The sequence below is a fragment of the Phyllobates terribilis genome, unplaced genomic scaffold, assembly GCF_046119375.1.
Source record: "Phyllobates terribilis strain yellow unplaced genomic scaffold, ASM4611937v1 Scaffold_5__5_contigs__length_657084704, whole genome shotgun sequence".
Classification (NCBI taxonomy): Eukaryota; Metazoa; Chordata; class Amphibia; order Anura; family Dendrobatidae; genus Phyllobates; species Phyllobates terribilis.
In genome coordinates this window covers 362,353,284-362,425,372 of record NW_027362765.1, presented here as the reverse complement: position 1 = coordinate 362,425,372, position 72,089 = coordinate 362,353,284, and positions in this window count along the sequence as shown.

Below are 72,089 nucleotides of genomic sequence, written 5' to 3'. Positions count from 1 at the left end.
CACTGTGGATGTCGCTGTTATTATGGAGCACTGTGGATGTCACTGTTGTTATGGGGGCACTGTGGATGTCACTGTTGTTATGGGGGCACTGTGGATGTCACTGTTATTATGGGAGCACTGTGGATATCACTGTTATTATGGGAGCACTGTGGATATCACTGTTATTATGGGAGCACTGTGGATATCACTGTTATTATGGGAGCACTGTGGATATCACTGTTATTATGGGAGCACTGTGGATATCACTGTTATTATGGGAGCACTGTGGATGTCACTGTTATTATGGGAGCACTGTGGATATCACTGTTATTATGGGAGCACTGTGGATATCACTGTTATTATGGGAGCACTGTGGATGTCACTGTTATTATGGGAGCACTGTGGATATCACTGTTATTATGGGAGCACTGTGGATGTCACTGTTATTATGGGAGCACTGTGGATATCACTGTTATTATGGGGGCACTGTGGATATCACTGTTATTATGGGAGCACTGTGGATGTCACTGTTATTATGGGAGCACTGTGGATATCACTGTTATTATGGGGGCACTGTGGATGTCACTGTTATTATGGGAGCACTGTGGATGTCACTGTTATTATGGGGGCACTGTGGATATCACTGTTATTATGGGAGCACTGTGGATGTCACTGTTATTATGGGGGCACTGTGGATGTCACTGTTATTATGGGGGCACTGTGGATATCACTGTTATTATGGAGCACTGTGGATATCACTGTTATTATGGGAGCACTGTGGATGTTGCTGTTATTATAGGGGCACTGTGGATATCACTGTTATTATGGGAGCACTGTGGATGTCACTGTTATTATGGGAGCACTGTGGATATCACTGTTATTATGGGGGCACTGTGGATGTCACTGTTATTATGGGAGCACTGTGGATATCACTGTTATTATGGGGGCACTGTGGATATCACTGTTATTATGGGAGCACTGTGGATATCACTGTTATTATGGGAGCACTGTGGATATCACTGTTATTATGGGAGCACTGTGGATGTCACTGTTATTAGGGGGGCACTGTGGATATCACTGTTATTATGGGAGCACTGTGGATATCACTGTTATTATGGGAGCACTGTGGATGTTACTGTTATTATGGGAGTGTAGCACCCTGAGGATTCGGCTGCTACAGGGGTATTGCACCTCAAGCCAGAGGTGTGATATTCCACTCCCGGGTAAGGAAGGAGTGTGGAACTGAGCTCAGATAGACTGCATGCACTACATACATCCCATTTCAGAGGAGCAGGCCGACGGTACTCCCACTTAGAAATGTGCAGGTACAACCGAGCCTGTTCCTGGCTGGAGTGGGAGGGGGGTGGTACATCCCATGTAGTGTAGGGGCAGATAGGGGGAGCAGTCTGGGTAGTGATAGGAGCTCATTGGGTGCTGGTCACCTGAGCTCACACATAGAGGGATATATAAGGAGGGCACCAACTTAGATCAGGGTCAGTCAGCTGCAGAGGACAAGTTCAGACGCAGAAAGTGAGTTGGAGAGGAGAGAGAAGGAAACAGCAGCCCTGGAGAGAGAGAGAGAGTGGAGCAGAGAAAGACCCAGAGGGGGAAGACTGAAGGGACCCAAGAACCCAAATTAGAACACCGGGTGAGGAGTCAGCATCAGGGTACCGGAACCCAAGCTGGTGGGGGCAAAAACAATCCCCAGCCAGAGACCGGAGATCGTGGGCAGCGTTTGCCACGGTCACCCACCACATTCACCCCGAAGGCAAACCACATGAAGGGTCAGGGAACCCAGGGCCAAGGGTGTCCCAAAAGAAGGCCCGAGGGAGCTGGACCTAGGTGAATCACTGGTGGGGACGGCTGAAGAAAGGACAGAGGGAGAGCTCAGGGCCACGCTCCGGACTTGTTTGGGGGTTGGCTGGATCCAGGACCTGGTGGACGCAGCACGGCTCGGGTGGTCACTAGCAGCTGGAGTGACCAGTACAACATCTGCAGTAAGTAAACACCCTTAACTGCACAACCCGAGTCTGTCTTCATTGCCGGCTGCACCGCACCACCACAACCCCCATCCTCTGCGCCTGTCCCCTCTGAGGCTATACCCCTCCCGTTGGGGGTTATCCCACCAAGCTGCGCACCCACCATCAGCCTCAGCGGACCCTGCAGCAGCGGCGGCCACAGTGACCGCATCACAACGGGTGGCGTAGTCGACACAAAAGAACTTTAGTAACATCTGTAGAACTGCCACACATAACACTGAGCTTGACGCCCTGGGCACGGGGCCGGGTCACAGCCGCTCGGAGACTACAACCCCCCATCTGATCCGGTGCCGGGTATTCCCCTCAAAAAGGAATATGTCCCAGGGGGCGCGTCAACTTTGGCGTAGTCGGCAGGATTACGTGCCCGCAACACCCGGGTACTGCGTGCCTGAAGAAAAGTGCAAGTTTACCTCAGAAAGAAGTCTCCCGCCAGTTCCGGAGGGTCCACGCCATCGGACTCCATCACCAGTCGTTTCCCGCCGATTGTCCGCCATTTCCAACTTGTTCCCGCCATCTGCAGAGTTTCCCGCCACTGGCCGACGCTTCCCGCCAAAACCGCAGATTTCCCGCCTTGGAAGAGCAGCGGACGCCATTATGGGCGTGCCAAAGGAGGGCAAGAGGCCACCTCCCATCGTGGGCCAGGACAGAAAATGGCGCCAAAAGTGGAAACCGCCCCCACCAACAGAGACTGTGATGCTGGAGGTGTCTGTCAGCGTGAAAGAACTCCCCCTGGAGCTGACAGTCACCGAGTTGCCCCGGGACCGCCCTCGAAGTGGGAGGAGACGAAAGAGAAGAGAAAAGATGGGTGTCGCTTGGAGCAGTCTGGAGCGAGCGCACCCGGAGGCAAGAGGTCTAACGAGGAGTAGCGAAGGAGCTCACCCGGAGATGGAGAGAAAGCAGAACAGCACCGGCCCGCTGGCCAGGAGTCTGCTAGAGACCGAGGAAGGAGGGCAGAGCAGCACCGGCCCGCTGGCCAGGAGCCTGCCGGAAGCAGAGCAGAGCAGCACCGACCCGATGGTCAGGAGCCTGCTAGAGTCCACAACCCCGCTAGGTCTAGCGGAGATCCTAGCGCAGCTTCCCCGAGACCGGGAGTGTGCACAAACTGCCCTGGAGGGCCTCGCAAGGAGGATGGCCCGGGTACAGCGTGAGATACTGGCGGAGTGGAGCCGGGAGATGGCCCAGCAAGCAGAGACCAGTCAACGGAGCACGCTACCCTGGAAGAGGAAGCAGACCGCCTCTGAGGATGGCGCGGGAGGACCCAAGGCCGGAGACGGCGCCGAGGAGGGAGCCGAACGCATGGAGGCAGGTAAAGGGGACGCCTATACCCCAAGCCGTGACACCGCTTACCTGCCCCAGCTCCCCGTCGCAGAGCCCGAAAGTCCCCCTGCTGTGCCCGTAGCCGCCAGGTCACCGCCATGGACTAGGCCCCGACCGGAAGCCGCCGCCGCGACCCCTGTGACGTCACACGCACCGACCCGGAGCGTGACAAAGCAGGAATTACCACCAGCCTGGTCGCAAGGCCTAGTACCCCCGGGCGCCGCACCACCAACAGCGCCCCCTACCTCCGCGGAGCCTCCGGCCTGGCCGCAAGGCCAGGTAGCCCAGGGCGCCGCCGTCCTAACGGTGCCCTTCACCTTCCAGGTGCCCCAGGCCTGGCCGCAAGGCCTGGGCAACCCGGGCGCCATCACCACCGCGCCCGCGCCCGCAATACCAAGGGTGCCACACCTGGGGGAGGACCTCTTCAGCCAGCTCACATGGCCGGACGGGCAGCCCTTCATCTGGCCCGAAGGATACCATGAGCTGGGGCGGCAACAGAGACGAGGGCCCTTGTGTGAGCCCCTGATCCCGGCTCCGAAGCCCGTGGCTCGGGTCTCGCCTCCTTTGGAAGACGCACAGTTTGAGTGGGACCCCACCGGAGAAGATCTAATGGGGTTCACTCAGGAAACTCGGGCAGTCGCCGCTGAGCGTACTGAGTGTTGTCGTGAGCAGCTAGCAGAGTTTAAGAGAGAACGGGAGGAGAGGCGGGTCAGAGAACAACAGGCCCAAGTCCGGAGCGCGGAGCAGAAGAGCCGGACTAGGAGGAACCCCCGTGCAGCGCATTGTCCCCGCACCATCGGGACAGTGATAAAGTTCAACCCGCAGCATGGGTGGGGCTTTATTCGGGACCGTAACAACCGCGGTGACGTTTTTGTGACTCGCAGAGACGTCGAGTCCCACCTGCCGGAAGGTCACAAAGGCCGTGACCTCTACGTCGGAGACGAAGTCACTTTCACCCGGCACAAGTGTGCCAAAGGACCTTACGCCCTCCACGTACACCGCTTGACGGAGGAGGAGTTGCGGTACGGAGAGGAGGAGCCAGAGGACCCGGACGGGTCTGAAGCAACACCATATCAAGAAAGAGCAGGAGGAAGACGCCGTTGAGTGCGGCCGAGAAGTGATGTAAATAGTTACCCAATCGGGGTATAAAGGAACTGAAACTGAAACTGGAACTGTTGCTGTTGCTAATATAGTCCCCGTTGGGACCAGCATGTGTGAACTGTTACCCGTTAACCCCTTAATCCCACAGGCTGAGGACTGTGAGCAGCCATTCCCTTCCCTCTACCTGGCCGAGGACTGAGAGCGGCCAACTTCCCCTGTATATAGTTGCGCGTCCTAAAGCGCCCCCTACCGGTTTTATAGAAAACCAGTTTTTCTAAGAGACTGTCGCACTTTTCCCGGACACACGTTGCACAGTGTCCGGAGGAGGAACAAGAGACAAGAGAAGTCTACGAGAATGTTTATATAAAAAAGTTTTATATATATAATGTTTTATATGTTTTATATGTTGATATGAAAAAAAAAAATTGTATGTTTTGGTGTTTTATGTCTTTACAGCCCGAGGACGTGCTGTGATTTACCAGGGGGGAATGTAGCACCCTGAGGATTCGGCTGCTACAGGAGTATTGCACCTCAAGCCAGAGGTGTGATATTCCACTCCCGGGTAAGGAAGGAGTGTGGAACTGAGCTCAGATAGACTGCATGCACTACATACATCCCATTTCAGAGGAGCAGGCCGACGGTACTCCCACTTAGAAATGTGCAGGTACAACCGAGCCTGTTCCTGGCTGGAGTGGGAGGGGGGTGGTACATCCCATGTAGTGTAGGGGCAGATAGGGGGAGCAGTCTGGGTAGTGATAGGAGCTCATTGGGTGCTGGTCACCTGAGCTCACACATAGAGGGATATATAAGGAGGGCACCAACTTAGATCAGGGTCAGTCAGCTGCAGAGGACAAGTTCAGACGCAGAAAGTGAGTTGGAGAGGAGAGAGAAGGAAACAGCAGCCCTGGAGAGAGAGAGAGTGGAGCAGAGAAAGACCCAGAGGGGGAAGACTGAAGGGACCCAAGAACCCAAATTAGAACACCGGGTGAGGAGTCAGCATCAGGGTACCGGAACCCAAGCTGGTGGGGGCAAAAACAATCCCCAGCCAGAGACCGGAGATCGTGGGCAGCGTTTGCCACGGTCACCCACCACATTCACCCCGAAGGCAAACCACATGAAGGGTCAGGGAACCCAGGGCCAAGGGTGTCCCAAAAGAAGGCCCGAGGGAGCTGGACCTAGGTGAATCACTGGTGGGGACGGCTGAAGAAAGGACAGAGGGAGAGCTCAGGGCCACGCTCCGGACTTGTTTGGGGGTTGGCTGGATCCAGGACCTGGTGGACGCAGCACGGCTCGGGTGGTCACTAGCAGCTGGAGTGACCAGTACAACATCTGCAGTAAGTAAACACCCTTAACTGCACAACCCGAGTCTGTCTTCATTGCCGGCTGCACCGCACCACCACAACCCCCATCCTCTGCGCCTGTCCCCTCTGAGGCTATACCCCTCCCGTTGGGGGTTATCCCACCAAGCTGCGCACCCACCATCAGCCTCAGCGGACCCTGCAGCAGCGGCGGCCACAGTGACCGCATCACAACGGGTGGCGTAGTCGACACAAAAGAACTTTAGTAACATCTGTAGAACTGCCACACATAACACTGAGCTTCACGCCCTGGGCACGGGACCGGGTCACAGCCGCTCGGAGACTACAACCCCCCATCTGATCCGGTGCCGGGTATTCCCCTCAAAAAGGAATATGTCCCAGGGGGCGCGTCAGGAGCACTGTGGATATCACTGTTATTATGGGGGCACTGTGGATGTCACTGTTATTATGGGAGCGCTGTGGATGTCACTGTTATTATGGGGGCACTGTGGATATCACTGTTATTATTGGAGCACTGTGGATGTCACTGTTATTATGGGAGCACTGTGGATATCACTGTTATTATGGGGGCACTGTGGATGTCACTGTTATTATGGGGGCACTGTGGATGTCACTGTTATTATGGGAGCACTGTGGATGTCACTGTTATTATGGGAGCACTGTAGATATCACTGTTATTATGGGAGCACTGTGGATGTCGCTGTTATTATGGGAGCACTGTGGATGTCACTGTTATTATGGGGGCACTGTGGATGTCTCTGTTATTATGGGAGCACTGTGGATGTCACTGTTATTATGGGGGCACTGTGGATGTCTCTGTTATTATGGGGGCACTGTGGATGTCACTGTTATTATGGGAGCACTGTGGATATCACTGTTATTATGGGGGCACTGTGGATATCACTGTTATTATTGGAGCACTGTGGATGTCACTGTTATTATGGGAGCACTGTGGATGTCACTGTTATTATGGGGGCACTGTGGATGTCACTGTTATTATGGCGGCACTGTGGATGTCACTGTTATTATGGGGGCACTGTGGATGTCACTGTTATTATGGGGGCACTGTGGATATCACTGTTATTATGGGGGCACTGTGGATGTCACTGTTATTATGGGGGCACTGTGGATATCACTGTTATTATGGCGGCACTGTGGATGTCACTGTTATTATGGGAGCACTGTGGATGTCACTGTTATTATGGGAGCACTGTGGATATCACTGTTATTATGGGGGCACTGTGGATATCACTGTTATTATGGAAGCACTGTGGATATCACTGTTATTATGGGGGCACTGTGGATGTCACTGTTATTATGGGAGCACTGTGGATGTCACTGTTATTATGGGGGCACTGTGGATGTCACTGTTATTATGGGAGCACTGTGGATGTCACTGTTATTATGGGAGCACTGTGGATATCACTGTTATTATGGAAGCACTGTGGATATCACTGTTATTATGGGGGCACTGTGGATGTCACTGTTATTATGGGAGCACTGTGGATGTCACTGTTATTATGGGGGCACTGTGGATGTCACTGTTATTATGGGAGCACTGTGGATATCACTGTTATTATTGGAGCACTGTGGATGTCACTGTTATTATGGGGGCACTGTGGATATCACTGTTATTATGGGGGCACTGTGGATATCACTGTTATTATGGGAGCACTGTGGATGTCACTGTTATTATGGGAGCACTGTGGATGTCACTGTTATTATGGGAGCACTGTGGATATCACTGTTATTATGGGAGCACTGTGGATGTCACTGTTATTATGGGGGCACTGTGGATATCACTGTTATTATGGGAGCACTGTGGATATCACTGTTATGGGAGCACTGTGGATGTCACTGTTATTATGGGGGCACTGTGGATATCACTGTTATTATGGCGGCACTGTGGATGTCACTGTTATTATGGGAGCACTGTGGATGTCGCTGTTATTATGGGAGCACTGTGGATGTCACTGTTATTATGGGGGCACTGTGGATATCATTGTTATTATGGGAGCACTGTGGATATCACTGTTATTATGGGAGCACTGTGGATGTCGCTGTTATTATGGAAGCACTGTGGATATCACTGTTATTATGGGGGCACTGTGGATGTCACTGTTATTATGGGAGCACTGTGGATGTCACTGTTATTATGGGGGCACTGTGGATATCACTGTTATTATGGGAGCACTGTGGATATCACTGTTATTATGGGAGCACTGTGGATGTCACTGTTATTATGGGAGCACTGTGGATATCACTGTTATTATGGGAGCACTGTGGATGTCACTGTTATTATGGGAGCACTGTGGATATCACTGTTATTATGGGAGCACTGTGGATATCACTGTTATTATGGGAGCACTGTGGATGTCACTGTTATTATGGGAGCACTGTGGATGTTACTGTTATTATGGGAGCACTGTGGATGTTACTGTTATTATGGGAGCACTGTGGATGTCACTGTCATTATGGGAGCACTGTGGATATCACTGTTATTATGGGAGCACTGTGGATATCACTGTTATTATGGGGGCACTGTGGATGTCACTGTTATTATGGGAGCACTGTGGATGTTACTGTTATTATGGGAGCACTGTGGATATCACTGTTATTATGGGGGCACTGTGGATGTCACTGTTATTATGGGAGCACTGTGGATGTTACTGTTATTATGGGAGCACTGTGGATATCACTGTTATTATGGGAGCACTGTGGATGTCACTGTTATTATGGGAGCACTGTGGATATCACTGTTATTATGGGAGCACTGTGGATATCACTGTTATTATGGGAGCACTGTGGATGTCATTGTTATTATGGGAGCACTGTGGATATCGCTGTTATTATGGGAGCACTGTGGATATCACTGTTATTATGGGAGCACTGTGGATGTCATTGTTATTATGGGAGCACTGTGGATATCGCTGTTATTATGGGAGCACTGTGGATATCACTGTTATTATGGGAGCACTGTGGATGTCACTGTTATTATGGGAGCACTGTGGATGTCACTGTTATTATGGGAGCACTGTGGATGTCACTGTTATTATGGGAGCACTGTGGATGTCACTGTCATTATGGGAGCACTGTGGATATCACTGTTATTATGGGAGCACTGTGGATATCACTGTTATTATGGGAGCACTGTGGATATCACTGTTATTATTGGAGCACTGTGGATGTCACTGTCATTATGGGAGCACTGTGGATATCACTGTTATTATGAGAGCACTGTGGATATCACTGTTATTATGGGAGCACTGTGGATATCACTGTTATTATGAGAGCACTGTGGATATCACTGTTATTATGGGAGCACTGTGGATATCACTGTTATTATTGGAGCACTGTGGATGTCACTGTCATTATGGGAGCACTGTGGATATCACTGTTATTATGGGAGCACTGTGGATATCACTGTTATTATGAGAGCACTGTGGATGTCACTGTTATTATGGGAGCACTGTGGATATCACTGTTATTATGGGAGCACTGTGGATGTCACTGTCATTATGGGAGCACTGTGGATATCACTGTTATTATGGGGCACTGTGGATGTCACTGTTATTATGGGAGCACTGTGGATGTCACTGTCATTATGGGAGCACTGTGGATATCACTGTTATTATGGGGGCACTGTGGATGTCACTGTCATTATGGGAGCACTGTGGATATCACTGTTATTATGAGAGCACTGTGGATGTCACTGTTATTATGGGAGCACTGTGGATGTCACTGTCATTATGGGGGCACTGTGGATGTCGCTGTTATTATGGGGGCACTGTGGATATCACTGTTATTATGGGAGCACTGTGGATGTCACTGTTATTATGGGAGCACTGTGGATGTCGCTGTTATTATGGGGGCACTGTGGATATCACTGTTATTATGGGAGCACTGTGGATATCACTGTTATTATGGGGGCACTGTGGATGTCACTGTTATTATGGGAGCACTGTGGATGTCACTGTCATTATGGGAGCACTGTGGATATCACTGTTATTATGGGAGCACTGTGGATATCACTGTTATTATGGGGGCACTGTGGATGTCACTGTTATTATGGGAGCACTGTGGATATCACTGTTATTATGAGAGCACTGTGGATGTCACTGTTATTATGGGAGCACTGTGGATGTCACTGTCATTATGGGAGCACTGTGGATATCACTGTTATTATGGGAGCACTGTGGATATCACTGTTATTATGGGGGCACTGTGGATATCACTGTTATTATGGGAGCACTGTGGATATCACTGTTATTATGAGAGCACTGTGGATGTCACTGTTATTATGGGAGCACTGTGGATGTCACTGTCATTATGGGAGCACTGTGGATATCACTGTTATTATGGGAGCACTGTGGATATCACTGTTATTATGGGGGCACTGTGGATGTCACTGTTATTATGGGAGCACTGTGGATATCACTGTTATTATGGGAGCACTGTGGATATCACTGTTATTATGGGAGCACTGTGGATATCACTGTTATTATGGGAGCACTGTGGATATCACTGTTATTATGGGGGCACTGTGGATGTCACTGTTATTATGGGGGCACTGTGGATATCACTGTTATTATGGGAGCACTGTGGATGTCACTGTTATTATGGGAGCACTGTGGATGTCACTGTTATTATGGGAGCACTGTGGATGTCACTGTTATTATGGGAGCACTGTGGATATCACTGTTATTATGGGGGCACTGTGGATGTCACTGTTATTATGGGAGCACTGTGGATGTCACTGTTATTATGGGAGCACTGTGGATATCACTGTTATTATGGGAGCACTGTGGATATCACTGTTATTATGGGGGCACTGTGGATGACACTGTTATTATGGAAGCACTGTGGATGTCACTGTTATTATGGGGGCACTGTGGATGTCACTGTTATTATGGGGGCACTGTGGATGTCACTGTTATTATGGGAGCACTGTGGATATCACTGTTATTATGGGGGCACTGTGGATATCACTGTTATTATGGGAGCACTGTGGATATCACTGTTATTATGGGGGCACTGTGGATGACACTGTTATTATGGGAGCACTGTGGATGTCACTGTTATTATGGGAGCACTGTGGATATCACTGTTATTATGGGAGCACTGTGGATATCACTGTTATTATGGGGGCACTGTGGATGACACTGTTATTATGGGAGCACTGTGGATGTCACTGTTATTATGGGGGCACTGTGGATGTCACTGTTATTATGGGAGCACTGTGGATGTCACTGTTATTATGGGAGCACTGTGGATATCACTGTTATTATGGGAGCACTGTGGATATCACTGTTATTATGGGAGCACTGTGGATGTCACTATTATTATGGGGGCACTGTGGATATCACTGTTATTATGGGAGCACTGTGGATGTCACTGTTATTATGGGGGCACTGTGGATGTCACTGTTATTATGGGGGCACTGTGGATATCACTGTTATTATGGGAGCACTGTGGATATCACTGTTATTATGGGAGCACTGTGGATGTCACTGTTATTATGGGGGCACTGTGGATGTCACTGTTATTATGGGAGCACTGTGGATATCACTGTTATTATGGGGGCACTGTGGATGTCACTGTTATTATGGGAGCACTGTGGATATCACTGTTATTATGGGGGCACTGTGGATATCACTGTTATTATGGGAGCACTGTGGATGTCACTGTTATTATGGGGGCACTGTGGATGTCACTGTTATTATGGGGGCACTGTGGATGTCACTGTTATTATGGGAGCACTGTGGATATCACTGTTATTATGGGAGCACTGTGGATGTCACTGTTATTATGGGAGCACTGTGGATGTCACTGTTATTATGGGGGCACTGTGGATGTCACTGTTATTATGGGAGCACTGTGGATGTCACTGTTATTATGGGAGCACTGTGGATATCACTGTTATTATGGGAGCACTGTGGATATCACTGTTATTATGGGAGCACTGTGGATGTCACTGTTATTATGGAGCACTGTGGATATGACTGTTATTATTGGAGCACTGTGGATATCACTGTTATTATGGGAGCACTGTGGATGTCACTGTTATTATGGGAGCACTGTGGATATCGCTGTTATTATGGGAGCACTGTGGATATCACTGTTATTATGGGAGCACTGTGGATATCACTGTTATTATGGGGGCACTGTGGATATCACTGTTATTATAGGAGCACTGTGGATGTCGCTGTTATTATGGGAGCACTGTGGATATCACTGTTATTATGGGAGCACTGTGGATGTCACTGTTATTATGGGAGCACTGTGGATATCACTGTTATAATGGGGGCACTGTGGATATCACTGTTATTATGGGAGCACTGTGGATATCACTGTTATTATGGGGGCACTGTGGATATCACTGTTATTATGGGGGCACTGTGGATGTCACTGTTATTATGGGGGCACTGTGGATATCACTGTTATTATGGGAGCACTGTGGATATCACTGTTATTATGGGAGCACTGTGGATATGACTGTTATTATGGGGGCACTGTGGATATCACTGTTATTATGGGGGCACTGTGGATATCACTGTTATTATAGGAGCACTGTGGATGTCGCTGTTATTATGGGAGCACTGTGGATGTCACTGTTATTATGGGAGCACTGTGGATATCGCTGTTATTATGGGAGCACTGTGGATATCACTGTTATTATGGGAGCACTGTGGATATCACTCTTATTATGGGAGCACTGTGGATATCACTGTTATTATGGGAGCACTGTGGATATGACTGTTATTATGGGAGCACTGTGGATGTCACTGTTATTATGGGAGCACTGTGGATATCACTGTTATTATGGGAGCACTGTGGATATGACTGTTATTATGGGGGCACTGTGGATATCACTGTTATTATGGGAGCACTGTGGATGTCACTGTTATTATGGGGGCACTGTGGATGTCACTGTTATTATGGGAGCACTGTGGATATCACTGTTATTATAGGAGCACTGTGGATGTCGCTGTTATTATGGGAGCACTGTGGATGTCGCTGTTATTATGGGAGCACTGTGGATATCACTGTTATAATGGGGGCACTGTGGATATCACTGTTATTATGGGGGCACTGTGGATATCACTGTTATTATGGGAGCACTGTGGATGTCACTGTTATTATGGGAGCACTGTGGATGTCACTGTTATTATGGGGCACTGTGGATGTCACTGTTATTATGGGGGCACTGTGGATATCACTGTTATTATGGAAGCACTGTGGATGTCACTGTTATTATGGGAGCACTGTGGATGTCACTGTTATTATGGGGGCACTGTGGATGTCACTGTTATTATGGGGCACTGTGGATGTCACTGTTATTATGGGGCACTGTGGATGTCACTGTTATTATGGGGGCACTGTGGATATCACTGTTATTATGGGAGCACTGTGGATGTCACTGTTATTATGGGGACACTGTGGATATCACTGTTATTATGGGAGCACTGTGGATGTCACTGTTATTATGGGATCACTGTGGATGTCACTGTTATTATGGGAGCACTGTGGATATCACTGTTATTATGGGAGCACTGTGGATGTCACTGTTATTATGGGAGCACTGTGGATGTCGCTGTTATTATGGGAGCACTGTGGATATCACTGTTATTATGGGAGCACTGTAGATATCACTGTTATTATGGGGGCACTGTGGATATCACTGTTATTATGGGGGCACTGTGGATATCACTGTTATTATGGGAGCACTGTGGATGTCACTGTTATTATGGGAGCACTGTGGATGTCACTGTTATTATGGGGGCACTGTGGATGTCACTGTTATTATGGGGCACTGTGGATGTCACTGTTATTATGGGGGCACTGTGGATATCACTGTTATTATGGGGGCACTGTGGATATCGCTGTTATTATGGGGGCACTGTGGATATCACTGTTATTATGGGAGCACTGTGGATATCACTGTTATTATGGGAGCACTGTGGATATCACTGTTATTATGGGGGCACTGTGGATGTCACTGTTATTATGGGAGCACTGTGGATATCACTGTTATTATGGGGGCACTGTGGATGTCACTGTTATTATGGGAGCACTGTGGATGTCACTGTTATTATGGGGGCACTGTGGATATCACTGTTATTATGGGAGCACTGTGGATATCACTGTTATTATGGGAGCACTGTGGATATCACTGTTATTATGGGGGCACTGTGGATGTCACTGTTATTATGGGAGCACTGTGGATATCACTGTTATTATGGGGGCACTGTGGATGTCACTGTTATTATGGGAGCACTGTGGATATCACTGTTATTATGGGAGCACTGTGGATATCACTGTTATTATGGGAGCACTGTGGATGTCACTGTTATTATGGGAGCACTGTGGATGTCACTGTTATTATGGGAGCACTGTGGATGTCACTGTTATTATGGGGGCACTGTGGATATCACTGTTATTATGGGAGCACTGTGGATGTCACTGTTATTATGGGAGCACTGTGGATATGACTGTTATTATTGGAGCACTGTGGATATCACTGTTATTATGGGAGCACTGTGGATGTCACTGTTATTATGGGAGCACTGTGGATATCGCTGTTATTATGGGAGCACTGTGGATATCACTGTTATTATGGGAGCACTGTGGATATCACTGTTATTATGGGAGCACTGTGGATGTCACTGTTATTATGGGAGCACTGTGGATATCACTGTTATTATGGGAGCACTGTGGATATGACTGTTATTATGGGGGCACTGTGGATATCACTGTTATTATGGGGGCACTGTGGATATCACTGTTATTATGGGAGCACTGTGGATGTCACTGTAATTATGGGAGCACTGTGGATGTCACTGTTATTATAGGAGCACTGTGGATGTCGCTCTTATTATGGGAGCACTGTGGATATCACTGTTATTATGGGAGCACTGTGGATATCACTGTTATTATGGGAGCACTGTGGATGTCGCTGTTATTATGGGAGCACTGTGGATGTCACTGTTATTATGGGAGCACTGTGGATATCGCTGTTATTATGGGAGCACTGTGGATATCACTGTTATTATGGGAGCACTGTGGATGTCACTGTTATTATGGGAGCACTGTGGATATCACTGTTATTATGGGAGCACTGTGGATGTCACTGTTATTATGGGAGCACTGTGGATATCACTGTTATTATTGGAGCACTGTGGATATCACTGTTATTATGGGAGCACTGTGGATATGACTGTTATTATGGGGGCACTGTGGATATCACTGTTATTATGGGGGCACTGTGGATATCACTGTTATTATAGGAGCACTGTGGATGTCGCTGTTATTATGGGAGCACTGTGGATGTCACTGTTATTATGGGAGCACTGTGGATATCGCTGTTATTATGGGAGCACTGTGGATATCACTGTTATTATGGGAGCACTGTGGATGTCACTGTTATTATGGGAGCACTGTGGATATCACTGTTATTATTGGAGCACTGTGGATATCACTGTTATTATGGGAGCACTGTGGATATCACTGTTATTATTGGAGCACTGTGGATATCACTGTTATTATGGGAGCACTGTGGATATGACTGTTATTATGGGGGCACTGTGGATATCACTGTTATTATGGGAGCACTGTGGATATCACTGTTATTATAGGAGCACTGTGGATGTCGCTGTTATTATGGGAGCACTGTGGATGTCGCTGTTATTATGGGAGCACTGTGGATGTCGCTGTTATTATGGGAGCACTGTGGATATCACTGTTATTATGGGGGCACTGTGGATATCACTGTTATTATAGGAGCACTGTGGATGTCGCTGTTATTATGGGAGCACTGTGGATGTCACTGTTATTATGGGAGCACTGTGGATGTCACTGTTATTATGGGAGCACTGTGGATATCACTGTTATTATGGGAGCACTGTGGATATCACTGTTATTATGGGGGCACTGTGGATGTCACTGTTATTATGGGGGCACTGTGGATATCACTGTTATTATGGGAGCACTGTGGATATCACTGTTATTATGGGAGCACTGTGGATGTCACTGTTATTATGGGAGCACTGTGGATATCACTGTTATTATGGGGGCACTGTGGATATCACTGTTATTATGGGGGCACTGTGGATGTCACTGTTATTATGGGGGCACTGTGGATATCACTGTTATTATGGGAGCACTGTGGATATCACTGTTATTATGGGAGCACTGTGGATATCACTGTTATTATGGGGGCACTGTGGATATCACTGTTATTATGGGGGCACTGTGGATGTCGCTGTTATTATGGGAGCACTGTGGATGTCACTGTTATTATGGGAGCACTGTGGATATCACTGTTATTATGGGAGCACTGTGGATATCACTGTTATTATGGGAGCACTGTGGATGTCACTGTTATTATGGGAGCACTGTGGATGTCACTGTTATTATGGGGGCACTGTGGATGTCACTGTTATTATGGGGCACTGTGGATGTCACTGTTATTATGGGGGCACTGTGGATATCACTGTTATTATGGGAGCACTGTGGATGTCACTGTTATTATGGGAGCACTGTGGATATCACTGTTATTATGGGAGCACTGTGGATGTCACTGTTATTATGGGAGCACTGTGGATGTCACTGTTATTATGGGGGCACTGTGGATATCACTGTTATTATGGGAGCACTGTGGATGTCACTGTTATTATGGGAGCACTGTGGATATCACTGTTATTATGGGAGCACTGTGGATATGACTGTTATTATGGGGGCACTGTGGATATCACTGTTATTATGGGGGCACTGTGGATATCACTGTTATTATAGGAGCACTGTGGATGTCGCTGTTATTATGGGAGCACTGTGGATGTCACTGTTATTATGGGAGCACTGTGGATATCGCTGTTATTATGGGAGCACTGTGGATATCACTGTTATTATGGGAGCACTGTGGATGTCACTGTTATTATGGGAGCACTGTGGATATCACTGTTATTATGGGAGCACTGTGGATATGACTGTTATTATGGGGGCACTGTGGATATCACTGTTATTATAGGAGCACTGTGGATGTCACTGTTATTATGGGGGCACTGTGGATATCACTGTTATTATAGGAGCACTGTGGATGTCGCTGTTATTATGGGAGCACTGTGGATGTCGCTGTTATTATGGGAGCACTGTGGATATCACTGTTATTATGGGAGCACTGTGGATATCACTGTTATTATGGGGGCACTGTGGATATCACTGTTATTATGGGGGCACTGTGGATATCACTGTTATTATGGGAGCACTGTGGATGTCACTGTTATTATGGGAGCACTGTGGATGTCACTGTTATTATGGGGGCACTGTGGATGTCACTGTTATTATGGGGCACTGTGGATATCACTGTTATTATGGGAGCACTGTGGATGTCACTGTTATTATGGGAGCACTGTGGATGTCACTGTTATTATGGGAGCACTGTGGATATCACTGTTATTATGGGAGCACTGTGGATGTCACTGTTATTATGGGAGCACTGTGGATGTCACTGTTATTATGGGGGCACTGTGGATATCACTGTTATTATGGGAGCACTGTGGATATCGCTGTTATTATGGGAGCACTGTGGATATCGCTGTTATTATGGGAGCACTGTGGATGTCACTGTTATTATGGGAGCACTGTGGATATGACTGTTATTATTGGAGCACTGTGGATGTCACTGTTATTATGGGAGCACTGTGGATATGACTGTTATTATTGGAGCACTGTGGATGTCACTGTTATTATGGGAGCACTGTGGATATCGCTGTTATTATGGGAGCACTGTGGATGTCACTGTTATTATGGGAGCACTGTGGATATCACTGTTATTATGGGAGCACTGTGGATATGACTGTTATTATGGGGGCACTGTGGATATCACTGTTATTATGGGGGCACTGTGGATATCACTGTTATTATAGGAGCACTGTGGATGTCGCTGTTATTATGGGAGCACTGTGGATGTCACTGTTATTATGGGAGCACTGTGGATATCGCTGTTATTATGGGAGCACTGTGGATGTCACTGTTATTATGGGAGCACTGTGGATATCACTGTTATTATGGGAGCACTGTGGATATCACTGTTATTATGGGAGCACTGTGGATATCACTGTTATTATGGGAGCACTGTGGATGTCACTGTTATTATGGGAGCACTGTGGATATGACTGTTATTATTGGAGCACTGTGGATGTCACTGTTATTATGGGAGCACTGTGGATATGACTGTTATTATTGGAGCACTGTGGATGTCACTGTTATTATGGGAGCACTGTGGATATCGCTGTTATTATGGGAGCACTGTGGATGTCACTGTTATTATGGGAGCACTGTGGATATCACTGTTATTATGGGAGCACTGTGGATATGACTGTTATTATGGGGGCACTGTGGATATCACTGTTATTATGGGGGCACTGTGGATATCACTGTTATTATAGGAGCACTGTGGATGTCGATGTTATTATGGGAGCACTGTGGATGTCGATGTTATTATGGGAGCACTGTGGATGTCACTGTTATTATGGGAGCACTGTGGATGTCACTGTTATTATGGGAGCACTGTGGATATCGCTGTTATTATGGGAGCACTGTGGATGTCACTGTTATTATGGGAGCACTGTGGATATCACTGTTATTATGGGAGCACTGTGGATATGACTGTTATTATGGGGGCACTGTGGATATCACTGTTATTATAGGAGCACTGTGGATGTCACTGTTATTATGGGGGCACTGTGGATATCACTGTTATTATAGGAGCACTGTGGATGTCGCTGTTATTATGGGAGCACTGTGGATGTCGCTGTTATTATGGGAGCACTGTGGATATCACTGTTATTATGGGAGCACTGTGGATATCACTGTTATTATGGGGGCACTGTGGATATCACTGTTATTATGGGGGCACTGTGGATATCACTGTTATTATGGGAGCACTGTGGATGTCACTGTTATTATGGGAGCACTGTGGATGTCACTGTTATTATGGGGGCACTGTGGATGTCACTGTTATTATGGGGCACTGTGGATATCACTGTTATTATGGGAGCACTGTGGATGTCACTGTTATTATGGGAGCACTGTGGATGTCACTGTTATTATGGGAGCACTGTGGATATCACTGTTATTATGGGAGCACTGTGGATGTCACTGTTATTATGGGAGCACTGTGGATGTCACTGTTATTATGGGGGCACTGTGGATATCACTGTTATTATGGGAGCACTGTGGATATCGCTGTTATTATGGGAGCACTGTGGATATCGCTGTTATTATGGGAGCACTGTGGATGTCACTGTTATTATGGGGGCACTGTGGATATCACTGTTATTATGGGAGCACTGTGGATATCACTGTTATTATGGGAGCACTGTGGATGTCACTGTTATTATGGGAGCACTGTGGATGTCACTGTTATTATGGGGGCACTGTGGATATCACTGTTATTATGGGGGCACTGTGGATATCGCTGTTATTATGGGAGCACTGTGGATATCACTGTTATTATGGGAGCACTGTGGATATCGCTGTTATTATGGGGGCACTGTGGATGTCACTGTTATTATGGGGGCACTGTGGATATCACTGTTATTATGGGAGCACTGTGGATATCACTGTTATGGGAGCACTGTGGATATCGCTGTTATTATGGGAGCACTGTGGATATCACTGTTATTATGGGAGCACTGTGGATATCACTGTTATTATGGGGGCACTGTGGATATCGCTGTTATTATGGGGGCACTGTGGATATCACTGTTATTATGGGAGCACTGTGGATATCACTGTTATTATGGGAGCACTGTGGATATCACTGTTATTATGGGGGCACTGTGGATGTCACTGTTATTATGGGGGCACTGTGGATATCGCTGTTATTATGGGGGCACTGTGGATATCACTGTTATTATGGGAGCACTGTGGATATCGCTGTTATTATGGGAGCACTGTGGATATCACTGTTATTATGGGAGCACTGTGGATATCACTGTTATTATGGGAGCACTGTGGATATCGCTGTTATTATGGGGGCACTGTGGATGTCACTGTTATTATGGGGGCACTGTGGATGTCACTGTTATTATGGGAGCACTGTGGATATCACTGTTATTATGGGGGCACTGTGGATATCACTGTTATTATAGGAGCACTGTGGATGTCGCTGTTATTATGGGAGCACTGTGGATGTCACTGTTATTATGGGAGCACTGTGGATATCGCTGTTATTATGGGAGCACTGTGGATATCACTGTTATTATGGGAGCACTGTGGATGTCACTGTTATTATGGGAGCACTGTGGATATCACTGTTATTATTGGAGCACTGTGGATATCACTGTTATTATGGGAGCACTGTGGATATCACTGTTATTATTGGAGCACTGTGGATATCACTGTTATTATGGGAGCACTGTGGATATGACTGTTATTATGGGGGCACTGTGGATATCACTGTTATTATGGGAGCACTGTGGATATCACTGTTATTATAGGAGCACTGTGGATGTCGCTGTTATTATGGGAGCACTGTGGATGTCGCTGTTATTATGGGAGCACTGTGGATGTCGCTGTTATTATGGGAGCACTGTGGATATCACTGTTATTATGGGGGCACTGTGGATATCACTGTTATTATAGGAGCACTGTGGATGTCGCTGTTATTATGGGAGCACTGTGGATGTCACTGTTATTATGGGAGCACTGTGGATGTCACTGTTATTATGGGAGCACTGTGGATATCACTGTTATTATGGGAGCACTGTGGATATCACTGTTATTATGGGGGCACTGTGGATGTCACTGTTATTATGGGGGCACTGTGGATATCACTGTTATTATGGGAGCACTGTGGATATCACTGTTATTATGGGAGCACTGTGGATATCACTGTTATTATGGGGGCACTGTGGATGTCACTGTTATTATGGGGGCACTGTGGATATCACTGTTATTATGGGAGCACTGTGGATATCACTGTTATTATGGGAGCACTGTGGATGTCACTGTTATTATGGGAGCACTGTGGATATCACTGTTATTATGGGGGCACTGTGGATATCACTGTTATTATGGGGGCACTGTGGATGTCACTGTTATTATGGGGGCACTGTGGATATCACTGTTATTATGGGAGCACTGTGGATATCACTGTTATTATGGGAGCACTGTGGATATCACTGTTATTATGGGGGCACTGTGGATATCACTGTTATTATGGGGGCACTGTGGATGTCGCTGTTATTATGGGAGCACTGTGGATGTCACTGTTATTATGGGAGCACTGTGGATATCACTGTTATTATGGGAGCACTGTGGATATCACTGTTATTATGGGAGCACTGTGGATGTCACTGTTATTATGGGAGCACTGTGGATGTCACTGTTATTATGGGGGCACTGTGGATGTCACTGTTATTATGGGGCACTGTGGATGTCACTGTTATTATGGGGGCACTGTGGATATCACTGTTATTATGGGAGCACTGTGGATGTCACTGTTATTATGGGAGCACTGTGGATATCACTGTTATTATGGGAGCACTGTGGATGTCACTGTTATTATGGGAGCACTGTGGATGTCACTGTTATTATGGGAGCACTGTGGATGTCACTGTTATTATGGGGGCACTGTGGATATCACTGTTATTATGGGAGCACTGTGGATGTCACTGTTATTATGGGAGCACTGTGGATATCACTGTTATTATGGGAGCACTGTGGATATGACTGTTATTATGGGGGCACTGTGGATATCACTGTTATTATGGGGGCACTGTGGATATCACTGTTATTATAGGAGCACTGTGGATGTCGCTGTTATTATGGGAGCACTGTGGATGTCACTGTTATTATGGGAGCACTGTGGATATCGCTGTTATTATGGGAGCACTGTGGATATCACTGTTATTATGGGAGCACTGTGGATGTCACTGTTATTATGGGAGCACTGTGGATATCACTGTTATTATGGGAGCACTGTGGATATGACTGTTATTATGGGGGCACTGTGGATATCACTGTTATTATAGGAGCACTGTGGATGTCACTGTTATTATGGGGGCACTGTGGATATCACTGTTATTATAGGAGCACTGTGGATGTCGCTGTTATTATGGGAGCACTGTGGATGTCGCTGTTATTATGGGAGCACTGTGGATATCACTGTTATTATGGGAGCACTGTGGATATCACTGTTATTATGGGGGCACTGTGGATATCACTGTTATTATGGGGGCACTGTGGATATCACTGTTATTATGGGAGCACTGTGGATGTCACTGTTATTATGGGAGCACTGTGGATGTCACTGTTATTATGGGAGCACTGTGGATGTCACTGTTATTATGGGGGCACTGTGGATGTCACTGTTATTATGGGAGCACTGTGGATGTCACTGTTATTATGGGGGCACTGTGGATGTCGCTGTTATTATGGGAGCACTGTGGATGTCGCTGTTATTATGGGAGCACTGTGGATGTCGCTGTTATTATGGGAGCACTGTGGATATCACTGTTATTATGGGAGCACTGTGGATATCACTGTTATTATGGGGGCACTGTGGATATCACTGTTATTATGGGGGCACTGTGGATATCACTGTTATTATAGGAGCACTGTGGATGTCGCTGTTATTATGGGAGCACTGTGGATGTCGCTGTTATTATGGGAGCACTGTGGATATCACTGTTATTATGGGAGCACTGTGGATATCACTGTTATTATGGGGGCACTGTGGATATCACTGTTATTATGGGGGCACTGTGGATATCACTGTTATTATGGGAGCACTGTGGATGTCACTGTTATTATGGGAGCACTGTGGATGTCACTGTTATTATGGGAGCACTGTGGATATCACTGTTATTATGGGGGCACTGTGGATGTCACTGTTATTATGGGAGCACTGTGGATGTCACTGTTATTATGGGGGCACTGTGGATGTCACTGTTATTATGGGGCACTGTGGATATCACTGTTATTATGGGAGCACTGTGGATGTCACTGTTATTATGGGAGCACTGTGGATGTCACTGTTATTATGGGAGCACTGTGGATATCACTGTTATTATGGGAGCACTGTGGATGTCACTGTTATTATGGGAGCACTGTGGATGTCACTGTTATTATGGGGGCACTGTGGATATCACTGTTATTATGGGAGCACTGTGGATATCGCTGTTATTATGGGAGCACTGTGGATATCGCTGTTATTATGGGAGCACTGTGGATGTCACTGTTATTATGGGAGCACTGTGGATATGACTGTTATTATTGGAGCACTGTGGATGTCACTGTTATTATGGGAGCACTGTGGATATGACTGTTATTATTGGAGCACTGTGGATGTCACTGTTATTATGGGAGCACTGTGGATATCGCTGTTATTATGGGAGCACTGTGGATGTCACTGTTATTATGGGAGCACTGTGGATATCACTGTTATTATGGGAGCACTGTGGATATGACTGTTATTATGGGGGCACTGTGGATATCACTGTTATTATGGGGGCACTGTGGATATCACTGTTATTATAGGAGCACTGTGGATGTCGCTGTTATTATGGGAGCACTGTGGATGTCACTGTTATTATGGGAGCACTGTGGATATCGCTGTTATTATGGGAGCACTGTGGATGTCACTGTTATTATGGGAGCACTGTGGATATCACTGTTATTATGGGAGCACTGTGGATATCACTGTTATTATGGGAGCACTGTGGATATCACTGTTATTATGGGAGCACTGTGGATGTCACTGTTATTATGGGAGCACTGTGGATATGACTGTTATTATTGGAGCACTGTGGATGTCACTGTTATTATGGGAGCACTGTGGATATGACTGTTATTATTGGAGCACTGTGGATGTCACTGTTATTATGGGAGCACTGTGGATATCGCTGTTATTATGGGAGCACTGTGGATGTCACTGTTATTATGGGAGCACTGTGGATATCACTGTTATTATGGGAGCACTGTGGATATGACTGTTATTATGGGGGCACTGTGGATATCACTGTTATTATGGGGGCACTGTGGATATCACTGTTATTATAGGAGCACTGTGGATGTCGCTGTTATTATGGGAGCACTGTGGATGTCACTGTTATTATGGGAGCACTGTGGATATCGCTGTTATTATGGGAGCACTGTGGATGTCACTGTTATTATGGGAGCACTGTGGATATCACTGTTATTATGGGAGCACTGTGGATATGACTGTTATTATGGGGGCACTGTGGATATCACTGTTATTATAGGAGCACTGTGGATGTCACTGTTATTATGGGGGCACTGTGGATATCACTGTTATTATGGGGGCACTGTGGATGTCACTGTTATTATAGGAGCACTGTGGATGTCGCTGTTATTATGGGAGCACTGTGGATGTCGCTGTTATTATGGGAGCACTGTGGATGTCACTGTTATTATAGGAGCACTGTGGATATCACTGTTATTATGGGGGCACTGTGGATGTCACTGTTATTATAGGAGCACTGTGGATGTCGCTGTTATTATAGGAGCACTGTGGATATCACTGTTATTATGGGGGCACTGTGGATATCACTGTTATTATAGGAGCACTGTGGATGTCACTGTTATTATAGGAGCACTGTGGATATCACTGTTATTATGGGGGCACTGTGGATGTCACTGTTATTATAGGAGCACTGTGGATGTCGCTGTTATTATGGGAGCACTGTGGATGTCGCTGTTATTATGGGAGCACTGTGGATATCACTGTTATTATGGGAGCACTGTGGATATCACTGTTATTATGGGGGCACTGTGGATATCACTGTTATTATGGGGGCACTGTGGATATCACTGTTATTATGGGAGCACTGTGGATGTCACTGTTATTATGGGAGCACTGTGGATGTCACTGTTATTATGGGGGCACTGTGGATGTCACTGTTATTATGGGGCACTGTGGATATCACTGTTATTATGGGAGCACTGTGGATGTCACTGTTATTATGGGAGCACTGTGGATGTCACTGTTATTATGGGAGCACTGTGGATATCACTGTTATTATGGGAGCACTGTGGATGTCACTGTTATTATGGGAGCACTGTGGATGTCACTGTTATTATGGGGGCACTGTGGATATCACTGTTATTATGGGAGCACTGTGGATATCGCTGTTATTATGGGAGCACTGTGGATATCGCTGTTATTATGGGAGCACTGTGGATGTCACTGTTATTATGGGGGCACTGTGGATATCACTGTTATTATGGGAGCACTGTGGATATCACTGTTATTATGGGAGCACTGTGGATGTCACTGTTATTATGGGAGCACTGTGGATGTCACTGTTATTATGGGGGCACTGTGGATATCACTGTTATTATGGGGGCACTGTGGATATCACTGTTATTATGGGGGCACTGTGGATATCACTGTTATTATGGGAGCACTGTGGATATCACTGTTATTATGGGGGCACTGTGGATGTCACTGTTATTATGGGGGCACTGTGGATATCACTGTTATTATGGGAGCACTGTGGATGTCACTGTTATTATGGGAGCACTGTGGATGTCACTGTTATTATGGGGGCACTGTGGATATCACTGTTATTATGGGAGCACTGTGGATATCATTGTTATTATGGGGGCACTGTGGATGTCACTGTTATTATGGGAGCACTGTGGATATCACTGTTATTATGGGAGCACTGTGGATATCACTGTTATTATGGGAGCACTGTGGATGTCACTGTTATTATGAGAGCACTGTGGATATCACTGTTATTATGGGAGCACTGTGGATATCACTGTTATTATGGGAGCACTGTGGATGTCACTGTTATTATGAGAGCACTGTGGATGTCACTGTTATTATGGGAGCACTGTGGATATCACTGTTATTATGGGAGCACTGTGGATATCACTGTTATTATGGGAGCACTGTGGATATCGCTGTTATTATGGGGGCACTGTGGATGTCACTGTTATTATGGGAGCACTGTGGATATCACTGTTATTATGGGAGCACTGTGGATGTCACTGTTATTATGGGAGCACTGTGGATATCACTGTTATTATGGGGGCACTGTGGATGTCACTGTTATTATGGGAGCACTGTGGATATCACTGTTATTATGGGAGCACTGTGGATATCGCTGTTATTATGGGGGCACTGTGGATGTCACTGTTATTATGGGGGCACTGTGGATGTCACTGTTATTATGGGAGCACTGTGGATGTCACTGTTATTATGGGGGCACTGTGGATGTCGCTGTTATTATGGGGGCACTGTGGATATCACTGTTATTATGGGAGCACTGTGGATATCACTGTTATTATGGGAGCACTGTGGATGTCACTGTTATTATGGGAGCACTGTGGATATCACTGTTATTATGGGAGCACTGTGGATATCACTGTTATTATGGGAGCACTGTGGATGTCACTGTTATTATGGGAGCACTGTGGATGTCACTGTTATTATGGGGGCACTGTGGATATCACTGTTATTATGGGGGCACTGTGGATGTCACTGTTATTATGGGAGCACTGTGGATATCACTGTTATTATGGGAGCACTGTGGATATCACTGTTATTATGGGAGCACTGTGGATATCACTGTTATTATGGGAGCACTGTGGATGTCACTGTTATTATGGGAGCACTGTGGATATCACTGTTATTATGGGGGCACTGTGGATGTCGCTGTTATTATGGGAGCACTGTGGATGTCACTGTTATTATGGGAGCACTGTGGATGTCACTGTTATTATGGGGGCACTGTGGATGTCACTGTTATTATGGGAGCACTGTGGATGTCACTGTTATTATGGGAGCACTGTGGATATCACTGTTATTATGGGGGCACTGTGGATGTCACTGTTATTATGGGAGCACTGTGGATGTCACTGTTATTATGGGAGCACTGTGGATGTCACTGTTATTATGGGAGCACTGTGGATATCACTGTTATTATGGGGGCACTGTGGATGTCACTGTTATTATGGGAGCACTGTGGATGTCACTGTTATTATGGGGGCACTGTGGATGTCACTGTTATTATGGGAGCACTGTGGATGTCACTGTTATTATGGGGGCACTGTGGATGTCACTGTTATTATGGGAGCACTGTGGATATCACTGTTATTATTGGAGCACTGTGGATGTCACTGTTATTATGGGGGCACTGTGGATGTCACTGTTATTATGGGAGCACTGTGGATGTCACTGTTATTATGGGGGCACTGTGGATGTCACTGTTATTATGGGAGCACTGTGGATGTCACTGTTATTATGGGAGCACTGTGGATGTCACTGTTATTATGGGAGCACTGTGGATATCACTGTTATTATGGGGGCACTGTGGATATCACTGTTATTATGGGAGCACTGTGGATGTCACTGTTATTATGGGGGCACTGTGGATATCACTGTTATTATGGGAGCACTGTGGATGTCACTGTTATTATGGGAGCACTGTGGATATCGCTGTTATTATGGGAGCACTGTGGATATCGCTGTTATTATGGGAGCACTGTGGATATCGCTGTTATTATGGGAGCACTGTGGATATCACTGTTATTATGGGAGCACTGTGGATATCACTGTTATTATGGGAGCACTGTGGATATCACTGTTATTATGGGAGCACTGTGGATGTCACTGTTATTATGGGGTCACTGTGGATGTCACTGTTATTATGGGAGCACTGTGGATATCGCTGTTATTATGGGAGCACTGTGGATATCACTGTTATTATGGGAGCACTGTGGATATCACTGTTATTATGGGAGCACTGTGGATGTCACTGTTATTATGGGAGCACTGTGGATGTCACTGTTATTATGGGGGCACTGTGGATGTCACTGTTATTATGGGAGCACTGTGGATATCACTGTTATTATGGGAGCACTGTGGATGTCACTGTTATTATGGGAGCACTGTGGATGTCACTGTTATTATGGGGGCACTGTGGATATCACTGTTATTATGGGGGCACTGTGGATATCACTGTTATTATGGGAGCACTGTGGATATCACTGTTATTATGGGAGCACTGTGGATGTCACTGTTATTATGGGAGCACTGTGGATGTCACTGTTATTATGGGAGCACTGTGGATATCACTGTTATTATGGGAGCACTGTGGATGTCACTGTTATTATGGGGGCACTGTGGATGTCACTGTTATTATGGGAGCACTGTGGATATCACTGTTATTATGGGGGCACTGTGGATGTCACTGTTATTATGGGAGCACTGTGGATGTCACTGTCATTATGGAGCACTGTGGATATCACTGTTATTATGGGAGCACTGTGGATATCACTGTTATTATGGGAGCACTGTGGATGTCACTGTTATTATGGGGGCACTGTGGATGTCACTGTTATTATGGGGGCACTGTGGATATCACTGTTATTATGGGAGCACTGTGGATATCACTGTTATTATGGGGTCACTGTGGATGTCACTGTTATTATGGGGCACTGTGGATATCACTGTTATTATGGGAGCACTGTGGATGTCACTGTTATTATGGGGCACTGTGGATATCACTGTTATTATGGGAGCACTGTGGATGTCGCTGTTATTATGGGAGCACTGTGGATATCACTGTTATTATGGGAGCGCTGTGGATGTCACTGTTATTATGGGGCACTGTGGATATCACTGTTATTATGGGAGCACTGTGGATGTCACTGTTATTATGGGGCACTGTGGATATCACTGTTATTATGGGAGCACTGTGGATATCACTGTTATTATGGGGGCACTGTGGATGTCACTGTTATTATGGGGTCACTGTGGATGTCACTGTTATTATGGGGCACTGTGGATATCACTTTTATTATGGGAGCACTGTGGGTGTCACTGTTATTATGGGGCACTGTGGATATCACTGTTATTATGGGAGCACTGTGGATGTCACTGTTATTATGGGGGCACTGTGGATGTCACTGTTATTATGGGGTCACTGTGGATGTCACTGTTATTATGGGGCACTGTGGATATCACTTTTATTATGGGAGCACTGTGGGTGTCACTGTTATTATGGGGCACTGTGGATATCACTTTTATTATGGGAGCACTGTGGATGTCACTGTTATTATGGGAGCACTGTGGATGTCACTGTTATTATGGGGCACTGTGGATATCACTGTTATTATGGGAGCACTGTGGATGTCACTGTTATTATGGGGCACTGTGGATGTCACTGTTATTATGGGAGCACTGTGGATGTCACTGTTATTATGGGAGCACTGTGGATGTCACTGTTATTATGGGAGCACTGTGGATATCACTGTTATTATGGGAGCACTGTGGATGTCACTGTTATTATGGGGCACTGTGGATGTCACTGTTATTATGGGAGCACTGTGGATGTCACTGTTATTATGGGAGCACTGTGGATATCACTGTTATTATGGGAGCACTGTGGATGTCACTGTTATTATGGGAGCACTGTGGATGTCACTGTTATTATGGGAGCACTGTGGATATCACTTTTATTATGGGAGCACTGTGGATGTCACTGTTATTATGGGAGCACTGTGGATGTCACTGTTATTATGGGAGCACTGTGGATGTCACTGTTATTATGGGGCACTGTGGATATCACTGTTATTATGGGAGCACTGTGGATATCACTGTTATTATGGGGGCACTGTGGATATCACTGTTATTATGGGGGCACTGTGGATGTCACTGTTATTATGGGAGCACTGTGGATATCACTGTTATTATGGGGGCACTGTGGATATCACTGTTATTATGGGGGCACTGTGGATATCACTGTTATTATGGGGGCACTGTGGATGTCACTGTTATTATGGGAGCACTGTGGATATCACTGTTATTATGGGGGCACTGTGGATATCACTGTTATTATGGGGGCACTGTGGATATCACTGTTATTATGGGAGCACTGTGGATATCGCTGTTATTATGGGAGCACTGTGGATGTCACTGTTATTATGGGGGCACTGTGGATGTCACTGTTATTATGGGAGCACTGTGGATGTCACTGTTATTATGGGAGCACTGTGGATATCACTGTTATTATGGGGGCACTGTGGATATCACTGTTATTATGGGGGCACTGTGGATATCACTGTTATTATGGGAGCACTGTGGATGTCACTGTTATTATGGGAGCACTGTGGATGTCACTGTTATTATGGGAGCACTGTGGATGTCACTGTTATTATGGGAGCACTGTGGATGTCACTGTTATTATGGGAGCACTGTGGATGTCACTGTTATTATGGGAGCACTGTGGATGTCACTTATTATGGGAGCACTGTGGATATCACTGTTATTATGGGAGCACTGTGGATGTCACTGTTATTATGGGGGCACTGTGGATGTCACTGTTATTATGGGGGCACTGTGGATGTCACTGTTATTATGGGAGCACTGTGGATGTCACTTATTATGGGGGCACTGTGGATGTCACTGTTATTATGGGAGCACTGTGGATGTCACTTATTATGGGAGCACTGTGGATGTCACTGTTATAATGGGAGCACTGTGGATATCACTGTTATTATGGGAGCACTGTGGATGTCACTGTTATTATGGGAGCACTGTGGATGTCACTGTTATTATGGGAGCACTGTGGATGTCACTGTTATTATGGGAGCACTGTGGATATCACTGTTATTATGGGAGCACTTTGGATGTCACTGTTATTATGGGGGCACTGTGGATGTCACTGTTATTATGGGGGCACTGTGGATGTCACTGTTATTATGGGAGCACTGTGGATGTCACTTATTATGGGGGCACTGTGGATGTCACTGTTATTATGGGAGCACTGTGGATGTCACTTATTATGGGAGCACTGTGGATGTCACTGTTATTATGGGAGCACTGTGGATGTCGCTGTTATTATGGGGGCACTGTGGATGTCACTGTTATTATGGGAGCACTGTGGATATCACTGTTATAATGGGAGCACTGTGGATGTCACTGTTATTATGGGAGCACTGTGGATGTCACTGTTATTATGGGGGCACTGTGGATGTCACTGTTATTATGGGGGCACTGTGGATGTCACTGTTATTATGGGGGCACTGTGGATGTCATTGTTATTATGGGAGCACTGTGGATGTCACTGTTATTATGGGGGCACTGTGGATATCACTGTTATTATGGGAGCACTGTGGATGTCACTGTTATTATGGGAGCACTGTGGATATCGCTGTTATTATGGGAGCACTGTGGATGTCACTGTTATTATGGGAGCACTGTGGATGTCACTGTTATTATGGGAGCACTGTGGATATCGCTGTTATTATGGGAGCACTGTGGATATCGCTGTTATTATGGGAGCACTGTGGATGTCACTGTTATTATGGGAGCACTGTGGATGTCACTGTTATTATGGGAGCACTGTGGATGTCACTGTTATTATGGGAGCACTGTGGATATCGCTGTTATTATGGGAGCACTGTGGATGTCACTGTTATTATGGGGGCACTGTGGATATCACTGTTATTATGGGAGCACTGTGGATATCGCTGTTATTATGGGAGCACTGTGGATATCGCTGTTATTATGGGAGCACTGTGGATATCGCTGTTATTATGGGAGCACTGTGGATATCACTGTTATTATGGGAGCACTGTGGATGTCACTGTTATTATGGGAGCACTGTGGATATCACTGTTATTATGGGAGCACTGTGGATATCACTGTTATTATGGAGACACTGTGGATATCACTGTTATTATGGGAGCACTGTGGATGTCACTGTTATTATGGGAGCACTGTGGATATCACTGTTATTATGGGGGCACTGTGGATGTCACTGTTATTATGGGAGCACTGTGGATATCACTGTTATTATGGGAGCACTGTGGATATCACTGTTATTATGGGAGCACTGTGGATATCACTGTTATTATGGGAGCACTGTGGATGTCACTGTTATTATGGGGGCACTGTGGATATCACTGTTATTATGGGAGCACTGTGGATATCACTGTTATTATGGAAGCACTGTGGATGTCACTGTTATTATGGGAGCACTGTGGATATCACTGTTATTATGGGGGCACTGTGGATGTCACTGTTATTATGGGAGCACTGTGGATGTCACTGTTATTATGGGAGCACTGTGGATATCACTGTTATTATGGGGGCACTGTGGATGTCACTGTTATTATGGGAGCACTGTGGATGTCACTGTTATTATGGGAGCACTGTGGATGTCGCTGTTATTATGGGAGCACTGTGGATGTCACTGTTATTATGGGAGCACTGTGGATATCACTGTTATTATGGGGGCACTGTGGATGTCACTGTTATTATGGGAGCACTGTGGATGTCACTGTTATTATGGGAGCACTGTGGATGTCGCTGTTATTATGGGAGCACTGTGGATGTCACTGTTATTATGGGAGCACTGTGGATGTCACTGTTATTATGGGAGCACTGTGGATGTCGCTGTTATTATGGGAGCACTGTGGATGTCACTGTTATTATGGGAGCACTGTGGATATCACTGTTATTATGGGAGCACTGTGGATATCACTGTTATTATGGGAGCACTGTGGATGTCACTGTTATTATGGGGACACTGTGGATATCACTGTTATTATGGGAGCACTGTGGATGTCACTTATTATGGGGGCACTGTGGATGTCACTGTTATTATGGGAGCACTGTGGATGTCACTTATTATGGGAGCACTGTGGATGTCACTGTTATAATGGGAGCACTGTGGATATCACTGTTATTATGGGAGCACTGTGGATGTCACTGTTATTATGGGAGCACTGTGGATATCATTGTTATTATGGGGGCATTGTGGATGTCACTGTTATTATGGGAGCACTGTGGATATCACTGTTATTATTGGAGCACTGTGGATGTCACTGTTATTATGGGAGCACTGTGGATATCACTGTTATTATGGGAGCACTGTGGATGTCACTGTTATTATGGGAGCACTGTGGATGTCACTGTTATTATGGGAGCACTGTGGATGTCACTGTTATTATGGGAGCACTGTGGATATCACTGTTATTATGGGAGCACTTTGGATGTCACTGTTATTATGGGGGCACTGTGGATGTCACTGTTATTATGGGGGCACTGTGGATGTCACTGTTATTATGGGAGCACTGTGGATGTCACTTATTATGGGGGCACTGTGGATGTCACTGTTATTATGGGAGCACTGTGGATGTCACTTATTATGGGAGCACTGTGGATGTCACTGTTATTATGGGAGCACTGTGGATGTCGCTGTTATTATGGGGGCACTGTGGATGTCACTGTTATTATGGGAGCACTGTGGATATCACTGTTATAATGGGAGCACTGTGGATGTCACTGTTATTATGGGAGCACTGTGGATGTCACTGTTATTATGGGGGCACTGTGGATGTCACTGTTATTATGGGGGCACTGTGGATGTCACTGTTATTATGGGGGCACTGTGGATGTCATTGTTATTATGGGAGCACTGTGGATGTCACTGTTATTATGGGGGCACTGTGGATATCACTGTTATTATGGGAGCACTGTGGATGTCACTGTTATTATGGGAGCACTGTGGATATCGCTGTTATTATGGGAGCACTGTGGATGTCACTGTTATTATGGGAGCACTGTGGATATCACTGTTATTATGGGGGCACTGTGGATGTCACTGTTATTATGGGAGCACTGTGGATGTCACTGTTATTATGGAGGCACTGTGGATATCACTGTTATTATGGGAGCACTGTGGATGTCACTGTTATTATGGAGGCACTGTGGATATCACTGTTATTATGGGAGCACTGTGGATATCACTGTTATTATGGGGGCACTGTGGATGTCACTGTTATTATGGGAGCACTGTGGATGTCACTGTTATTATGGGAGCACTGTGGATGTCACTGTTATTATGGGAGCACTGTGGATATCACTGTTATTATGGGGGCACTGTGGATGTCACTGTTATTATGGGAGCACTGTGGATGTCGCTGTTATTATGGGAGCACTGTGGATGTCACTGTTATTATGGGAGCACTGTGGATGTCGCTGTTATTATGGGCGCACTGTGGATGTCACTGTTATTATGGGAGCACTGTGGATATCACTGTTATTATGGGAGCACTGTGGATATCACTGTTATTATGGGAGCACTGTGGATGTCACTGTTATTATGGGGACACTGTGGATATCACTGTTATTATGGGAGCACTGTGGATATCACTGTTATTATGGGAGCACTGTGGATGTCACTGTTATTATGGGAGCACTGTGGATATCACTGTTATTATGGGAGCACTGTGGATATCACTGTTATTATGGGGGCACTGTGGATGTCACTGTTATTATGGGGGCACTGTGGATGTCACTGTTATTATGGGAGCACTGTGGATATCACTGTTATTATGGGGGCACTGTGGATGTCACTGTTATTATGGGGGCACTGTGGATGTCACTGTTATTATGGGAGCACTGTGGATATCACTGTTATTATGGGGGCACTGTGGATGTCACTGTTATTATGGGGGCACTGTGGATGTCACTGTTATTATGGGAGCACTGTGGATATCACTGTTATTATGGGAGCACTGTGGATGTCACTGTTATTATGGGGGCACTGTGGATATCACTGTTATTATGGGAGCACTGTGGATGTCACTGTTATTATGGGGGCACTGTGGATATCACTGTTATTATGGGGGCACTGTGGATGTCACTGTTATTATGGGGGCACTGTGGATGTCACTGTTATTATGGGAGCACTGTGGATATCACTGTTATTATGGGGGCACTGTGGATGTCACTGTTATTATGGGGGCACTGTGGATGTCACTGTTATTATGGGAGCACTGTGGATATCACTGTTATTATGGGAGCACTGTGGATGTCACTGTTATTATGGGGGCACTGTGGATATCACTGTTATTATGGGAGCACTGTGGATGTCACTGTTATTATGGGGGCACTGTGGATATCACTGTTATTATGGGAGCACTGTGGATGTCACTGTTATTATGGGAGCACTGTGGATGTCACTGTTATTATGGGGGCACTGTGGATGTCACTGTTATTATGGGGGCACTGTGGATGTCACTGTTATTATGGGGACACTGTGGATATCACTGTTATTATGGGAGCACTGTGGATGTCACTTATTATGGGGGCACTGTGGATGTCACTGTTATTATGGGAGCACTGTGGATGTCACTTATTATGGGAGCACTGTGGATGTCACTGTTATAATGGGAGCACTGTGGATATCACTGTTATTATGGGAGCACTGTGGATGTCACTGTTATTATGGGAGCACTGTGGATGTCACTGTTATTATGGGAGCACTGTGGATGTCACTGTTATTATGGGAGCACTGTGGATATCACTGTTATTATGGGAGCACTTTGGATGTCACTGTTATTATGGGGGCACTGTGGATGTCACTGTTATTATGGGGGCACTGTGGATGTCACTGTTATTATGGGAGCACTGTGGATGTCACTTATTATGGGGGCACTGTGGATGTCACTGTTATTATGGGAGCACTGTGGATGTCACTTATTATGGGAGCACTGTGGATGTCACTGTTATTATGGGAGCACTGTGGATGTCGCTGTTATTATGGGGGCACTGTGGATGTCACTGTTATTATGGGAGCACTGTGGATATCACTGTTATAATGGGAGCACTGTGGATGTCACTGTTATTATGGGAGCACTGTGGATGTCACTGTTATTATGGGGGCACTGTGGATGTCACTGTTATTATGGGGGCACTGTGGATGTCACTGTTATTATGGGGGCACTGTGGATGTCATTGTTATTATGGGAGCACTGTGGATGTCACTGTTATTATGGGGGCACTGTGGATATCACTGTTATTATGGGAGCACTGTGGATGTCACTGTTATTATGGGAGCACTGTGGATATCGCTGTTATTATGGGAGCACTGTGGATATCACTGTTATTATGGAGCACTGTGGATGTCACTGTTATTATGGGAGCACTGTGGATATCACTGTTATTATGGGGGCACTGTGGATGTCACTGTTATTATGGGAGCACTGTGGATGTCACTGTTATTATGGGAGCACTGTGGATGTCGCTGTTATTATGGGAGCACTGTGGATGTCACTGTTATTATGGGAGCACTGTGGATGTCACTGTTATTATGGGAGCACTGTGGATGTCGCTGTTATTATGGGCGCACTGTGGATGTCACTGTTATTATGGGAGCACTGTGGATATCACTGTTATTATGGGAGCACTGTGGATATCACTGTTATTATGGGAGCACTGTGGATATCACTGTTATTATGGGAGCACTGTGGATATCACTGTTATTATGGGAGCACTGTGGATGTCACTGTTATTATGGGAGCACTGTGGATATCACTGTTATTATGGGAGCACTGTGGATATCACTGTTATTATGGGGGCACTGTGGATGTCACTGTTATTATGGGGGCACTGTGGATGTCACTGTTATTATGGGAGCACTGTGGATATCACTGTTATTATGGGGGCACTGTGGATGTCACTGTTATTATGGGGGCACTGTGGATGTCACTGTTATTATGGGAGCACTGTGGATATCACTGTTATTATGGGGGCACTGTGGATGTCACTGTTATTATGGGGGCACTGTGGATGTCACTGTTATTATGGGAGCACTGTGGATATCACTGTTATTATGGGAGCACTGTGGATGTCACTGTTATTATGGGGGCACTGTGGATATCACTGTTATTATGGGAGCACTGTGGATGTCACTGTTATTATGGGGGCACTGTGGATATCACTGTTATTATGGGGGCACTGTGGATGTCACTGTTATTATGGGGGCACTGTGGATGTCACTGTTATTATGGGAGCACTGTGGATATCACTGTTATTATGGGGGCACTGTGGATGTCACTGTTATTATGGGGGCACTGTGGATGTCACTGTTATTATGGGAGCACTGTGGATATCACTGTTATTATGGGAGCACTGTGGATGTCACTGTTATTATGGGGGCACTGTGGATATCACTGTTATTATGGGAGCACTGTGGATGTCACTGTTATTATGGGGGCACTGTGGATATCACTGTTATTATGGGAGCACTGTGGATGTCACTGTTATTATGGGAGCACTGTGGATGTCACTGTTATTATGGGGGCACTGTGGATGTCACTGTTATTATGGGGGCACTGTGGATGTCACTGTTATTATGGAGCACTGTGGATGTCACTGTTATTATGGGAGCACTGTGGATGTCACTGTTATTATGGGAGCACTGTGGATATCACTGTTATTATGGGAACACTGTGGATGTCACTGTTATTATGGGAGCACTGTGGATATCACTGTTATTATGGGGGCACTGTGGATGTCACTGTTATTATGGGGGCACTGTGGATGTCACTGTTATTATGGAGCACTGTGAATGTCACTGTTATTATGGGAGCACTGTGGATGTCACTGTTATTATGGAGACACTGTGGATGTCGCTGTTATTATGGGAGCACTGTGGATGTCGCTGTTATTATGGAGACACTGTGGATGTCGCTGTTATTATGGGGGCACTGTGGATATCGCTGTTATTATGGGGGTACTGTGGATGTCACTGTTATTATGGGAGCACTGTGGATGTCACTGTTATTATGGGGGCACTGTGGATGTCACTGTTATTATGGGAGCACTGTGGATGTCGCTGTTATTATGGGAGCACTGTGGATGTCGCTGTTATTATGGGAGCACTGTGGATATCACTGTTATTATGGGAGCACTGTGGATATCACTGTTATTATGGGGGCACTGTGGATGTCACTGTTATTATGGGAGCACTGTGGATATCACTGTTATTATGGGAGCACTGTGGATATCACTGTTATTATGGGGGCACTGTGGATATCACTGTTATTATGGGAGCACTGTGGATATCACTGTTATTATGGGAGCACTGTGGATGTCACTGTTATTATGGGGGCACTGTGGATGTCACTGTTATTATGGGGGCACTGTGGATGTCACTGTTATTATGGGAGCACTGTGGATGTCGCTGTTATTATGGGAGCACTGTGGATGTCGCTGTTATTATGGGAGCACTGTGGATATCACTGTTATTATGGGAGCACTGTGGATATCACTGTTATTATGGGGGCACTGTGGATGTCACTGTTATTATGGGAGCACTGTGGATATCACTGTTATTATGGGAGCACTGTGGATATCACTGTTATTATGGGGGCACTGTGGATATCACTGTTATTATGGGAGCACTGTGGATATCACTGTTATTATGGGGGCACTGTGGATGTCACTGTTATTATGGGAGCACTGTGGATATCACTGTTATTATGGGAGCACTGTGGATATCACTGTTATTATGGGAGCACTGTGGATATCATTGTTATTATGGGAGCACTGTGGATATCACTGTTATTATGGGAGCACTGTGGATATCACTGTTATTATGGGGGCACTGTGGATATCACTGTTATTATGGGGGCACTGTGGATATCACTGTTATTATGGCGGCACTGTGGATGTCACTGTTATTATGGGAGCACTGTGGATATCACTGTTATTATGGAGGCACTGTGGATGTCACTGTTATTATGGGGACACTGTGGATGTCACTGTTATTATGGAGGCACTGTGGATGTCACTGTTATTATGGGGACACTGTGGATGTCACTGTTATTATGGGAGCACTGTGGATGTCACTGTTATTATGGAGGCACTGTGGATGTCACTGTTATTATGGGGGCACTGTGGATGTCACTGTTATTATGGGGGCACTGTGGATGTCACTGTTATTATGGGAGCACTGTGGATGTCACTGTTATTATGGGGGCACTGTGGATGTCACTGTTATTATGGGAGCACTGTGGATGTCACTGTTATTATGGGAGCACTGTGGATATCACTGTTATTATGGGAGCACTGTGGATATCACTGTTATTATGGGAGCACTGTGGATATGACTGTTATTATGGGAGCACTGTGGATGTCACTGTTATTATGGGGGCACTGTGGATATCACTGTTATTATGGGAGCACTGTGGATGTCACTGTTATTATGGGAGCACTGTGGATATCACTGTTATTATGGGAGCACTGTGGATGTCACTGTTATTATGGGAGCACTGTGGATGTCACTGTTATTATGGGGGCACTGTGGATATCACTGTTATTATGGGGGCACTGTAGATATCACTGTTATTATGGAGCACTGTGGATGTCACTGTTATTATGGAGCACTGTGGATGTCGCTGTTATTATGGGAGCACGGTGGATGTCACTGTTATTATGGAGCACTGTGGATATCACTGTTATTATGGGGGCACTGTGGATGTCACTGTTATTATGGAGCACTGTGGATGTCACTGTTATTATGGAGCACTGTGGATGTCACTGTTATTATGGGAGCAGTGTGGATGTCACTGTTATTATGGGAGCACTGTGGATGTCACTGTTATTATGGAGCACTGTGGATGTCACTGTTATTATGGGAGCACTGTGGATATCACTGTTATTATGGGGGCACTGTGGATGTCACTGTTATTATGGGAGCACTGTGGATATCACTGTTATTATGGGAGCACTGTGGATGTCACTGTTATTATGGGAGCACTGTGGATGTCACTGTTATTATGGGAGCACTGTGGATGTCACTGTTATTATGGGGGCACTGTGGATGTCGCTGTTATTATGGGAGCACTGTGGATATCACTGTTATTATGGGGGCACTGTGGATGTCACTGTTATTATGGGGGCACTGTGGATGTCACTGTTATTATGGGGGCACTGTGGATGTCACTGTTATTATGGGAGCACTGTGGATGTCACTGTTATTATGGGAGCACTGTGGATGTCACTGTTATTATGGGAGCACTGTGGATGTCACTGTTATTATGGGGGCACTGTGGATGTCACTGTTATTATGGGAGCACTGTGGATGTCACTGTTATTATGGGGGCACTGTGGATGTCACTGTTATTATGGGAGCACTGTGGATATCACTGTTATTATGGGAGCACTGTGGATATCACTGTTATTATGGGAGCACTGTGGATGTCACTGTTATTATGGGAGCACTGTGGATATCACTGTTATTATGGGGGCACTGTGGATGTCACTGTTATTATGGGAGCACTGTGGATATCACTGTTATTATGGGAGCACTGTGGATGTCACTGTTATTATGGGAGCACTGTGGATGTCACTGTTATTATGGGAGCACTGTGGATGTCACTGTTATTATGGGGGCACTGTGGATGTCGCTGTTATTATGGGAGCACTGTGGATATCACTGTTATTATGGGGGCACTGTGGATGTCACTGTTATTATGGGGGCACTGTGGATGTCACTGTTATTATGGGGGCACTGTGGATGTCACTGTTATTATGGGAGCACTGTGGATGTCACTGTTATTATGGGAGCACTGTGGATGTCACTGTTATTATGGGAGCACTGTGGATGTCACTGTTATTATGGGGGCACTGTGGATGTCACTGTTATTATGGGAGCACTGTGGATGTCACTGTTATTATGGGGGCACTGTGGATGTCACTGTTATTATGGGAGCACTGTGGATATCACTGTTATTATGGGAGCACTGTGGATATCACTGTTATTATGGAAGCACTGTGGATATCACTGTTATTATGGGGGCACTGTGGATATCACTGTTATTATGGAAGCACTGTGGATGTCACTGTTATTATGGAGCACTGTGGATGTCACTGTTATTATGGGAGCACTGTGGATGTCACTGTTATTATGGGAGCACTGTGGATGTCACTGTTATTATGGGGGCACTGTGGATGTCACTGTTATTATGGGAGCACTGTGGATATCACTGTTATTATGGGAGCACTGTGGATATCACTGTTATTATGGGGGCACTGTGGATGACACTGTTATTATGGGAGCACTGTGGATGTCACTGTTATTATGGGGGCACTGTGGATATCACTGTTATTATGGGAGCACTGTGGATGTCACTGTTATTATGGGGGCACTGTGGATGTCACTGTTATTATGGGAGCACTGTGGATGTCACTGTTATTATGGGAGCACTGTGGATGTCACTGTTATTATGGGAGCACTGTGGATATCACTGTTATTATGGGGGCACTGTGGATGTCACTGTTATTATGGGGGCACTGTGGATGTCACTGTTATTATGGGAGCACTGTGGATATCACTGTTATTATGGGAGCACTGTGGATATCACTGTTATTATGGGAGCACTGTGGATGTCACTGTTATTATGGGAGCACTGTGGATGTCACTGTTATTATGGGAGCACTGTGGATATCGCTGTTATTATGGGGGCACTGTGGATGTCACTGTTATTATGGGGCACTGTGGATGTCACTGTTATTATGGGAGCACTGTGGATATCACTGTTATTATTGGAGCACTGTGGATGTCACTGTTATTATGGGGGCACTGTGGATGTCACTGTTATTATGGGAGCACTGTGGATATCACTGTTATTATGGGAGCACTGTGGATATCACTGTTATTATGGGAGCACTGTGGATGTCACTGTTATTATGGGAGCACTGTGGATATCGCTGTTATTATGGGGGCACTGTGGATGTCACTGTTATTATGGGGCACTGTGGATGTCACTGTTATTATGGGAGCACTGTGGATATCACTGTTATTATGGGAGCACTGTGGATATCACTGTTATTATGGGAGCACTGTGGATGTCACTGTTATTATGGGGGCACTGTGGATGTCACTGTTATTATGGGAGCACTGTGGATGTCACTGTTATTATGGGAGCACTGTGGATGTCACTGTTATTATGGGGGCACTGTGGATGTCACTGTTATTATGGGAGCACTGTGGATGTCACTGTTATTATGGGAGCACTGTGGATGTCGCTGTTATTATGGGAGCACTGTGGATGTCGCTGTTATTATGGGGGCACTGTGGATATCGCTGTTATTATGGGGGCACTGTGGATGTCACTGTTATTATGGGAGCACTGTGGATGTCACTGTTATTATGGGAGCACTGTGGATGTCACTGTTATTATGGGAGCACTGTGGATGTCACTGTTATTATGGGAGCACTGTGGATGTCACTGTTATTATGGGAGCACTGTGGATGTCACTGTTATTATGGGAGCACTGTGGATGTCACTGTTATTATGGGAGCACTGTGGATGTCACTGTTATTATGGGAGCACTGTGGATGTCACTGTTATTATGGGGGCACTGTGGATGTCACTGTTATTATGGGGGCACTGTGGATGTCACTGTTATTATGGGGGCACTGTGGATATCGCTGTTATTATGGGGGCACTGTGGATGTCACTGTTATTATGGGAGCACTGTGGATGTCACTGTTATTATGGGAGCACTGTGGATGTCACTGTTATTATGGGAGCACTGTGGATGTCACTGTTATTATGGGGGCACTGTGGATGTCACTGTTATTATGGGGGCACTGTGGATATCGCTGTTATTATGGGGGCACTGTGGATGTCACTGTTATTATGGGAGCACTGTGGATGTCACTGTTATTATGGGAGCACTGTGGATGTCACTGTTATTATGGGGGCACTGTGGATGTCGCTGTTATTATGGAGCACTGTGGATGTCACTGTTGTTATGGGGGCACTGTGGATGTCACTGTTGTTATGGGGGCACTGTGGATGTCACTGTTATTATGGGAGCACTGTGGATATCACTGTTATTATGGGAGCACTGTGGATATCACTGTTATTATGGGAGCACTGTGGATATCACTGTTATTATGGGAGCACTGTGGATGTCACTGTTATTATGGGAGCACTGTGGATGTCACTGTTATTATGGGAGCACTGTGGATATCACTGTTATTATGGGAGCACTGTGGATGTCACTGTTATTATGGGGGCACTGTGGATGTCACTGTTATTATGGGAGCACTGTGGATATCACTGTTATTATGGGGGCACTGTGGATGTCACTGTTATTATGGGAGCACTGTGGATATCACTGTTATTATGGAGCACTGTGGATATCACTGTTATTATGGGAGCACTGTGGATGTTGCTGTTATTATAGGGGCACTGTGGATATCACTGTTATTATGGGAGCACTGTGGATGTCACTGTTATTATGGGAGCACTGTGGATATCACTGTTATTATGGGGGCACTGTGGATGTCACTGTTATTATGGGAGCACTGTGGATATCACTGTTATTATGGGGGCACTGTGGATATCACTGTTATTATGGGAGCACTGTGGATATCACTGTTATTATGGGAGCACTGTGGATATCACTGTTATTATGGGAGCACTGTGGATATCGCTGTTATTATGGGAGCACTGTGGATATCACTGTTATTATGGGAGCACTGTGGATATCACTGTTATTATGGGGGCACTGTGGATGTCACTGTTATTATGGGAGCACTGTGGATATCACTGTTATTATGGGGGCACTGTGGATATCACTGTTATTATGGGAGCACTGTGGATATCACTGTTATTATGGGAGCACTGTGGATATCACTGTTATTAGGGGGGCACTGTGGATATCACTGTTATTATGGGAGCACTGTGGATATCACTGTTATTATGGGAGCACTGTGGATGTTACTGTTATTATGGGAGTGTAGCACCCTGAGGATTCGGCTGCTACAGGGGTATTGCACCTCAAGCCAGAGGTGTGATATTCCACTCCCGGGTAAGGAAGGAGTGTGGAACTGAGCTCAGATAGACTGCATGCACTACATACATCCCATTTCAGAGGAGCAGGCCGACGGTACTCCCACTTAGAAATGTGCAGGTACAACCGAGCCTGTTCCTGGCTGGAGTGGGAGGGGGGTGGTACATCCCATGTAGTGTAGGGGCAGATAGGGGGAGCAGTCTGGGTAGTGATAGGAGCTCATTGGGTGCTGGTCACCTGAGCTCACACATAGAGGGATATATAAGGAGGGCACCAACTTAGATCAGGGTCAGTCAGCTGCAGAGGACAAGTTCAGACGCAGAAAGTGAGTTGGAGAGGAGAGAGAAGGAAACAGCAGCCCTGGAGAGAGAGAGAGAGTGGAGCAGAGAAAGACCCAGAGGGGGAAGACTGAAGGGACCCAAGAACCCAAATTAGAACACCGGGTGAGGAGTCAGCATCAGGGTACCGGAACCCAAGCTGGTGGGGGCAAAAACAATCCCCAGCCAGAGACCGGAGATCGTGGGCAGCGTTTGCCACGGTCACCCACCACATTCACCCCGAAGGCAAACCACATGAAGGGTCAGGGAACCCAGGGCCAAGGGTGTCCCAAAAGAAGGCCCGAGGGAGCTGGACCTAGGTGAATCACTGGTGGGGACGGCTGAAGAAAGGACAGAGGGAGAGCTCAGGGCCACGCTCCGGACTTGTTTGGGGGTTGGCTGGATCCAGGACCTGGTGGACGCAGCACGGCTCGGGTGGTCACTAGCAGCTGGAGTGACCAGTACAACATCTGCAGTAAGTAAACACCCTTAACTGCACAACCCGAGTCTGTCTTCATTGCCGGCTGCACCGCACCACCACAACCCCCATCCTCTGCGCCTGTCCCCTCTGAGGCTATACCCCTCCCGTTGGGGGTTATCCCACCAAGCTGCGCACCCACCATCAGCCTCAGCGGACCCTGCAGCAGCGGCGGCCACAGTGACCGCATCACAACGGGTGGCGTAGTCGACACAAAAGAACTTTAGTAACATCTGTAGAACTGCCACACATAACACTGAGCTTGACGCCCTGGGCACGGGGCCGGGTCACAGCCGCTCGGAGACTACAACCCCCCATCTGATCCGGTGCCGGGTATTCCCCTCAAAAAGGAATATGTCCCAGGGGGCGCGTCAACTTTGGCGTAGTCGGCAGGATTACGTGCCCGCAACACCCGGGTACTGCGTGCCTGAAGAAAAGTGCAAGTTTACCTCAGAAAGAAGTCTCCCGCCAGTTCCGGAGGGTCCACGCCATCGGACTCCATCACCAGTCGTTTCCCGCCGATTGTCCGCCATTTCCAACTTGTTCCCGCCATCTGCAGAGTTTCCCGCCACTGGGCGACGCTTCCCGCCAAAACCGCAGATTTCCCGCCTTGGAAGAGCAGCGGACGCCATTATGGGCGTGCCAAAGGAGGGCAAGAGGCCACCTCCCATCGTGGGCCAGGACAGAAAATGGCGCCAAAAGTGGAAACCGCCCCCACCAACAGAGACTGTGATGCTGGAGGTGTCTGTCAGCGTGAAAGAACTCCCCCTGGAGCTGACAGTCACTGAGTTGCCCCGGGACCGCCCTCGAAGTGGGAGGAGACGAAAGAGAAGAGAAAAGATGGGTGTCGCTTGGAGCAGTCTGGAGCGAGCGCACCCGGAGGCAAGAGGTCTAACGAGGAGTAGCGAAGGAGCTCACCCGGAGATGGAGAGAAAGCAGAACAGCACCGGCCCGCTGGCCAGGAGTCTGCTAGAGACCGAGGAAGGAGGGCAGAGCAGCACCGGCCCGCTGGCCAGGAGCCTGCCGGAAGCAGAGCAGAGCAGCACCGACCCGATGGTCAGGAGCCTGCTAGAGTCCACAACCCCGCTAGGTCTAGCGGAGATCCTAGCGCAGCTTCCCCGAGACCGGGAGTGTGCACAAACTGCCCTGGAGGGCCTCGCAAGGAGGATGGCCCGGGTACAGCGTGAGATACTGGCGGAGTGGAGCCGGGAGATGGCCCAGCAAGCAGAGACCAGTCAACGGAGCACGCTACCCTGGAAGAGGAAGCAGACCGCCTCTGAGGATGGCGCGGGAGGACCCAAGGCCGGAGACGGCGCCGAGGAGGGAGCCGAACGCATGGAGGCAGGTAAAGGGGACGCCTATACCCCAAGCCGTGACACCGCTTACCTGCCCCAGCTCCCCGTCGCAGAGCCCGAAAGTCCCCCTGCTGTGCCCGTAGCCGCCAGGTCACCGCCATGGACTAGGCCCCGACCGGAAGCCGCCGCCGCGACCCCTGTGACGTCACACGCACCGACCCGGAGCGTGACAAAGCAGGAATTACCACCAGCCTGGTCGCAAGGCCTAGTACCCCCGGGCGCCGCACCACCAACAGCGCCCCCTACCTCCGCGGAGCCTCCGGCCTGGCCGCAAGGCCAGGTAGCCCAGGGCGCCGCCGTCCTAACGGTGCCCTTCACCTTCCAGGTGCCCCAGGCCTGGCCGCAAGGCCTGGGCAACCCGGGCGCCATCACCACCGCGCCCGCGCCCGCAATACCAAGGGTGCCACACCTGGGGGAGGACCTCTTCAGCCAGCTCACATGGCCGGACGGGCAGCCCTTCATCTGGCCCGAAGGATACCATGAGCTGGGGCGGCAACAGAGACGAGGGCCCTTGTGTGAGCCCCTGATCCCGGCTCCGAAGCCCGTGGCTCGGGTCTCGCCTCCTTTGGAAGACGCACAGTTTGAGTGGGACCCCACCGGAGAAGATCTAATGGGGTTCACTCAGGAAACTCGGGCAGTCGCCGCTGAGCGTACTGAGTGTTGTCGTCAGCAGCTAGCAGAGTTTAAGAGAGAACGGGAGGAGAGGCGGGTCAGAGAACAACAGGCCCAAGTCCGGAGCGCGGAGCAGAAGAGCCGGACTAGGAGGAACCCCCGTGCAGCGCATTGTCCCCGCACCATCGGGACAGTGATAAAGTTCAACCCGCAGCATGGGTGGGGCTTTATTCGGGACCGTAACAACCGCGGTGACGTTTTTGTGACTCGCAGAGACGTCGAGTCCCACCTGCCGGAAGGTCACAAAGGCCGTGACCTCTACGTCGGAGACGAAGTCACTTTCACCCGGCACAAGTGTGCCAAAGGACCTTACGCCCTCCACGTACACCGCTTGACGGAGGAGGAGTTGCGGTACGGAGAGGAGGAGCCAGAGGACCCGGACGGGTCTGAAGCAACACCATATCAAGAAAGAGCAGGAGGAAGACGCCGTTGAGTGCGGCCGAGAAGTGATGTAAATAGTTACCCAATCGGGGTATAAAGGAACTGAAACTGAAACTGGAACTGTTGCTGTTGCTAATATAGTCCCCGTTGGGACCAGCATGTGTGAACTGTTACCCGTTAACCCCTTAATCCCACAGGCTGAGGACTGTGAGCAGCCATTCCCTTCCCTCTACCTGGCCGAGGACTGAGAGCGGCCAACTTCCCCTGTATATAGTTGCGCGTCCTAAAGCGCCCCCTACCGGTTTTATAGAAAACCAGTTTTTCTAAGAGACTGTCGCACTTTTCCCGGACACACGTTGCACAGTGTCCGGAGGAGGAACAAGAGACAAGAGAAGTCTACGAGAATGTTTATATAAAAAAGTTTTATATATATAATGTTTTATATGTTTTATATGTTGATATGAAAAAAAAAAATTGTATGTTTTGGTGTTTTATGTCTTTACAGCCCGAGGACGTGCTGTGATTTACCAGTGGGGAATGTAGCACCCTGAGGATTCGGCTGCTACAGGAGTATTGCACCTCAAGCCAGAGGTGTGATATTCCACTCCCGGGTAAGGAAGGAGTGTGGAACTGAGCTCAGATAGACTGCATGCACTACATACATCCCATTTCAGAGGAGCAGGCCGACGGTACTCCCACTTAGAAATGTGCAGGTACAACCGAGCCTGTTCCTGGCTGGAGTGGGAGGGGGGTGGTACATCCCATGTAGTGTAGGGGCAGATAGGGGGAGCAGTCTGGGTAGTGATAGGAGCTCATTGGGTGCTGGTCACCTGAGCTCACACATAGAGGGATATATAAGGAGGGCACCAACTTAGATCAGGGTCAGTCAGCTGCAGAGGACAAGTTCAGACGCAGAAAGTGAGTTGGAGAGGAGAGAGAAGGAAACAGCAGCCCTGGAGAGAGAGAGAGTGGAGCAGAGAAAGACCCAGAGGGGGAAGACTGAAGGGACCCAAGAACCCAAATTAGAACACCGGGTGAGGAGTCAGCATCAGGGTACCGGAACCCAAGCTGGTGGGGGTAAAAACACTCCCCAGCCAGAGACCGGAGATCGTGGGCAGCGTTTGCCACGGTCACCCACCACATTCACCCCGAAGGCAAACCACATGAAGGGTCAGGGAACCCAGGGCCAAGGGTGTCCCAAAAGAAGGCCCGAGGGAGCTGGACCTAGGTGAATCACTGGTGGGGACGGCTGAAGAAAGGACAGAGGGAGAGCTCAGGGCCACGCTCCGGACTTGTTTGGGGGTTGGCTGGATCCAGGACCTGGTGGACGCAGCACGGCTCGGGTGGTCACTAGCAGCTGGAGTGACCAGTACAACATCTGCAGTAAGTAAACACCCTTAACTGCACAACCCGAGTCTGTCTTCATTGCCGGCTGCACCGCACCACCACAACCCCCATCCTCTGCGCCTGTCCCCTCTGAGGCTATACCCCTCCCGTTGGGGGTTATCCCACCAAGCTGCGCACCCACCATCAGCCTCAGCGGACCCTGCAGCAGCGGCGGCCACAGTGACCGCATCACAACGGGTGGCGTAGTCGACACAAAAGAACTTTAGTAACATCTGTAGAACTGCCACACATAACACTGAGCTTCACGCCCTGGGCACGGGACCGGGTCACAGCCGCTCGGAGACTACAACCCCCCATCTGATCCGGTGCCGGGTATTCCCCTCAAAAAGGAATATGTCCCAGGGGGCGCGTCAGGAGCACTGTGGATATCACTGTTATTATGGGGGCACTGTGGATGTCACTGTTATTATGGGAGCGCTGTGGATGTCACTGTTATTATGGGGGCACTGTGGATATCACTGTTATTATTGGAGCACTGTGGATGTCACTGTTATTATGGGAGCACTGTGGATATCACTGTTATTATGGGGGCACTGTGGATGTCACTGTTATTATGGGGGCACTGTGGATGTCACTGTTATTATGGGAGCACTGTGGATGTCACTGTTATTATGGGAGCACTGTAGATATCACTGTTATTATGGGAGCACTGTGGATGTCGCTGTTATTATGGGAGCACTGTGGATGTCACTGTTATTATGGGGGCACTGTGGATGTCTCTGTTATTATGGGAGCACTGTGGATGTCACTGTTATTATGGGGGCACTGTGGATGTCTCTGTTATTATGGGGGCACTGTGGATGTCACTGTTATTATGGGAGCACTGTGGATATCACTGTTATTATGGGGGCACTGTGGATATCACTGTTATTATTGGAGCACTGTGGATGTCACTGTTATTATGGGAGCACTGTGGATGTCACTGTTATTATGGGGGCACTGTGGATGTCACTGTTATTATGGGAGCACTGTGGATGTTACTGTTATTATGGGAGCACTGTGGATATCACTGTTATTATGGGAGCACTGTGGATATCACTGTTATTATGGGAGCACTGTGGATGTCATTGTTATTATGGGAGCACTGTGGATGTCACTGTTATTATGGGGGCACTGTGGATGTCACTGTTATTATGGGAGCACTGTGGATGTCACTGTTATTATGGGAGCACTGTGGATGTCACTGTTATTATGGGAGCACTGTGGATATCACTGTTATTATGGGAGCACTGTGGATATCACTGTTATTATGGGAGCACTGTGGATGTCACTGTTATTATGGGGGCACTGTGGATGTCACTGTTATTATGGGGGCACTGTAGATATCACTGTTATTATGGGAGCACTGTGGATATCACTGTTATTATGGGAGCACTGTGGATATCGCTGTTATTATGGGAGCACTGTGGATGTCACTGTTATTATGGGGGCACTGTGGATGTCACTGTTATTATGGGAGCACTGTGGATGTCACTGTTATTATGGGGGCACTGTGGATATCACTGTTATTATGGGAGCACTGTGGATGTTACTGTTATTATGGGAGCACTGTGGATATCACTGTTATTATGGGAGCACTGTGGATATCACTGTTATTATGGGAGCACTGTGGATGTCATTGTTATTATGGGAGCACTGTGGATGTCACTGTTATTATGGGGGCACTGTGGATGTCACTGTTATTATGGGAGCACTGTGGATGTCACTGTTATTATGGGAGCACTGTGGATGTCACTGTTATTATGGGAGCACTGTGGATATCACTGTTATTATGGGAGCACTGTGGATATCACTGTTATTATGGGAGCACTGTGGATGTCACTGTTATTATGGGGGCACTGTGGATGTCACTGTTATTATGGGGGCACTGTAGATATCACTGTTATTATGGGAGCACTGTGGATATCACTGTTATTATGGGAGCACTGTGGATATCGCTGTTATTATGGGAGCACTGTGGATGTCACTGTTATTATGGGGGCACTGTGGATGTCACTGTTATTATGGGAGCACTGTGGATATCACTGTTATTATGGGGGCACTGTGGATATCACTGTTATTATGGGAGCACTGTGGATGTTACTGTTATTATGGGAGCACTGTGGATATCACTGTTATTATGGGAGCACTGTGGATATCACTGTTATTATGGGAGCACTGTGGATGTCATTGTTATTATGGGAGCACTGTGGATGTCACTGTTATTATGGGGGCACTGTGGATGTCACTGTTATTATGGGAGCACTGTGGATGTCACTGTTATTATGGGAGCACTGTGGATGTCACTGTTATTATGGGAGCACTGTGGATATCACTGTTATTATGGGAGCACTGTGGATATCACTGTTATTATGGGAGCACTGTGGATGTCACTGTTATTATGGGGGCACTGTGGATGTCACTGTTATTATGGGGGCACTGTAGATATCACTGTTATTATGGGAGCACTGTGGATATCACTGTTATTATGGGAGCACTGTGGATATCGCTGTTATTATGGGAGCACTGTGGATGTCACTGTTATTATGGGGGCACTGTGGATGTCACTGTTATTATGGGAGCACTGTGGATGTCACTGTTATTATGGGGGCACTGTGGATATCACTGTTATTATGGCGGCACTGTGGATGTCACTGTTATTATGGGAGCACTGTGGATGTCGCTGTTATTATGGGAGCACTGTGGATGTCACTGTTATTATGGGGGCACTGTGGATATCATTGTTATTATGGGAGCACTGTGGATATCACTGTTATTATGGGAGCACTGTGGATGTCGCTGTTATTATGGAAGCACTGTGGATATCACTGTTATTATGGGGGCACTGTGGATGTCACTGTTATTATGGGAGCACTGTGGATGTCACTGTTATTATGGGGGCACTGTGGATATCACTGTTATTATGGGAGCACTGTGGATATCACTGTTATTATGGGAGCACTGTGGATGTCACTGTTATTATGGGAGCACTGTGGATATCACTGTTATTATGGGAGCACTGTGGATGTCACTGTTATTATGGGAGCACTGTGGATATCACTGTTATTATGGGAGCACTGTGGATATCACTGTTATTATGGGAGCACTGTGGATGTCACTGTTATTATTGGAGCACTGTGGATATCACTGTTATTATGGGAGCACTGTGGATGTTACTGTTATTATGGGAGCACTGTGGATATCACTGTTATTATGGGAGCACTGTGGATATCACTGTTATTATGGGAGCACTGTGGATGTCATTGTTATTATGGGAGCACTGTGGATGTCACTGTTATTATGGGGGCACTGTGGATGTCACTGTTATTATGGGAGCACTGTGGATGTCACTGTTATTATGGGAGCACTGTGGATGTCACTGTTATTATGGAGCACTGTGGATATCATGTTATTATGGGAGCACTGTGGATATCACTGTTATTATGGGAGCACTGTGGATGTCACTGTTATTATGGGGGCACTGTGGATGTCACTGTTATTATGGGGGCACTGTAGATATCACTGTTATTATGGGAGCACTGTGGATATCACTGTTATTATGGGAGCACTGTGGATATCGCTGTTATTATGGGAGCACTGTGGATGTCACTGTTATTATGGGGGCACTGTGGATGTCACTGTTATTATGGGAGCACTGTGGATGTCACTGTTATTATGGGGGCACTGTGGATATCACTGTTATTATGGCGGCACTGTGGATGTCACTGTTATTATGGGAGCACTGTGGATGTCGCTGTTATTATGGGAGGCACTGTGGATGTCACTGTTATTATGGGGGCACTGTGGATATCATTGTTATTATGGGAGCACTGTGGATATCACTGTTATTATGGGAGCACTGTGGATGTCACTGTTATTATGGGAGCACTGTGGATATCACTGTTATTATGGGAGCACTGTGGATGTCACTGTTTATTATGGGAGCACTGTGGATGTCACTGTTATTATTGGGAGCACTGTGGATATCACTGTTATTATGGAGCACTGTGGATATCACTGTTATTATGGGAGCACTGTGGATGTCACTGTTATTATGGGAGCACTGTGGATATCACTGTTATTATGGGAGCACTGTGGATGTCACTGTTATTATGGGAGCACTGTGGATATCATTGTTATTATGGGAGCACTGTGGATGTCACTGTTATTATGGGAGCACTGTGGATGTCACTGTTATTATGGAGCACTGTGGATGTCACTGTTATTATGGGAGCACTGTGGATATCACTGTTATTATGGGAGCACTGTGGATATCACTGTTATTATGGGAGCACTGTGGATGTCACTGTTATTATGGGGGCACTGTGGATGTCACTGTTATATGGGGGCACTGTGGATGTCACTGTTATTATGGGAGCACTGTGGATGTCACTGTTATTATGGGAGCACTGTGGATATCATGTTATAGGGAGCACTGTGGATATCACTGTTATTATGGAGCACTGTGGATATCACTGTTATTATGGGAGCACTGTGGATGTCACTGTTATTATGGGGGCACTGTGGATGTCACTGTTATTATGGGGGCACTGTAGATATCACTGTTATTATGGGAGCACATGTGGATATCACTGACTGTTATTATGGGAGCACTGTGGATATCGCTGTTATTATGGGAGCACTGTGGATGTCACTGTTATTATGGGGGCACTGTGGATGTCACTGTTATTATGGGAGCACTGTGGATGTCACTGTTATTATGGGAGCACTGTGGATGTCACTGTTATTATGGGAGCACTGTGGATATCACTGTTATTATGGGAGCACTGTGGATATCACTGTTATTATGGGAGCACTGTGGATGTCATTGTTATTATGGGAGCACTGTGGATATCGCTGTTATTATGGGAGCACTGTGGATGTCATTGTTATTATGGGAGCACTGTGGATATCGCTGTTATTATGGGAGCACTGTGGATATCACTGTTATTATGGGAGCACTGTGGATGTCATTGTTATTATGGGAGCACTGTGGATATCGCTGTTATTATGGGAGCACTGTGGATATCACTGTTATTATGGGAGCACTGTGGATATCACTGTTATTATGGGAGCACTGTGGATATCACTGTTATTATGGGAGCACTGTGAATGTCACTGTTATTATGGGAGCACTGTGGATGTCACTGTCATTATGGGAGCACTGTGGATATCACTGTTATTATGGGAGCACTGTGGATATCACTGTTATTATGGGAGCACTGTGGATATCACTGTTATTATGGGAGCACTGTGGATGTTACTGTTATTATGGGAGCACTGTGGATATCACTGTTATTATGGGAGCACTGTGGATATCACTGTTATTATGGGAGCACTGTGGATATCACTGTTATTATGGGAGCACTGTGGATGTTACTGTTATTATGGGAGCACTGTGGATATCACTGTTATTATGGGAGCACTGTGGATATCGCTGTTATTATGGGAGCACTGTGGATATCACTGTTATTATGGGAGCACTGTGGATATCACTGTTATTATGGGAGCACTGTGGATATCACTGTTATTATGGGAGCACTGTGGATGTCACTGTTATTATGGGAGCACTGTGGATGTCACTGTCATTATGGGAGCACTGTGGATATCACTGTTATTATGGGAGCACTGTGGATGTCACTGTTATTATGGGAGCACTGTGGATATCACTGTTATTATGGGAGCACTGTGGATATCACTGTTATTATGGGAGCACTGTGGATGTCACTGTCATTATGGGAGCACTGTGGATGTCACTGTCATTATGGGAGCACTGTGGATATCACTGTTATTATGGGAGCACTGTGGATGTCACTGTCATTATGGGAGCACTGTGGATATCACTGTTATTATGGGAGCACTGTGGATGTCACTGTTATTATGGGAGCACTGTGGATGTCACTGTCATTATGGGAGCACTGTGGATATCACTGTTATTATGGGAGCACTGTGGATGTCACTGTCATTATGGGAGCACTGTGGATATCACTGTTATTATGGGAGCACTGTGGATGTCACTGTTATTATGGGAGCACTGTGGATGTCACTGTCATTATGGGAGCACTGTGGATGTCACTGTCATTATGGGAGCACTGTGGATATCACTGTTATTATGAGAGCACTGTGGATATCACTGTTATTATGGGAGCACTGTGGATATCACTGTTATTATGAGAGCACTGTGGATATCACTGTTATTATGGGAGCACTGTGGATATCACTGTTATTATTGGAGCACTGTGGATGTCACTGTCATTATGGGAGCACTGTGGATATCACTGTTATTATGGGAGCACTGTGGATGTCACTGTCATTATGGGAGCACTGTGGATATCACTGTTATTATGAGAGCACTGTGGATGTCACTGTCATTATGGGAGCACTGTGGATATCACTGTTATTATGAGAGCACTGTGGATGTCACTGTTATTATGGGAGCACTGTGGATGTCACTGTCATTATGGGAGCACTGTGGATATCACTGTTATTATGGGAGCACTGTGGATGTCACTGTCATTATGGGAGCACTGTGGATGTCACTGTTATTATGGGAGCACTGTGGATGTCACTGTTATTATGGGAGCACTGTGGATGTCACTGTTATTATTGGAGCACTGTGGATGTCACTGTCATTATGGGAGCACTGTGGATATCACTGTTATTATGAGAGCACTGTGGATATCACTGTTATTATGGGAGCACTGTGGATATCACTGTTATTATGAGAGCACTGTGGATATCACTGTTATTATGGGAGCACTGTGGATATCACTGTTATTATGGGGGCACTGTGGATGTCACTGTCATTATGGGAGCACTGTGGATATCACTGTTATTATGGGAGCACTGTGGATGTCACTGTCATTATGGGAGCACTGTGGATATCACTGTTATTATGAGAGCACTGTGGATATCACTGTTATTATGGGAGCACTGTGGATGTCACTGTTATTATGGGAGCACTGTGGATGTCACTGTCATTATGGGAGCACTGTGGATATCACTGTTATTATGGGAGCACTGTGGATGTCACTGTCATTATGGGAGCACTGTGGATGTCACTGTTATTATGGGAGCACTGTGGATGTCACTGTTATTATGGGAGCACTGTGGATGTCACTGTTATTATGGGAGCACTGTGGATATCACTGTTATTATGGGGGCACTGTGGATGTCACTGTTATTATGGGAGCGCTGTGGATGTCACTGTTATTATGGGAGCACTGTGGATATCGCTGTTATTATGGGAGCACTGTGGATGTCACTGTTATTATGGGGGCACTGTGGATATCACTGTTATTATGGGAGCACTGTGGATATCACTGTTATTATGGGGGCACTGTGGATGTCACTGTTATTATGGGAGCGCTGTGGATGTCACTGTTATTATGGGAGCACTGTGGATGTCGCTGTTATTATGGGAGCACTGTGGATGTCACTGTTATTATGGGAGCGCTGTGGATGTCACTGTTATTATGGGAGCACTGTGGATATCGCTGTTATTATGGGAGCACTGTGGATGTCACTGTTATTATGGGGACACTGTGGATATCACTGTTATTATGGGGGCATTGTGGATATCACTGTTATTATGGGAGCACTGTGGATATCACTGTTATTATGGGGGCACTGTGGATGTCACTGTTATTATGGGAGCACTGTGGATATCGCTGTTATTATGGGAGCACTGTGGATATCACTGTTATTATTGGAGCACTGTGGATGTCACTGTTATTATGGGAGCACTGTGGATATCACTGTTATTATGGGGACACTGTGGATATCGCTGTTATTATGGGAGCACTGTGGATATCACTGTTATTATGGAAGCACTGTGGATATCACTGTTATTATGGGGGCACTGTGGATGTCACTGTTATTATGGGAGCACTGTGGATGTCACTGTTATTATGGGGGCACTGTGGATATCACTGTTATTATGGGGGCACTGTGGATATCACTGTTATTATGGGGGCACTGTGGATATCACTGTTATTATGGGGGCACTGTGGATATCACTGTTATTATGGGAGCACTGTGGATGTTACTGTTATTATGGGAGCACTGTGGATGTCACTGTTATTATGGGAGCACTGTGGATGTCACTGTTATTATGGGAGCACTGTGGATATCACTGTTATTATGGGAGCACTGTGGATATCACTGTTATTATGGGGGCACTGTGGATGACACTGTTATTATGGAAGCACTGTGGATGTCACTGTTATTATGGGGGCACTGTGGATGTCACTGTTATTATGGGGGCACTGTGGATGTCACTGTTATTATGGGAGCACTGTGGATATCACTGTTATTATGGGGGCACTGTGGATATCACTGTTATTATGGGAGCACTGTGGATATCACTGTTATTATGGGGGCACTGTGGATGACACTGTTATTATGGGAGCACTGTGGATGTCACTGTTATTATGGGAGCACTGTGGATATCACTGTTATTATGGGAGCACTGTGGATATCACTGTTATTATGGGGGCACTGTGGATGACACTGTTATTATGGGAGCACTGTGGATGTCACTGTTATTATGGGGGCACTGTGGATATCACTGTTATTATGGGAGCACTGTGGATGTCACTGTTATTATGGGAGCACTGTGGATGTCACTGTTATTATGGGAGCACTGTGGATATCACTGTTATTATGGGAGCACTGTGGATGTCACTGTTATTATGGGAGCACTGTGGATGTCACTGTTATTATTGGAGCACTGTGGATGTCACTGTTATTATGGGGGCACTGTGGATGTCACTGTTATTATGGGAGCACTGTGGATGTCACTGTTATTATGGGAGCACTGTGGATGTCACTGTTATTATGGGAGCACTGTGGATATCACTGTTATTATGGGAGCACTGTGGATATCACTGTTATTATGGGAGCACTGTGGATGTCACTGTTATTATGGGAGCACTGTGGATGTCACTGTTATTATGGGAGCACTGTGGATGTCACTGTTATTATTGGAGCACTGTGGATGTCACTGTTATTATGGGGGCACTGTGGATGTCACTGTTATTATGGGAGCACTGTGGATGTCACTGTTATTATGGGAGCACTGTGGATATCACTGTTATTATGGGAGCACTGTGGATGTCACTGTTATTATGGGGGCACTGTGGATATCACTGTTATTATGGGAGCACTGTGGATGTCACTGTTATTATGGGGGCACTGTGGATGTCACTGTTATTATGGGGGCACTGTGGATGTCACTGTTATTATGGGAGCACTGTGGATGTCACTGTTATTATGGGAGCACTGTGGATATCACTGTTATTATGGGAGCACTGTGGATGTCACTGTTATTATGGGAGCACTGTGGATATCACTGTTATTATGGGAGCACTGTGGATGTCACTGTTATTATGGGAGCACTGTGGATGTCACTATTATTATGGGGGCACTGTGGATGTCACTGTTATTATGGGAGCACTGTGGATGTCACTGTTATTATGGGAGCACTGTGGATGTCACTATTATTATGGGGGCACTGTGGATATCACTGTTATTATGGGAGCACTGTGGATGTCACTGTTATTATGGGAGCACTGTGGATATCACTGTTATTATGGGAGCACTGTGGATATCACTGTTATTATGGGAGCACTGTGGATATCACTGTTATTATGGGGGCACTGTGGATATCACTGTTATTATGGGAGCACTGTGGATATCACTGTTATTATGGGAGCACTGTGGATGTCACTGTTATTATGGGAGCACTGTGGATGTCACTGTTATTATGGGAGCACTGTGGATGTCACTATTATTATGGGGGCACTGTGGATATCACTGTTATTATGGGAGCACTGTGGATGTCACTGTTATTATGGGGGCACTGTGGATGTCACTGTTATTATGGGGGCACTGTGGATATCACTGTTATTATGGGAGCACTGTGGATATCACTGTTATTATGGGAGCACTGTGGATGTCACTGTTATTATGGGGGCACTGAGGATGTCACTGTTATTATGGGAGCACTGTGGATATCACTGTTATTATGGGGGCACTGTGGATGTCACTGTTATTATGGGAGCACTGTGGATGTCACTGTTATTATGGGGGCACTGTGGATATCACTGTTATTATGGGAGCACTGTGGATGTCACTGTTATTATGGGGGCACTGTGGATGTCACTGTTATTATGGGGGCACTGTGGATGTCACTGTTATTATGGGAGCACTGTGGATATCACTGTTATTATGGGAGCACTGTGGATGTCACTGTTATTATGGGAGCACTGTGGATGTCACTGTTATTATGGGGGCACTGTGGATGTCACTGTTATTATGGGAGCACTGTGGATGTCACTGTTATTATGGGAGCACTGTGGATATCACTGTTATTATGGGAGCACTGTGGATGTCACTGTTATTATGGAGCACTGTGGATATGACTGTTATTATTGGAGCACTGTGGATATCACTGTTATTATGGGAGCACTGTGGATGTCACTGTTATTATGGGAGCACTGTGGATATCGCTGTTATTATGGGAGCACTGTGGATATCACTGTTATTATGGGAGCACTGTGGATATCACTGTTATTATGGGGGCACTGTGGATATCACTGTTATTATAGGAGCACTGTGGATGTCGCTGTTATTATGGGAGCACTGTGGATGTCACTGTTATTATGGGAGCACTGTGGATATCACTGTTATTATGGGAGCACTGTGGATGTCACTGTTATTATGGAGCACTGTGGATATGACTGTTATTATTGGAGCACTGTGGATATCACTGTTATTATGGGAGCACTGTGGATATCACTGTTATTATGGGAGCACTGTGGATATCGCTGTTATTATGGGAGCACTGTGGATATCACTGTTATTATGGGAGCACTGTGGATATCACTGTTATTATGGGAGCACTGTGGATGTCACTGTTATTATGGGAGCACTGTGGATATCGCTGTTATTATGGGAGCACTGTGGATATCACTGTTATTATGGGAGCACTGTGGATATCACTGTTATTATGGGGGCACTGTGGATATCACTGTTATTATAGGAGCACTGTGGATGTCGCTGTTATTATGGGAGCACTGTGGATATCACTGTTATTATGGAGCACTGTGGATATGACTGTTATTATTGGAGCACTGTGGATATCACTGTTATTATGGGAGCACTGTGGATGTCACTGTTATTATGGGAGCACTGTGGATATCGCTGTTATTATGGGAGCACTGTGGATATGACTGTTATTATTGGAGCACTGTGGATATCACTGTTATTATGGGAGCACTGTGGATGTCACTGTTATTATGGGAGCACTGTGGATATCGCTGTTATTATGGGAGCACTGTGGATATCACTGTTATTATGGGAGCACTGTGGATATCACTGTTATTATGGGGGCACTGTGGATATCACTGTTATTATAGGAGCACTGTGGATGTCGCTGTTATTATGGGAGCACTGTGGATGTCACTGTTATTATGGGAGCACTGTGGATATCACTGTTATAATGGGGGCACTGTGGATATCACTGTTATTATGGGGGCACTGTGGATGTCACTGTTATTATGGGGGCACTGTGGATATCACTGTTATTATGGGAGCACTGTGGATATCACTGTTATTATGGGAGCACTGTGGATATGACTGTTATTATGGGGGCACTGTGGATATCACTGTTATTATGGGGGCACTGTGGATATCACTGTTATTATAGGAGCACTGTGGATGTCGCTGTTATTATGGGAGCACTGTGGATGTCACTGTTATTATGGGAGCACTGTGGATATCGCTGTTATTATGGGAGCACTGTGGATATCACTGTTATTATGGGAGCACTGTGGATATCACTCTTATTATGGGAGCACTGTGGATATCACTGTTATTATGGGAGCACTGTGGATATGACTGTTATTATGGGAGCACTGTGGATATCACTGTTATTATGGGAGCACTGTGGATATGACTGTTATTATGGGGGCACTGTGGATATCACTGTTATTATGGGAGCACTGTGGATGTCACTGTTATTATGGGAGCACTGTGGATATCACTGTTATTATGGGAGCACTGTGGATATGACTGTTATTATGGGGGCACTGTGGATATCACTGTTATTATGGGAGCACTGTGGATGTCACTGTTATTATGGGGGCACTGTGGATATCACTGTTATTATAGGAGCACTGTGGATGTCGCTGTTATTATGGGAGCACTGTGGATGTCGCTGTTATTATAGGAGCACTGTGGATGTCGCTGTTATTATGGGAGCACTGTGGATATCACTGTTATTATAGGAGCACTGTGGATGTCGCTGTTATTATGGGAGCACTGTGGATATCACTGTTATAATGGGGGCACTGTGGATATCACTGTTATTATGGGGGCACTGTGGATATCACTGTTATTATGGGAGCACTGTGGATGTCACTGTTATTATGGGAGCACTGTGGATGTCACTGTTATTATGGGAGCACTGTGGATATCACTGTTATTATAGGAGCACTGTGGATGTCGCTGTTATTATGGGAGCACTGTGGATGTCGCTGTTATTATGGGAGCACTGTGGATATCACTGTTATTATGGGAGCACTGTGGATATCACTGTTATTATGGGAGCACTGTGGATATCACTGTTATTATAGGAGCACTGTGGATGTCGCTGTTATTATGGGAGCACTGTGGATGTCGCTGTTATTATGGGAGCACTTTGGATATCACTGTTATAATGGGGGCACTGTGGATATCACTGTTATTATGGGGGCACTGTGGATATCACTGTTATTATGGGAGCACTGTGGATGTCACTGTTATTATGGGAGCACTGTGGATGTCACTGTTATTATGGGGGCACTGTGGATGTCACTGTTATTATGGGGCACTGTGGATGTCACTGTTATTATGGGGGCACTGTGGATATCACTGTTATTATGGAAGCACTGTGGATATCACTGTTATTATGGGTGCACTGTGGATGTCACTGTTATTATGGGTGCACTGTGGATGTCACTGTTATTATGGGAGCACTGTGGATGTCACTGTTATTATGGGGGCACTGTGGATGTCACTGTTATTATGGGGCACTGTGGATGTCACTGTTATTATGGGGCACTGTGGATGTCACTGTTATTATGGGGGCACTGTGGATATCACTGTTATTATGGGAGCACTGTGGATGTCACTGTTATTATGGGATCACTGTGGATGTCGCTGTTATTATGGGAGCACTGTGGATATCACTGTTATTATGGGAGCACTGTGGATGTCACTGTTATTATGGGAGCACTGTGGATGTCGCTGTTATTATGGGAGCACTGTGGATATCACTGTTATTATGGGAGCACTGTAGATATCACTGTTATTATGGGGGCACTGTGGATATCACTGTTACTATGGGAGCACTGTGGATGTCACTGTTATTATGGGAGCACTGTGGATGTCACTGTTATTATGGGGGCACTGTGGATGTCACTGTTATTATGGGGCACTGTGGATGTCACTGTTATTATGGGGGCACTGTGGATATCACTGTTATTATGGGAGCACTGTGGATATCACTGTTATTATGGGAGCACTGTGGATATCACTGTTATTATGGGAGCACTGTGGATGTCACTGTTATTATGGGGGCGCTGTGGATATCACTGTTATTATGGGAGCACTGTGGATATCACTGTTATTATGGGAGCACTGTGGATATCACTGTTATTATGGGGGCACTGTGGATGTCACTGTTATTATGGGAGCACTGTGGATATCACTGTTATTATGGGGGCACTGTGGATGTCACTGTTATTATGGGAGCACTGTGGATATCACTGTTATTATGGGAGCACTGTGGATATCACTGTTATTATGGGAGCACTGTGGATGTCACTGTTATTATGGGAGCACTGTGGATGTCACTGTTATTATGGGAGCACTGTGGATGTCACTGTTATTATGGGGGCACTGTGGATATCACTGTTATTATGGGAGCACTGTGGATGTCACTGTTATTATGGGAGCACTGTGGATATGACTGTTATTATTGGAGCACTGTGGATATCACTGTTATTATGGGAGCACTGTGGATGTCACTGTTATTATGGGAGCACTGTGGATATCGCTGTTATTATGGGAGCACTGTGGATATCACTGTTATTATGGGAGCACTGTGGATATCACTGTTATTATGGGAGCACTGTGGATGTCACTGTTATTATGGGAGCACTGTGGATATCACTGTTATTATGGGAGCACTGTGGATATGACTGTTATTATGGGGGCACTGTGGATATCACTGTTATTATGGGGGCACTGTGGATATCACTGTTATTATGGGAGCACTGTGGATGTCACTGTTATTATGGGAGCACTGTGGATGTCACTGTTATTATAGGAGCACTGTGGATGTCGCTCTTATTATGGGAGCACTGTGGATGTCACTGTTATTATGGGAGCACTGTGGATGTCACTGTTATTATGGGAGCACGGTGGATGTCACTGTTATTATGGAGGCACTGTGGATATCGCTGTTATTATGGGAGCACTGTGGATATCACTGTTATTATTGGAGCACTGTGGATATCACTGTTATTATGGGAGCACTGTGGATATGACTGTTATTATGGGGGCACTGTGGATATCACTGTTATTATGGGGGCACTGTGGATATCACTGTTATTATAGGAGCACTGTGGATGTCGCTGTTATTATGGGAGCACTGTGGATGTCACTGTTATTATGGGAGCACTGTGGATATCGCTGTTATTATGGGAGCACTGTGGATATCACTGTTATTATGGGAGCACTGTGGATGTCACTGTTATTATGGGAGCACTGTGGATATCACTGTTATTATTGGAGCACTGTGGATATCACTGTTATTATGGGAGCACTGTGGATATCACTGTTATTATTGGAGCACTGTGGATATCACTGTTATTATGGGAGCACTGTGGATATGACTGTTATTATGGGGGCACTGTGGATATCACTGTTATTATGGGGGCACTGTGGATATCACTGTTATTATGGGAGCACTGTGGATATCACTGTTATTATAGGAGCACTGTGGATGTCGCTGTTATTATGGGAGCACTGTGGATGTCGCTGTTATTATGGGAGCACTGTGGATGTCGCTGTTATTATGGGAGCACTGTGGATATCACTGTTATTATGGGGGCACTGTGGATATCACTGTTATTATAGGAGCACTGTGGATGTCGCTGTTATTATGGGAGCACTGTGGATGTCACTGTTATTATGGGAGCACTGTGGATGTCACTGTTATTATGGGAGCACTGTGGATGTCACTGTTATTATGGGGGCACTGTGGATATCACTGTTATTATAGGAGCACTGTGGATGTCGCTGTTATTATGGGAGCACTGTGGATGTCGCTGTTATTATGGGAGCACTGTGGATATCACTGTTATTATGGGAGCACTGTGGATATCACTGTTATTATGGGGGCACTGTGGATATCACTGTTATTATGGGGGCACTGTGGATGTCGCTGTTATTATGGGAGCACTGTGGATGTCACTGTTATTATGGGAGCACTGTGGATATCACTGTTATTATGGGAGCACTGTGGATATCACTGTTATTATGGGAGCACTGTGGATGTCACTGTTATTATGGGAGCACTGTGGATGTCACTGTTATTATGGGGGCACTGTGGATGTCACTGTTATTATGGAAGCACTGTGGATATCACTGTTATTATGGGAGCACTGTGGATGTCACTGTTATTATGGGGCACTGTGGATGTCACTGTTATTATGGGAGCACTGTGGATATCGCTGTTATTATGGGAGCACTGTGGATATCACTGTTATTATGGGGGCACTGTGGATATCACTGTTATTATGGGAGCACTCTGGATGTCACTGTTATTATGGGGGCACTGTGGATATCGCTGTTATTATGGGAGCACTGTGGATATCACTGTTATTATGGGGGCACTGTGGATATCACTGTTATTATGGGAGCACTCTGGATGTCACTGTTATTATGGGGGCACTGTGGATGTCACTGTTATTATGGGGGCACTGTGGATATCACTGTTATTATGGGAGCACTGTGGATGTCACTGTTATTATGGGAGCACTGTGGATATCACTGTTATTATGGGAGCACTGTGGATGTCACTGTTATTATGGGAGCACTGTGGATGTCACTGTTATTATGGGGGCACTGTGGATATCACTGTTATTATGGGAGCACTGTGGATGTCACTGTTATTATTGGAGCACTGTGGATGTCACTGTTATTATGGGAGCACTGTGGATATGACTGTTATTATTGGAGCACTGTGGATGTCACTGTTATTATGGGAGCACTGTGGATATCGCTGTTATTATGGGAGCACTGTGGATATCGCTGTTATTATGGGAGCACTGTGGATGTCACTGTTATTATGGGAGCACTGTGGATATCACTGTTATTATGGGAGCACTGTGGATATGACTGTTATTATGGGGGCACTGTGGATATCACTGTTATTATGGGGGCACTGTGGATATCACTGTTATTATAGGAGCACTGTGGATGTCGCTGTTATTATGGGAGCACTGTGGATGTCACTGTTATTATGGGAGCACTGTGGATATCGCTGTTATTATGGGAGCACTGTGGATATCACTGTTATTATGGGAGCACTGTGGATGTCACTTTTATTATGGGAGCACTGTGGATATCACTGTTATTATGGGAGCACTGTGGATATGACTGTTATTATGGGGGCACTGTGGATATCACTGTTATTATAGGAGCACTGTGGATGTCACTGTTATTATGGGGGCACTGTGGATATCACTGTTATTATAGGAGCACTGTGGATGTCGCTGTTATTATGGGAGCACTGTGGATGTCGCTGTTATTATGGGAGCACTGTGGATATCACTGTTATTATGGGAGCACTGTGGATATCACTGTTATTATGGGGGCACTGTGGATATCACTGTTATTATGGGGGCACTGTGGATATCACTGTTATTATGGGAGCACTGTGGATGTCACTGTTATTATGGGAGCACTGTGGATGTCACTGTTATTATGGGGGCACTGTGGATATCACTGTTATTATGGGAGCACTGTGGATGTCACTGTTATTATGGGGCACTGTGGATGTCACTGTTATTATGGGAGCACTGTGGATGTCACTGTTATTATGGGAGCACTGTGGATATCACTGTTATTATGGGAGCACTGTGGATGTCACTGTTATTATGGGAGCACTGTGGATGTCACTGTTATTATGGGGGCACTGTGGATATCACTGTTATTATGGGAGCACTGTGGATATCACTGTTATTATGGGAGCACTGTGGATGTCACTGTTATTATGGGAGCACTGTGGATGTCACTGTTATTATGGGGGCACTGTGGATATCACTGTTATTATGGGGGCACTGTGGATATCGCTGTTATTATGGGAGCACTGTGGATATCACTGTTATTATGGGAGCACTGTGGATATCGCTGTTATTATGGGGGCACTGTGGATGTCACTGTTATTATGGGGGCACTGTGGATATCACTGTTATTATGGGAGCACTGTGGATATCACTGTTATGGGAGCACTGTGGATATCGCTGTTATTATGGGAGCACTGTGGATATCACTGTTATTATGGGAGCACTGTGGATATCACTGTTATTATGGGGGCACTGTGGATGTCACTGTTATTATGGGGGCACTGTGGATATCGCTGTTATTATGGGGGCACTGTGGATATCACTGTTATTATGGGAGCACTGTGGATATCGCTGTTATTATGGGAGCACTGTGGATATCACTGTTATTATGGGAGCACTGTGGATATCACTGTTATTATGGGAGCACTGTGGATATCGCTGTTATTATGGGGGCACTGTGGATGTCACTGTTATTATGGGGGCACTGTGGATGTCACTGTTATTATGGGAGCACTGTGGATGTCACTGTTATTATGGGGGCACTGTGGATATCACTGTTATTATGGGAGCACTGTGGATGTCACTGTTATTATGGGGGCACTGTGGATGTCGCTGTTATTATGGGGGCACTGTGGATATCACTGTTATTATGGGAGCACTGTGGATGTCACTGTTATTATGGGGGCACTGTGGATATCACTGTTATTATGGGAGCACTGTGGATGTCACTGTTATTATGGGAGCACTGTGGATATCACTGTTATTATGGGAGCACTGTGGATGTCACTGTTATTATGGGGGCACTGTGGATGTCGCTGTTATTATGGGGGCACTGTGGATATCACTGTTATTATGGGAGCACTGTGGATGTCACTGTTATTATGGGAGCACTGTGGATATCACTGTTATTATGGGAGCACTGTGGATGACACTGTTATTATGGCGGCACTGTGGATATCACTGTTATTATGGGAGCACTGTGGATATCATTGTTATTATGGGGGCATTGTGGATATCACTGTTATTATGGGAGCACTGTGGATATCACTGTTATTATGGGAGCACTGTGGATATCACTGTTATTATGGGAGCACTGTGGATGTCACTGTTATTATGGGAGCACTGTGGATGTCACTGTTATTATGGGAGCACTGTGGATATCACTGTTATTATGGGGGCACTGTGGATGTCACTGTTATTATGGGAGCACTGTGGATATCACTGTTATTATGGGAGCACTGTGGATATCGCTGTTATTATGGGGGCACTGTGGATGTCACTGTTATTATGGGGGCACTGTGGATGTCACTGTTATTATGGGAGCACTGTGGATGTCACTGTTATTATGGGGGCACTGTGGATGTCGCTGTTATTATGGGGGCACTGTGGATATCACTGTTATTATGGGAGCACTGTGGATATCACTGTTATTATGGGAGCACTGTGGATGTCACTGTTATTATGGGAGCACTGTGGATATCACTGTTATTATGGGAGCACTGTGGATATCACTGTTATTATGGGAGCACTGTGGATGTCACTGTTATTATGGGAGCACTGTGGATGTCACTGTTATTATGGGGGCACTGTGGATATCACTGTTATTATGGGGGCACTGTGGATGTCACTGTTATTATGGGAGCACTGTGGATATCACTGTTATTATGGGAGCACTGTGGATATCACTGTTATTATGGGAGCACTGTGGATGTCACTGTTATTATGGGAGCACTGTGGATGTCACTGTTATTATGGGAGCACTGTGGATATCACTGTTATTATGGGGGCACTGTGGATGTCACTGTTATTATGGGAGCACTGTGGATATCACTGTTATTATGGGAGCACTGTGGATATCACTGTTATTATTGGAGCACTGTGGATGTCACTGTTATTATGGGGGCACTGTGGATGTCACTGTTATTATGGGAGCACTGTGGATATCACTGTTATTATTGGAGCACTGTGGATGTCACTGTTATTATGGGGGCACTGTGGATGTCACTGTTATTATGGGAGCACTGTGGATGTCACTGTTATTATGGAGGCACTGTGGATGTCACTGTTATTATGGGAGCACTGTGGATGTCACTGTTATTATTGGAGCACTGTGGATGTCACTGTTATTATGGGGGCACTGTGGATGTCACTGTTATTATGGGAGCACTGTGGATGTCACTGTTATTATGGAGGCACTGTGGATATCACTGTTATTATGGGGGCACTGTGGATGTCACTGTTATTATGGGAGCACTGTGGATATCACTGTTATTATGGGAGCACTGTGGATATCACTGTTATTATGGAGGCACTGTGGATGTCACTGTTATTATGGGAGCACTGTGGATGTCACTGTTATTATGGGGGCACTGTGGATGTCACTGTTATTATGGGGGCACTGTGGATGTCACTGTTATTATGGGAGCACTGTGGATGTCACTGTTATTATGGGAGCACTGTGGATATCACTGTTATTATGGGAGCACTGTGGATATCACTGTTATTATGGAGGCACTGTGGATGTCACTGTTATTATGGGAGCACTGTGGATGTCACTGTTATTATGGGGGCACTGTGGATATCGCTGTTATTATGGGGGCACTGTGGATGTCACTGTTATTATGGGAGCACTGTGGATATCACTGTTATTATGGAGGCACTGTGGATGTCACTGTTATTATGGGAGCACTGTGGATGTCACTGTTATTATGGGGGCACTGTGGATGTCACTGTTATTATGGGGGCACTGTGGATGTCACTGTTATTATGGGAGCACTGTGGATGTCACTGTTATTATGGGGGCACTGTGGATGTCACTGTTATTATGGGAGCACTGTGGATGTCACTGTTATTATGGGAGCACTGTGGATGTCACTGTTATTATGGGAGCACTGTGGATATCGCTGTTATTATGGGAGCACTGTGGATATCGCTGTTATTATGGGAGCACTGTGGATATCGCTGTTATTATGGGAGCACTGTGGATATCACTGTTATTATGGGAGCACTGTGGATATCACTGTTATTATGGGAGCACTGTGGATGTCACTGTTATTATGGGGTCACTGTGGATATCGCTGTTATTATGGGAGCACTGTGGATATCACTGTTATTATGGGAGCACTGTGGATGTCACTGTTATTATGGGGGCACTGTGGATGTCACTGTTATTATGGGAGCACTGTGGATGTCACTGTTATTATGGGAGCACTGTGGATATCACTGTTATTATGGGAGCACTGTGGATGTCACTGTTATTATGGGGGCACTGTGGATGTCACTGTTATTATGGGAGCACTGTGGATGTCACTGTTATTATGGGAGCACTGTGGATATCGCTGTTATTATGGGAGCACTGTGGATATCACTGTTATTATGGGAGCACTGTGGATATCACTGTTATTATGGGAGCACTGTGGATGTCACTGTTATTATGGGGGCACTGTGGATGTCACTGTTATTATGGGAGCACTGTGGATGTCTCTGTTATTATGGGAGCACTGTGGATGTCACTGTTATTATGGGAGCACTGTGGATATCGCTGTTATTATGGGAGCACTGTGGATATCGCTGTTATTATGGGAGCACTGTGGATGTCACTGTTATTATGGGAGCACTGTGGATATCGCTGTTATTATGGGAGCACTGTGGATATCGCTGTTATTATGGGAGCACTGTGGATATCGCTGTTATTATGGGAGCACTGTGGATATCGCTGTTATTATGGGAGCACTGTGGATATCGCTGTTATTATGGGAGCACTGTGGATATCACTGTTATTATGGGAGCACTGTGGATGTCACTGTTATTATGGGAGCACTGTGGATGTCACTGTTATTATGGGGGCACTGTGGATGTCACTGTTATTATGGGAGCACTGTGGATGTCACTGTTATTATGGGAGCACTGTGGATATCACTGTTATTATGGGAGCACTGTGGATGTCACTGTTATTATGGGAGCACTGTGGATGTCACTGTTATTATGGGAGCACTGTGGATGTCACTGTTATTATGGGAGCACTGTGGATGTCACTGTTATTATGGGGGCACTGTGGATGTCACTGTTATTATGGGAGCACTGTGGATGTCACTGTTATTATGGGAGCACTGTGGATATCGCTGTTATTATGGGAGCACTGTGGATATCACTGTTATTATGGGAGCACTGTGGATATCACTGTTATTATGGGAGCACTGTGGATGTCACTGTTATTATGGGGGCACTGTGGATGTCACTGTTATTATGGGAGCACTGTGGATGTCACTGTTATTATGGGAGCACTGTGGATATCGCTGTTATTATGGGAGCACTGTGGATATCGCTGTTATTATGGGAGCACTGTGGATATCGCTGTTATTATGGGAGCACTGTGGATATCACTGTTATTATGGGAGCACTGTGGATATCACTGTTATTATGGGAGCACTGTGGATATCACTGTTATTATGGGAGCACTGTGGATGTCACTGTTATTATGGGGTCACTGTGGATGTCACTGTTATTATGGGAGCACTGTGGATATCGCTGTTATTATGGGAGCACTGTGGATATCACTGTTATTATGGGAGCACTGTGGATGTCACTGTTATTATGGGAGCACTGTGGATGTCACTGTTATTATGGGGGCACTGTGGATGTCACTGTTATTATGGGAGCACTGTGGATGTCACTGTTATTATGGGAGCACTGTGGATGTCACTGTTATTATGGGAGCACTGTGGATATCGCTGTTATTATGGGAGCACTGTGGATATCACTGTTATTATGGGAGCACTGTGGATGTCACTGTTATTATGGGAGCACTGTGGATGTCACTGTTATTATGGGGGCACTGTGGATATCACTGTTATTATGGGAGCACTGTGGATGTCACTGTTATTATGGGGGCACTGTGGATGTCACTGTTATTATGGGAGCACTGTGGATATCACTGTTATTATGGGAGCACTGTGGATGTCACTGTTATTATGGGAGCACTGTGGATGTCACTGTTATTATGGGGGCACTGTGGATATCACTGTTATTATGGGAGCACTGTGGATGTCACTGTTATTATGGGGGCACTGTGGATGTCACTGTTATTATGGGAGCACTGTGGATATCACTGTTATTATGGGGGCACTGTGGATATCACTGTTATTATGGGAGCACTGTGGATATCACTGTTATTATGGGAGCACTGTGGATGTCACTGTTATTATGGGAGCACTGTGGATGTCACTGTTATTATGGGGGCACTGTGGATATCACTGTTATTATGGGGGCACTGTGGATATCACTGTTATTATGGGAGCACTGTGGATATCACTGTTATTATGGGAGCACTGTGGATGTCACTGTTATTATGGGAGCACTGTGGATGTCACTGTTATTATGGGAGCACTGTGGATATCACTGTTATTATGGGAGCACTGTGGATGTCACTGTTATTATGGGGGCACTGTGGATGTCACTGTTATTATGGGAGCACTGTGGATATCACTGTTATTATGGGGGCACTGTGGATGTCACTGTTATTATGGGAGCACTGTGGATGTCACTGTCATTATGGAGCACTGTGGATATCACTGTTATTATGGGAGCACTGTGGATATCACTGTTATTATGGGAGCACTGTGGATGTCACTGTTATTATGGGGGCACTGTGGATGTCACTGTTATTATGGGGGCACTGTGGATATCACTGTTATTATGGGAGCACTGTGGATATCACTGTTATTATGGGGTCACTGTGGATGTCACTGTTATTATGGGGCACTGTGGATATCACTGTTATTATGGGAGCACTGTGGATGTCACTGTTATTATGGGGCACTGTGGATATCACTGTTATTATGGGAGCACTGTGGATGTCGCTGTTATTATGGGAGCACTGTGGATATCACTGTTATTATGGGAGCGCTGTGGATGTCACTGTTATTATGGGGCACTGTGGATATCACTGTTATTATGGGAGCACTGTGGATGTCACTGTTATTATGGGGCACTGTGGATATCACTGTTATTATGGGAGCACTGTGGATATCACTGTTATTATGGGGGCACTGTGGATGTCACTGTTATTATGGGGTCACTGTGGATGTCACTGTTATTATGGGGCACTGTGGATATCACTTTTATTATGGGAGCACTGTGGGTGTCACTGTTATTATGGGGCACTGTGGATATCACTGTTATTATGGGAGCACTGTGGATGTCACTGTTATTATGGGGCACTGTGGATATCACTTTTATTATGGGAGCACTGTGGGTGTCACTGTTATTATGGGGGCACTGTGGATGTCACTGTTATTATGGGGCACTGTGGATATCACTTTTATTATGGGAGCACTGTGGGTGTCACTGTTATTATGGGGGCACTGTGGGTGTCACTGTTATTATGGGGGCACTGTGGATGTCACTGTTATTATGGGAGCACTGTGGATATCACTGTTATTATGGGAGCACTGTGGATGTCACTGTTATTATGGGGGCACTGTGGATGTCACTGTTATTATGGGGCACTGTGGATATCACTTTTATTATGGGAGCACTGTGGGTGTCACTGTTATTATGGGGCACTGTGGATATCACTGTTATTATGGGGGCACTGTGGATGTCACTGTTATTATGGGGTCACTGTGGATGTCACTGTTATTATGGGGTCACTGTGGATGTCACTGTTATTATGGGGCACTGTGGATATCACTTTTATTATG